Below are 72,089 nucleotides of genomic sequence, written 5' to 3'. Positions count from 1 at the left end.
GCAAAATTGTCTTACTGGCGCAATCAATGTTTCCTCCGTACATCGACAGCCAATCCATACACAGAATTACATCCAATCCTTGTGATTCCAAAATGATTAAATCCGATGGAAACACATGCCTACCTATACTCAATGGCACTTGAAAACATCCTTGACTGGCCATATACTCTGCTCCTGGTGAGCTTACTAGCATAGGTGTTCTAAGAACCTTAGTGGGCAGGTTATACTTATCCACAAATCCCCTTGATATGTATGAATGCGATGCACCAGTATCATAAAAACGAGTGCAGTAAATGACTTAACCAAAAACTTACCGATGACGGCATCAGGCTGCTCTTCAACCTCATCCACGTTTACGTGGTTCACCTGTCCCCTGTTGAAAGGGTTTGGCTTCTTCCCAGAGCTTCCATTGCTATTTCCATTTTGTAATTCAGGACATTCATTTGCATAATGTCCTGTCTTCGAACACTTAAAGCAAGTGACTTGGCTCAGGTCCTTCTTGGCTGGGGTTGATGGGTTGGTGCGATTCTGGCCATTGCTTCCTCCATTCCCATTACCATTCCTGGTGCCATTGTGATTGTGCGAGCTACCTCCCCCATGGGTATGCTGAAAATGTCCTCCCGGTCTAGGGGTAAAACGTGGCTTTTGCTGAGCTCCAGAATTGTACTTCCCTTGTCCATACTTCCTCTTGCGATTCTCAATTTGCTGCTGCTTGCCTTCAATCATAAGAGCATGGTCTACCAACTCCTGGTAATTGTTGAAGGTTGCTACCATCAACTGCATGCTCAACTCATCATTCAATCCTTCCAGAAACTTCTCCTGCTTAGCTGCATCTATAGCAACGTCATCTGGGGCATAACATGCTAACTTATTAAAGTCCTCCACATACTGGCCAACTATCCTTCCTCCTTGTCGCAAGTTGCGAAACTCACGCTTCTTCATGGCCATAGCTCCTGCTGAAACATGGGCCGTACGAAAAGCCTGCTGAAACTGGTCCCATGTGACAGTGTCGACAGGGAAAGTGTCTGTGAAATTCTCCCACCATGATGCTGCGGGTCCTTCAAGCTGATGTGCGGCAAACTTCACCTTCTCCGCATCTATGCATCCTGTTGTGGTCAACTCTCTAGCTGTCTTGCGGAGCCAATCGTCTGCCACTATCGGCTCGGTGCTACTGGAAAACACCGGCGGATTCAGCCTAAGAAAACGGGCTAAGTGATCAACAGGGTGTGGTGGGTGTGGTGGGTTGTTGTTGTTGTTCCCCTGATTCTGATTCTGGACTAGCAAATGCATCAAAGTGTTTTGTTGCTGGATCAACTGGGTGAGCTCCGGTGGAAAGGTAAATCCGGGGTCACGTCTCGGAGGCATCTGAGGGTTTAGAAAAGATGAGATGTAAGAATAGAGGGGGTCTAAAGAGAAAACACTACCCATATGCACATGAGGCAAAAGCAAACAATTCACTTCATTCGATCAAACAAGGGCATACAATCGATCTAACTATCGCAAAAGTGCTTGGACTACTATATTTACATGGTGGACTACTACTACTGATGAGGTGGTCTACTAGAAATATTCGTCGGTTGCAGACTCCATGATATTTGCTCCAGCTTCATCAACATAGTCATCATCGCTTTCGTCTGGGTCCGAGTCTGTGTCGTCGATGATGATGTAGTCTTCCGGGCTAATCTCCTTGGGTTCTTTGTCTTCATCTACTGGTGTAGGGTCTCTCATAAATACTGCTAGCTTCATAGTTAGGTCGGCATTCTTTTCCACCAATACTTCAATTTCCTCTTCATAATCTTCACGTGTAGCCTTAAGTTCTTCCTCCAGCTCCTTGATTCTTGTCTTAGCCTTCTTCAGATCTATCATGTCGGTGCACATCTAGTTCTCTTGTCGTCGAATGTGCTGGTTTAACTCCTGGATAAAAGCTGCAATTGATCTATCCTTTCTGGTGCTGATCATCTTCCAGTTCTCATCTCGGCACCCACAAATCTGGTAGATAGTATCCTTGAGATCATTGCGGTAGACTTCTCTAATGCGTCCCATGGCGATGTGAGCTGCCATGCTCTTTCCTAGACTCCAAGTTGGTGCATCAAAAGAAAACTCTATGGGCTCAATGATTGGCATGAACGTCCTTCCTGGAACTTGAACTTGAATCATCCATCGCTCTTCTTCAGGTAAAGTGGCGTTGTAGGTTCCGGTGAAGCTTGGTACTCCTATGTTCAGGTATCTAGTGACTTCCTTCAAGTGACGTCCAAAGGGTGTATCTTCATCCGGTTGCGTGAACTTGTTCCTTGCATCCGCCATCCTAAAAGAGTAGAAAAGATGAGGAGTCATAAGAGAAGAGAGTGAGCAGTGATCTAGGTCTTTAGCTTAGTGGTCGTGTCCTACAGTCAGCGTGTGCTCTGATACCATTTCTGTAGCGACCAGACCTCAAACAGTCTGATCTCTGTGCTACGGTGTCATCCCTGGATCAGTAATGCTGACACCACACAGTACTTGGAGGATTTATAACAGAGTAGCAATCACACACTTATTACAATAAATATGGCTTAAGGCCATCTAATAACGAGAACAGCGGAAGGCTTGGAAGATAAGTGAGTCCATCAACTCCAACGGCATCACCGAGTATAGAACCACGACCTAAAAACTCCTTAATCGTCGTCTAAAAAGTCTGCAACATTAACGTTGCAGCCTGAAACGGGTCAGCACATGGAATATGCTGGCAAGGTAGCACATAGAGAGTAATGAAATGAAACAACTATACTATATGCATACTTGGCTGGTGGAAAGCTCTATGGTTATAGTTTTGCATAAAGCCAATTTTTCCCTACTTCAAAGGAATAAATTTTATTTAACTATCATGGTAGTTGTTAAACATTGAGAATGGTTGACAGCATTCTCAATCCCAATTAAAAATATCATTAACAAAGCCCAACAAAATTAATTTAGGGTAACATGTTGAGATTCACATGATAATCCAAGTACTAGATACTCAAGATTGTCCATAACCGGGGACACGGCTAACCATGATTAGTTTATTACACTCTGCAGAGGTTTGCGCACTTTTCCCCACAAGACTCGATCGCCTCCGTTTGGTTTCTCGCACTACATGGTGTTTGAGAAGACGGATGACCGAGACATAGTCTTTCAGAAGTGCTAGCACCTTATGATGGATAGACCGTTACACCTACTTTCCCCTACATCTTCTAGTCTACCCTGTAAGAGTTCACACGACTTAATCAACTATGCTAGAGCCCATAATAGCTTGTGGCTGCACACGGAAGTTTCTAGTATGAATAGTCTCATGATCCCTTTGAGCCTGGGTGGCGGTCCAAAAGAAAACAGGCAAGTCCTGGAATACCCAGATGCCTCAATCCACCCAGATGTGTGTTTAAGTTGCCACCTTAGATAAACCATCAATTAACAAACTCACATCTGTCATGGATATCACTCACCCAATCCACGTCTACTAGCATAGCATGGCATAATAATCAAACGTAGAAGTAACTACCAAAGGTTTGTAAGTAAACAGGTAATAGGTACTACCTCAACTACTTCCCATTGCACAATTTAATTAGATCCTAATCATGCAATGTGTGAGGATTGATCTAATGCAATAAAACTGGATAGTAGGAAAGGTATGATCAAAGTGTTACTTGCCTTGCTGATGATCCGGGAAACCTAGCGATTCGAAGTAACAGGCGGCGCACTCCGGGTATTCTATCGCAGACAAACAAACAAGCATACAATAAGTACTCATCTAATGCACAGGTAAAAGTCAAATAAGAGATCTAACCAGAAGGTTCAACTTAAGAACTCCGGTTTGCAAAAAGAATCAAATCGAACGAAGCAACGAAAGTCAAACGGCGAAAGAAAACAACTTCGTTCTAATAATCTGGATCTAAGGCAAATTTTACAGTAGCAAAAACTTGTTTAAGTTGGTTAAACGGATAGAGGGTTTCAAGACGAAACTCCAGGCGCTTGAATCGCCTGATTCCGATAAACGAGCGAAAAGTTATACTAAAAAGAAAATCGGATCAGGAATCGCGATCAGAAAAATCGCGGATTAAATCCGAGAAAAAGAAAAATGACAAAAGTTCACTAGAATGAACGAACGCTCGCTAAATAAATAAATCGGAAAAACCGATCTATTAAAAAAACCGAACCTAAAAAACCGACGAAAAAACCAAACGGTTTTTCAAAAACAATAAAAAAATAAATGGCGCGGATACCGAGGCGCACCTCGGGCGGCGTGAGGCGGCGACGGCGGGCGCTGGCGGCGGCGCTGGCTAGGGTTCGGAGGGCGTGGGATGAGGCTGGCTGGGCTCCCCCCTGCTTATAAATCCTAGCGGGCCGGGAGTCTGGGTCGGACACGACCCCTAGGTCGGTTCGTTTTTTTTAAAATAATTACGCCCAGAAGAAAAATAAAAAGAAATACTAAACAGACTCCAAAAATCACGAAATAAATTTTCCCGGGCTTCTAAAATCAAGCTGCACAAGGTGAACATTTATTTGGGGCCTGAATGCAATTTTGAAAAACGCATATTTTTCCTAAATTCAAATAAAATAACGAAAAACTCCGAAATAAAATCTTATTTGATTTTATTATTAAATCCTCAATATTTTTTTATTTTGGGAAAGTCATTTTATTCCCTCTCTCATATTTTTGTAATAGAAATAATTGATGATAAAATATCAAAATCAAATGATCCTATTCTCAAAATTTGAAAAAACTCAAATATGAAAATAACGAAATCTCCAACTCTCTCCGTGGGTCCTTGAGTTGCGTAAAATTTCTAGGATCTACCAAAATGCAAAAATTAAAATATGATATGCATAGATGATATAATGTATAACATTCCAAATTGAAAATTTGGGATGTTACAAACCTACCCCCTTAAGATGAATCTCACCCTCGAGATTCAGGTTGGCTAGAAAATAGGTGACGGTGTCCCGGACTAGGGGGTACTCACCACGTCGTCTCTCGATCTATTAGATTGGGCCGAGGACCCCCGTGGCCGTATACTCATGGGCCAGTTCGGACGGTTACCGCATACAAGGAAGATTCCACAAGACTTGGCGATCAAGACATGGACTTCTCCCCACCGGCGTATTCGGCTGGGACTCTTGTTATCCTAGGCCTCCGGTGCATTATATAAACCGAGGCCAGGCTAGTCGATAGATATACAATATATACAACAATCATACCATAGGCTAGCTTCTTGGGTTTAGCCTCCTTGATCTCGTGGTAGATCTACTCTTGTACTATCCATATCATCAATATTAATCAAGCAGGACGTAGGGTTTTACCTCCATCAAGAGGGCCCGAACCTGGGTAAAACATCGTGTCCCCTGCCTCCTGTTACCATCCGGCCAAAACGCACAGTTCGGGACCCACTACCCGAGATCCGCCGATTTTGACACCGACATTGGTGCTTTCATTGAGAGTTCCGCTGTGTGATCGACAAAAGGATCGATGGCTCGCCTGCAGATCAACTGCGACTTCGGCATCTTCGTCACCAGCTCGACTGGTCACCTTGGTTCGACCAAGAATTGCGCCCCGTGTTTGGATCACCATGTCCGGACGAGGGCCTTCATCAAACATCAACTCCGATCTCTATCAAGATCACGGAGGAATCATCTATGGAGCTCGGGGGCTCAACGTCAACATTGCCCTCAAGCGACCGTGCTGTTTTTCTGGACAGCGAACTCGTATCTGCCACCACCACTTCCTTGAGTATCACTTTGACGATCGCTTTGGTGGAATTGTTCGGAATTGAGTCTACAACAACCCTGGAAAATTTCGTCGAGTTCCGATGGAGGAATCTCTGGCAATCCATGATATACCGGAGCCCTGTCAAATCTAGACGGGAAGTTGTATGAGTTTAGGGCGTGCTGTCCAGCTTCTAGCTCGGACGTCCTTTGGAAGATCCAACCGTTGATCGGCTGCGGAATTCCTATATCTAACACCTCTCAAAATTTCGGCTCGATCCGACCGTCCAAACTCCGGGAACCTTCCGATTAGTGCATCACTTTTCGGATCTATTTTCTGCGCGAAAACGAATCCGACCCGAGTTCATCTTTTTTATGAACAGTATTTCAGACATCCCTTTTGAAGGAAGTTTTGTATGGGGTATTGTGTTTTGTTCCCGAACACATCCCACTAACTGTAAGATCTTTTGAACATGATCTTCAACATCATGCTGGTGTCAAACCAGTCCGGCAATATTACTCCACAGCTGCCGACCTGCGCTAAACACGGCGTCACTTTGTTGAGCCGAGCTCAACTTCTTCGGATCATCATCTCGACAAGCCGAACAAGAGCCCGGCATTGCGAAGGATAAATCATCACCAACATCGCCGCCCCATGGATTACACGGAGCGGGCATACCGGCATCGCCGCACGGTCGCTTCATCAAGTCGGCATCGACCACGTCACGACCTGCATCGATAGGGCCGCACTGTTGCTTCTTCAAGCTGGTGTCCATCACGCCGACCTACTTCGACTCATCGGCTGACATCGAGGCTTTGACATCTCGGCTGGACCGGGGGCTTCGCCATCTCTTCATCAACCTACTCCGGACACTTCGGCGTCACTAGCCGACCAGCTCCGTCACGCTAGCTGGGCCGAGGGCTTTGCCTCGCCGAGTCAATCTTTACCAGCATTGCCATGCCGTCGTTTTATCACCCATCAGGCAATGGGTGTGCGGAGCGGGTCCCAATTTTAGGAATCACCTTCCCTCGGATTGCTACAACAAATAAACCAGGTGCTATTAATCCCAGTATTTTTTGCTTGTTTGGGTTCATTTTTCCAAGGAATTATTACTCTGATTTGTCCGTCATATGTACACGGGTCTATCAAATGGTGGCTGCATTAACGACAGTCGCATGGTGGTTCGGTCAGTTTCCGTACATAGTCCGGCGAACGCCGCACTCGGAGCTCGGACCGACCTGCGAATTCAGGCTTTGCCACGCCTTTACCACATCACGCCAACGCCCTGTATCGACTTGACTTCGGCGCCAGGCCATATTTCTTTTATTACTCACTTTGCATAAATTATTTATTATGCAATGATTTTTTTAATTATCATTATTACTATTATCTCCGGTTTGCACTATTTTTTGTGCACAGGAAAATGATCCGGGGACTTCGGCGTCACTCTGTCGGTCTGCATTGATCGTGCTATGTCACCACTTCGATGTGTCAAGCTCTTCGCTCCGCCACCTTGGGGCCGGCTTGAGGGATGGAACCTTGCCCCGCATCAAGCTCGGACCGCGTCATCAATACCGAACACATTAACCAGCTAAGTCGCTTTCATGCTCAAAGCTTTAATTTCTAGCTTGCGTTCGGTTCGACCAAGCATTATACTTTTTTGGAAAAAAGTTGCTTCTAAAAAATTTCCTTGTCCAAACTTTGTTTGTGACGCATAAATTCAAATACCCCGTTTACTTGGGGGCTTCCTTTATGAAGCTTTTCCTGTTGCATATGATTATACTTGTACGGCTTCGTTCCTTGTTCGTGTATTACGCCACAATATGCACCACATTGACTTAAGCGATTTGCAAGCTGGGTTGCCTCGCTCCTGTGTTTACCCCTACATTCCCGATTGTTCGGCTAGGGAGTAAAGGGAGCACCTCTGCGATTGTCACGATCGGGTCACCCGAGCCGGACCGCAGACTGGGTGAAGCCGAAAGCTAGCGCTCTTATAGTTATTCAATGATGGTCGGCACACAACGGAACTCATGAGTACAAAAAGTCTATTGCACAAGTCTCATAATAACAATGAGCACCGAAGAAAGGTATCGGTGGGGGTACTATTTTCTTCAAAGATGCTTCTTACTCTTCGCAGTAATATAGCATAAGTTCCCTGAGCGCGCTTTGTCTGTTACAGCCTTATGGCCTGATTGCCTGGTTATTGGAAACACCGTCGATATTCTCGACCGATGAAGTACATAACACTTTTCGGTCCTTAACCGAAGAGGGAGAAGCCGACGGTCGGTTAAGACGCGTTTAAAGTTCGGTTGAACATAGATATGATATAAGTACTTCGGTACATGCAATCATTCTTCTACCCAAGTCACTTGGGGGCTCTTAAGTTTATTTGAGTCGTTTTATAATAAGTGTTCTTCTTCTCAGTCATTGCAAAGTTCTATTATTATTATTTATCACTCCTTTTTTCGACGCGAGTGTGCGGTCACTAGCCGGGGAGCCTAATTTCTCTCTCAAAGCCGCTAGAGTTTAGTTTGCTAAACTGGCCTAATGAGAAGTACTCCGCCCTCGGGATAGGAGGTTGAAGCCGTAGGCTGACCCGCTCGAAGTCTTGAGATAGGATGTGTCATGTTAAAGGACGACAGAAGCACTTCTTTTTTCTAAGACCAATTTTCGGATTGGCACCGAACACTTGATCTTGTTCGGACGTCATGTTTTTACTGATGTTTCTTGGTTTTCCAAGCTTTTTGGCACTTTTAAACTATTTGTGCTTTTCCAGCATTAGTCTCGCAGTGCAACGCCGGACACCCTTAGGGATTCGGCAAAAACATTCTCAGATATTGCTATATATGCATCGGTTTTGAATTGTGTCTTCGGTCAATAGTTGGGTTGCCCGGCTCCTGCACTTGCTTCATACGTTCCGTTTTGTTTGGCTAGGCGTGCAATGGGAGAACCACTATGATTGTGCTTCCAGCTCACATGGTTAAGCACCTTAGTGGAGAAAGCCGAAAACTGACTATCACAATAAGCGTAAACTGGTCAGCGATTCGATGACTATGACGGGCCATTCATAACATTGGCCGAAGTGTTTACGGCTTGACCTCGACTGTCGTCGAACACTACCGGGGGCTATTAACTGGCCTCCCAAACTAAATCCTCGATATTTTGCTCTTACATTCGAGCTGAGGTTTCATGATCATGCTTAGCATGACAACCCAAAGAAAGGAACCGATAGCGGGACTATTTTCTTTGGAATACATTTCTTCTGTTAAACAGTAATATAACATATCTCTCTATGTACCTTTGTTTATAAAACCGTGTGGCCAGATTGCCTTGTTTGTTGTAAATCTTTGCCCTCATAAAGGCTTTATAAAGTAGGACAAACACTCCTCGGCTACTGGCCAAGGAGGTAGAAGTCGATGGTCGGTCAACAAAGTTTTGTACAATGCGGATCCGAGCATTAATGACGTAAAGTACTTGGATACATAGAGTCATTACACATAATTTGTGATTTTACTATGGATATTGATCCTTAATTCGGCCACCCGTGCCCGCATTAAGGCTCGGGGGCTACTGGGCTTCGGGCTTATTATTTACAAATATTAAAGGGGCACATCGATCCCCTGATCTGGTGTTGCCACCCGACCAGTGTCTCGGGGGCTACTGCATTGCTTGTCCAATGCAAAAAAAAATTATGTGCAATATAGTTTCCGAGGAGATTTTGATCCTCAGGTTGGTCGGCCGCACCCAACCTGAGTCTTGAGGACTGAGCATGCCGCTTTTGTGTCCCGAAGTATTCTGCCGAGCTAGGACTTGATCCTCAGACCGATTTTGCAAATAAACTTGAGTCTCAGCGGCTACTGGGATCAGCGGTCTTATGTCATCCTTCATGAGCATCTCGGGTTTTAGACCGATACACACCTTGAGGGCTACTGGCTATATATCTCGGCAGAGAATAAATTGCACCAATAAAAAATATTGACAAAAAATCGGTCCATAGTCGGGGTGGTGCACCACCTCGGAAGCAGTCCGGCATAAAGCTCGGGCGCTAGTGGCTGGCTCCATAGAGGGCATTTCCGGCATTAAGCTCGGCTAAACTCCTTCAACTTTTTTGAACCAAGGTGATATGACACCTCGGATATAGTCCGGCATTGGAGCCTGGACATAGTCCGGCGTTGGAGCTCGGATATATTTCGGCGTTGGAGCTCGGATATACAATCCGGCGTTGGAGCTCGGATACATAGTCCGGCGTTGGAGCTCGGATACATTCTGGCGCTAGAGCTGGGAAGCGGTCCAGCGTTGGTGCTCGGCTGCAAAAGATACCACGAATGCAGTTCGGCATTGGAGCTCGGACGCAAGAGGACCCTGCCTCCCGGGAACAACTTCAAACCTGAGGTGTGGCATAAAAATAAACAAGGCATTGATAAAGGCCGGAAACTTAAAGGGGCTCCTCGGATACCCAACGTGTAAACTCGTCGAATACATTTCGGCGATCCTCAAGATCGAAGATAAAGAAGATTTGTTGAACCAGTTTTCAAGACCGGCAACCGAAGATGAAGAATAGTTCGGAAGAATCGAGGAGCGTCCCTAACTTGAAGACTGGTTCAGGGGGCTACTGACGGTGTCCTGGACTAGGGGGTACTCACCACGTCGTCTCCCGATCTATTAGATTGGGCCGAGGACCCCCGTGGCCGTATACTCATGGCCCAGTTCGGACGGCTACCGCATACAAGGAAGATTCCACAAGACTTGGCGATCAAGACAAGGACTTCTCCCCACCGGCGTATTCGGCTAGGACTCTTGTTATCCTAGGCCTCTGGTGCATTATATAAACCGAGGCCAGGCTAGTCGATAGATATACAATATATACAACAATCATACCATAGGCTAGCTTCTAGGGTTTAGCCTCCTTGATCTCGTGGTAGATCTACTCTTGTACTACCCATATCATCAATATTAATCAAGCAGGACGTAGGGTTTTACCTCCATCAAGAGGGCCCGAACCTGGGTAAAACATCGTGTCCCCTGCCTCCTGTTACCATCCGTCCTAGACGCACAGTTCAGGACCCACTACCCGAGATCCGCCAGTTTTGACACCGACAATAGGTGAGGGTGGTCCTTGAGCAAATCTTCCTCTCGTTCCCAGGTGGCTTCGTCCTCCGTGTGGTGGCTCCACTGAACTTTGCAAAACTTGATAACCTTGCTGCGAGTGACTCGCCTGGCAAACTCAAGAATCTTAATTGGTTTCTCCTTGTAGGTCAAATTGTTATCCAACTAAATAGTTTCCAATGGCACTGTATCTCTCAAAGGTATGTCAGCCATCTCCGCGTGGCACTTCTTCAACTGGGGAACGTGGAACACATCATGAACTCCTGACAATCCTTCGGGCAATTCCAACTTGTAGGCCACTTCTCCCATACGCTCCAAAACTCGATATGGTCCTACAAATCATGGCGCTAACTTTCCTTTAACTCCAAAACGCTTTGTTCCCCGAAGTGGAGATACTCGAAGATAAGCTCTATCTCCAACTTCGTAAATTGTCTCCTTGCGTTTAGAATCTGCATAACTCTTCTATCTAGACTGAGCTACCTTGAGCCTATCGCGAATCAACTTCACCTTCTGTTCAGACTCTTTAATCAAGTCAGGTCCAAACAAGTGGCGGTCTCCAACTTCGTCCCACGACAACGGTGTCCTGCACCTCCTTCCGTACAATGCTTCGAAAGGGGCCATCTGATGGGGAACGTAGTAATTTCAAAAAAAATCCTACGCACACGCAAGATCATGGTGATGCATAGCAACGAGAGGGGAGAGTGTGATCTACGTACCCTTGTAGATCGACAACGGAAGCATTTGGTTGATGTAGTCATACGTCTCCACGGCCCGACCGATCAAGCACTGAAACTACGGCACCTCCGAGTTCTAGCACACGTTCAGCTCGATGACGATCCCCGGGCTCCGATCCAGCAAAGCGTCGGGGAAGAGTTCCGTCAGCACGACGGTGTGGTGACGATCTTGATGTACTACCGTCGCAGGGCTTCGCCTAAGCACCGCTACAATATGACCGAGGTGGAATATGGTGGAGGGGGGCACCGCACACGGCTAAGGAACGATCATGAAGATCAACTTCTGTGTATAGGGGTGGCCCCCTTCCCCCGTATATAAAGGAGCAAGGGGAGGAGGCCGGCCAGCCCTATAGGCGCGCCAGGAGGAGTCCTCCTCCTAGTAGGAGTAGGACTCCTACTAGGAGGGGGAAAGAAGTGGGGAGGGAGAGGGAAAGGGGGGCGCCGCCCCCCTCTCCTAGTCCAATTCGGACCAAGGGGGAGGAGGCGCGCGGCCCACCTCTGGCAGCGCCTCTCTCTCTCCACTAAGGCCCATATGGCCCATTACTTCTCCCGGGGGGTTCCGGTAACCCTCCGGCTCTCCGGTTTTCTCCGAAATCACCCGGAACACTTCCGGTGTCCGAATATAGCCGTCCAATATATCAATCTTTATGTCTCGACCATTTCGAGACTCCTCGTCATGTCCGTGATCACATCCGGGACTCCGAACTAACTTCGGTACATCAAAACTCATAAACTCATAATATAACTGTCATCGAAACCTTAAGCATGCGGACCCTACGGGTTCGAGAACAATGTAGACATGACCGAGACACGTCTCCGGTCAATAACCAATAGCGGAACCTGGATGCTCATATTGGCTCCTACATATTCTACGAAGATCTTTATCGGTCAGACCGCATAACAACATACGTTGTTCCCTTTGTCATCGGTATGTTACTTGCCCGAGATTCGATCGTCGGTATCTCAATACTTAGTTCAATCTCGTTACCGGCAAGTCTCTTTACTCGTTTCGTAATACATCATCTCGCAACTAACTCATTAGTTGCAATGCTTGCAAGGCTTATGTGATGTGCATTACCGAGAGGGCCCAGAGATACCTCTCCGACAATCGGAGTGACAAATACTAATCTCGAAATACGCCAACCCAACATGTACCTTTGGAGACACCTGTAGAGCACCTTTATAATCACCCATTTACGTTGTGACGTTTGGTAGCACACAAAGTGTTCCTCCGGCAAACGGGAGTTGCATAATCGCATAGTCATAGGAACATGTATAAGTCATGAAGAAAGCAATAGCAACATACTAAACGATCGACTGCTAAGCTAACAGAATGGGTCAAGTCAATCAGATCATTCACCTAATGATGTGATCCCGTTAATCAAATAACAACTCTTTGTCTATGGTTAGGAAACATAACCATCTTTGATTAACGAGCTAGTCAAGTAGAGGCATACTGGTGACACTCTGTTTGTCTATGTATTCACACATGTATTATGTTTCCGGTTAATACAATTCTAGCATGAATAATAAACATTTATCATGAAATAAGGAAATAAGTAATAACTTTATTATTGCCTCTAGGGCATATTTCCTTCACCATCTTCAAACTGGTTTTGTAACTGTTTTGTAAGAGAACTCTGCATATGGCAAATTGTCGTCCCAACAAGATCCGTAATCTAGCACACAAGCTCTCAGCATATCCTCCAAAATCTGATTGACTCTCTCGGTCTGTCCATCTGTCTGTGGATGAAAAGCTGTACTGAATTCTAGCCTGGTCGTGCAAATGGAGTTGGCATACCACAAAATGACATGTCGTGCAAACGAGCATAGCCTTCAGAAATGAAGGAATGAGATGCTCCAGTATCGAATAGAACCGATGCTGGGTGACAATTGACAAGGAGTGTACCAAGAACGACATCCGGATCATCATGAGCGTCTTTAGCTGAGACGTGATGCACACGTCCACGTTTGGTGGGAGCTGACTTGGCACTGATCGTCTTGCTTAACACAGCCAACAGTCCTCTCGGGCTGGGGTGGAGCATAACTAGTCTGAGAGCAGTCACGTGCATAGTGTCCTGGCTTCCCGCATGTGAAGCAAGTCCCTGAGGTTGGACGTGGACCCGCACTGACAAGCGGTCTACCAGTAGGCCTGGGTGAAACATATGACTGAGCTGGGGAAGGCACCACATGAGATGACCTCGGTGTATAACCGGAAGGAAGAGCGGAGTTTGGAACCCAAATCCGGCGCTTCTGGGAACTAGAACCAGAGGAAGATCCCAAATCACGGGTGTGCTTACGAGACTCCTCGTAAGTGAGCTGAGCTATCTCTGCATTAATGGCCTTGTTCACAAGAGCTTGGAATGTATCACAATGATGCAGGTGGAGATCACGACGCAACTTGGGGTTGAGACCCTTCCGGAACCTAGCCTGCTTCTTGGCGTCCGTGGACACTTCTTCTGAGGCATAGCGGGCGAGGTTCTCAAACTCTCTACTGTAAGCATCAACCGCCATCTTACTCTGGGTGAAACTACAGAACTCTTCTCTCTTGCGATCGATGAGGGCTTCAGGAATGTGATGCTCGCGAAAAGCCTCAGTGAAATCTCTCTAGGTAGGATTCTGGCCAGCTGGAAGCATAGCCTCATAGTTCTGCCACCAAAGACTAGCAGGACCTTCCAGGTGGTATGTGGCATAGGTGACCTTGTCATCTTCAGCTACGCTCGCGGAACGCAGCTTATGAGTGATGCTACGGAGCCAGTCATCTGCATCGAGTGGCTCGATGGAATGATGAAAGGTAGGTGGGTGCAAGCGAATGAAGTCATGAATGGTCGCAGACTTATTGGGCCGATGTGCGGTGTTCTCCTCGATACGTGCCAACAAACGGTTAGACTCACGCTTGTTCCTCTCCATTTCTAACATGAACTCTGTCAACGAAGGCGGGTCGGGGGGATCCTCATCCCTACCATCTCCATGGTTCTGGCTACGAACAATAGAACTTGATGACATCCTGAGAAACGGAACCAGGAACGGAGTCAGCATCAACTATAGACTGTAGAATGTAGGACAAGGAATTAGTATCTCTCGAACTCCTAGGAAAATTCCGGCAGCATAACGGCAGTAAAATGCTCAGAATGAGACATCCTACTAAAAATGGGGTGGTAACATACTCATCAGCATTACTCAAGGTTCTGAGATCATACTAAACAGACTACACCGGAAATACTCAAAACTGGGGTATGACTCTGATCAACCAATCCTATGGGACGACGGAGTAGTAACACGTGATCCTGATAGACGGAAGAGAAAGCCTAGTTCCTTAACCCCGTAGAAAAGATAGGATGACTCAGATCAGAAGGCCATGAGGTATAAGGAGTAAAAAGAGCCTTACGTTCCTTCCCACAATCAATTCCCTTACATAACTAAAGAATTTCTAGACTCAACTTCGACCAGTTTGGCTTGGTAATCCTACAGGCAGTCAGGCTCTGATACCAAGCGCTGTCAGGACCCCGACTCAATGCCACATCGATCTAGCATGTAACACCTCATATCACTTTGCGGCCTCACGCACGGTATCCCCACGGGTGTCGCCTTACCTTTGCCCGGGACCGTTTGCGCCTTTTGGCACACGTATATGACAGTGTCGCTAGCATCCATATGATAAGGAGCCCGGGCTGACATGGCTAGTCGTAAACCCAAAGTGGCACTAACTTACAGGGACAGGCATCCATGACCCAGCATCGAACGTGTCGGTCATCAGCGAGTGAATCCAGGCTGTAGCACTGGGCTAACAGGACTCCGGTGAACCGGGCTGTAGCGGGCTAACAGGACTCCGGTATTCATCGCGTGACATTTCCCCGAAGGGACAGACACAGGATCGAAGAAGGACACATGCCGGCCAGCCTAAGTGTTCCGGAGCAGTAGCAAGCTACCAGGGCTCAGTGGAAGCACTAGGAGACATTTCCCGGTAAGAAAGACTACTAAGGATAAACAACTAGATAGTCAGATCCCACACATAGCAATACACATTACACGTACGCATAACATGCAAGTATGTGTTGTACAACATGGCATCACAGCATAACTCAACAACTCATATAGATAAAGGCTCAGAAGAGCCATCATAGCATTTATTACAAACAGGGGTCACATGACCCAACATTCAGAGCAATCAAGCAACAAACGGAAGCATTACATGTCTGAGTACAGACATCTATAAATGAAAAAGGCTGAAAGCCTGACTATCTACAACGTCCGATCAAGATCGTAGCTGAGGTACAAGCTACTCGTCGAAGTCCACGAGAACACTATTAAGACCGAAGTCTCCGCTGCAAAAACATAAATAAAGCAACATGAGTACAAAGGTACTCAGCAAGACTTACATCAGATCCTATCATACATGCATTTGTATCAAGAGGGTAATGTGGGGTTTAGTTGCAGCAAGCCAGCTTTGACTCTGTGGCTATCCTGTTCTACGACTACCAGAAACTCTTGAGGTGATATGGCGCACACGAGTCCACTAATCACCACACAATACACTACTATGGATTCATCCCCGTCTCCCTACGAGAAGGCCATCCATAGCACTCACACTTGTCTTGAGCATTTTAGAGTATCCACTTCAAGTTGTCTATGTACCATGTAAGCATCCAAGAAGTCCATAACCGCGGACCCGGCTATTCGAATAGATCATGTTAACCCTGCAGGGGTGTACTTCTTCACACACGCTCTCGCCACTTACCGCCATGTACACGTCATGTATCTCGGCAACCTTCAAGCGGAAGCCTGGCGAGGGTGTCGGCCACGACCTGACTAACCACACAAGACTCTAGTCCAGGTTTATCGCCTATTCGGGTTCCATCCGCAAGGAGATCCGGCCGGGGTGTCGCTCACGGCCCCAAACGATGTGAGCAGGGTTCCCGAGCCCACCATCCGGGTGCCACTCGGTACACCGGGCCACGTGTGCCTAGTCTGTCCCAAGCCCACCCTGCCGGGTGCCACTTGGTAGAAAAATAGCACTACCTACAAACACCAGAAACTAGTTGCGACTCCTGGACAGAGACCAAGTTGGTTAATAAGTCGAGAGAGTCAATTAAGGATCCCAATGTGTGGTAGTATCGAGTCATTGGACAACATACATAGAACTCAGTGCTTAAGGACGGTTCCAGTGAGACAACCCACCATGTACTCCTACACGGCCTCTCACCGCTACCTTTACCAAATCGTGTTCACACACTTCACTCTCAGCATCAGAACATATCGTAACACTCCAATTCATTCCCAATGAACCAAACCTGACACAACTCTAAGCAATAGCAGGCATAGCATGGTAGGAACACAACATGGCTCAATCAACTCCTACACATGCTAGTGGGTTTCAACTATTTATTGTGGCAATGACAGGTCATGCAGAGGAATGGGTTCAACTATCGCAGCACAAAGTAGCAGATGAATCGTTGTTGTCCTAATGCAATAACTGAGAGCAGGAGCGAGAGAGTAGGATTGTATCGGAATGAACAAGGGGGTTTGCTTGCCTGGTAAATCAACAAGGGAGGCACTGCTTCACAGACAGGTACTCTGGAACGTCTCCGGAGCAAGACCTATCGAGAAGGAACAGTGTCGGCAATCAATAAACAAACATATGCAACAATATGATGCATGAACATGGCATGAAGATGTGATGCTGTTTGAGCTAATGCAACTAGTACTCATTTGGTTTGAAGTCCATTTGAACCATAAGCTCAAATGCATCTCCAAAGTAAGCTCTTATAAATGCCATAATGTGTTTTCTCATATACAGCATGTATAAGTTGGTTTGTCATGCATGAAACTAGTACAGATGGATAGGTTGCATTTTTCTGATAATTTTTCATATATAAATTATTTCAATCTGAGCTACGGTTGAATTTCTATGAATTTTTGAAGTTTAAATCAATTTCTGGAATTTCCTGAATTATTTTAATTCCAGAAAATATATATTGCGCCAGCATGACGTCAGCACGACGTCAGCAGTCAACTGTGGCTGACTGGGGTCAAACCTGGCGTGTGGGGTCCACACATCAGTGACAGGGGGTTAAACAGGGTTAGTTTAATCCTAACTAAAGGATTAGTGGCGCTGGGGCCCACTGTCAGTGTCAGGGGGTTAGTTAACGGTGATTAGCACTAAGCTAATCACCTGGCCGACGGGGCCCACTCGTCAGGCCGGCGAGGTCGTCGGCGGCGACCTCTGGACGCGGCGGCGTCCGCGATACCGGCCACGGGGACGGCGTCGGAGAGCACCGGGGCGTAGCCCGGGCTCTCGCGCATCTGGAGGGGCAGGTGGGAGGAGCTGGGGAGGCCGGAGCTCGCCGGAGCAAAGCTCGCGGCGGCGGCCGGAGCTCGGCTTCGATCGGGAACGGGCTGCGGGGCACGGGGAGGCCACCTGAGGGGCTCGGTGGCACCCTCGTGGCACCGGGAGCACGATGGGGTGCTCGGTTGCAAGCTGCGGTGGCCAGGGCGACCGCGGCGACATGAACGGCGGCAGGAAGCTTCGGCCGTGGTGGGGAGGAGGGCTACGGCGAGCGGGCAGCTAAATGGAGGGAGGGGAACGGTGGCGGAGCTCACCGCGGACCTCCAGGGCTGCTCGTTGTGGCCGGGGACGCGTTGGAGACGGCGAATCGGAGTCGGCGGTCGGCGGCGTCCGAGGAGGAAGACGATGGCGACGGCGGCTCCACAGGGCGTCCGGCGTCTTGTGGCTTGACGGAGAGCTTCAGGGCGAGGGGGCGGAGCTCCTGCGCGTGTCGGAGAGGCGAGGGGGAGGCGGTGGCTACGGCTACGGTGGACGGTGGCGATGAGCTCTGCTCGGCTGCGCGCGAGAGAGAGAGGGCAGAGGAGGGGGGAAGGAACGAGAGAGAGTGAGAGGGTACGGGGGGGCGTGGCGTCTCCCGGGCGTCCAGACGAGGAGGGGAGAGGGCAGGCAGGCAGAGAGGGAGGTGGCGTGGCGCGGCGGAGCGCGCGCGTGTCGGGCACGCGCCCGTCCTCCTGTCGGGGAGGAAGACGACAGAGGGGGGGGCAGGTGGGCTGGGCCGGCGCTGGCTGCTGGGCCGGCCAGGCCGCACAGGGAGGAGGCCCAGGTAATTTTCCCTCTTTTATTTTTGTTTTCTAATTTTTTTCTGACATATGTTTTGATTTAGTAATAATACTAAATCAATTTATTTCCTTATGCTAATTTTTGCAGGAGCTAACTATATTATTCCAGAGCTCCTTTATAAATGGCATAATTTTTGGACCATATTATATATATATAAAAATATATATCCAAGGCAAATAATTATCGGATTAATCCAAATGGCCAAAATTAAATATCCATGAGCTCCTAAAATATTTGTTAGAATTTTACCTCTGACCAATATTTTCAGAGAGCAACATGAACATTTCCTTGGACCTTTTTGGAACAATTTTTATTTGGGTCATTTCAGAGATGATTCTGAGGGTTTCACAAATCCTCATTTCAAAATTAAATGGAATTTAAACATGATGCACAAATGACTAGCTAGTCTAGGTCATACCAGACTAGGGATGTGACAACTCGCCCCCACTTGAAAGAATCTCGTCCCGAGATTCAGGGGTCGACGGAAAGAAAGCGGGGTACTCCAGTCGAAGACAATCTTCTCGCTCCCAAGTAGCTTCTCTCTCGGAATGATGAGACCACTGAACCTTGAGAAACTTGATGTTCTGACGTCGGGTAACACGCTCTGCTTGATCAAGAATGCGAACCGGGTACTCTCGGTATGTCAGGTTATCTTGGAGATCAAGCGTTTCGTGGTCCACTCCACGGATGGGATCCGAGAAGCAACACCTGAGTTGAGAGACGTGGAAGACATCATGAACTCGAGAAAGATGTGGGGGTAGTTCCAACTGGTAGGCAACCTCTCCTCGTTTAGCGAGAATGCGAAAAGGACCAATGTAACGAGGAGCCAACTTGCCCTTGATACCGAAACGATGGGTACCCTTCAAAGGAGTAACCCGAAGGTAAGCCTTGTCGCCAATTTCATAAGCCACTTCCTTATGACGACGGTCATACTGGCTCTTTTGACGAGACTGGGCTGTTTTCAAATTCTCACGAATGATGCGAACTTGCTCTTCTGCCTCCTGGATCATGTCCGGTCCAAAGAATTGTCTTTCACCGGTTTCTGACCAGTTCAAAGGTGTTCGACATCTTCGTCCATAGAGAACCTCAAAAGGAGCTTTCTTGAGGCTGGATTGATAGCTATTGTTATAAGCAAACTCGGCAAAAGGAAGACATTTCTCCCAATCCATACCGAATGAGATAACGCAAGCTCTAAGCATGTCTTCGAGAATTTGGTTGACCCGTTCCACCTGACCACTCGACTGAGGGTGGAAAGCGGTACTGAAGGAAAGATGGGTTCCCATGGCAGTTTGGAAACTCTCCCAGAAATGAGAAGTGAAAAGACTGCCACGGTCTGAATTGATCTCTAGTGGAACACCATGAAGTGACACTATTCGAGAAATGTATAAGTCAGCAAGCTGACTAGCAGTGATACTCTCTCGAACAGGAAGGAAGTGAGCCACTTTGGAAAGACGATCAATGACTACGAAGATAGCATTATTCCCTCTCTTGGTCCTGGGAAAGCCGGTGATGAAGTCCATACCAACTTTATCCCATTTCCATTCAGGAATAGCTAAAGGCTGAAGGGTGCCAGCAGGTCTTTGATGCTCTGCCTTAACGCGACGACAAACGTCACATTTAGCAATGAACTCAGCGATTTCTCTCTTCATCCTAGTCCACCAGAACCTCTGGCGTAGGTCCTGATACATCTTAGTGCTACCGGGATGAATCGTGAGAGGAGATTCATGCGCCTCCTTAAGAATCAATTGTCGAAGAGGTTGCTTCTTGGGGACCACCAGGCGGTTCCCAAAGAAAACAACACCACGATCATCCATAGAGAAACTACCAGCAACTCCCTTCTTAACGTTATCCTTGATACGAGAAATACCCGTATCATATTGCTGGCTAGTTATGATCTGATCCTCAAGAGTAGGTTTCGCCACCAAGGTAGAAAGGAATCCGTGAGGAGCAATGTGAAGGTTAAGCTTACAGAATTCCTCATGGAGAAGTGGTTGGCCTTGCTGCAACATGAGATTGTTGCAATAGGATTTACGGCTTAACGCATCAGCCATGACATTGGCTTTGCCTGGGGTGTAGGTAATCCCTAGATCATAATCTGTGATTAACTCCAACCAACGTCTTTGCCTAAGGTTCAGATCCGGTTGGGTGAAGATATACTTGAGACTCTGGTGATCGGTGTAGATCTCGCAACGTTTACCAAGAAGGTAATGTCGCCAGGTCTTGAGTGCATAGACTACGGCTGCAAGCTCTAGATCATGTGTAGGATAATTATCCTCATGTGGATGCAACTGTCGAGATGCATAGGCAATCACATGACGATCCTGCATAAGAATGCAACCTAGTCCCTGTCGTGAGGCGTCGCAGTAGATAATAAAGTCTTTAGTGAAATCCGGTGGCACAAGTATGGGAGCAGAAGTCAGGCGTCTTTTCAGTTCCTGAAAACTGTACTCACACTGTGGGGACCACTCGAACTTTTTATCTTTCTTGAGAAGTTCCGTGAGGGGTTTGGCTACTTTGGAGAAGTTTTCAACAAAGCGGCGACAATAGCTGGCTAGACCAAGGAAACTCCTAACTTGTTTAACGGTTTCAGGTGGAGTCCAATCGAGAACAGCCTGAACTCTCTCGGGATTGACAGCAATGCCCTTACCAGAGATTACGTGGCCTAGGTAGGTCACTTCTGGCAACCAAAATTCACACTTGGAGAACTTGGCATAAAGGCGGTGCTCTCTGAGTTTTTCTAACACAAGTCTAAGATGTTCGGCATGCTCTTCCTCGTTCTTCGAGTAAATAAGAATATCATCGAGGTAAACCACGACGAACTTATCTAAGTACTCCATGAAGATCGAGTTCATCAAGCGGGAGAATGTAGCTGGAGCGTTGGTTAGGCCAAAGGACATGACGGTGTACTCGTACTGGCCATAACGAGTGACAAAAGCTGTCTTGGGAATGTCCCCGTTTCTGATCTTGATTTGGTGGTAGCCTAACCTTAAATCCATCTTGGAGAAGACTGAGGATCCAGCGAGCTGATCATACAGATCGTTGATCCTGGGGAGCGGATATTTGTTCTTTATCGTGACCAAATTAACGGGACGATAATCTACAACCATCCGGTCCGTACCATCCTTCTTCTTGACAAAGAGGACGGGGCAAGCCCAAGGAGAAGAACTAGGACGGATGAAACCCTTTTGCAAGGACTCATCAAGTTGTTTCTTAAGCTCGGCTAGTTCTAAGGGTGCCATCTTGTAAGGTCTCCTGGAGATTGGAGTTGTTCCTGGGATAAGATCTATGACGAACTCTACATCTCTGTCAGGTGGAACACCTGGCAGTTCCTCTGGAAAGACATCCGGAAAGTCACGGACTACCGGGATATCTTCAAGGTCTGGAAGAGGGCTGGCATTAAGAGAATAGAGCTGACGCTTTGCAACTCTAGTGGAGACAGTGACTATCTTGCCAGATGGGTGTGTAAGCTGAACAGATCTTGTGTAACAATCAATCTTGGCATGATGAGCTGTCATCCAGTCCATACCCAAGATGATATTAATATCTAAGGACTTGAGGGCTACAAGTGATGCAAGGAATACAAGTCTATCAACAAGGATTTCATTACCATGGCTGATTCTGGTGGTCTGCCATCTAGACCCTGGGGTTTGGATTTCAAGCGGAGTTGGCATATCACAAAATGACATGTCGTGCAAACGAGCATAGCCTTCAGAAATGAAGGAGTGAGATGCTCCAGTATCGAATAGAACTGATGCTGGGTGACAATTGACAAGGAGTGTACCAAGAACGACATCCGGATCATCATGAGCGTCTTTAGCTGAGACGTGATGCACACGTCCACGTTCAGTGGGAGCTGACTTGGCACTGATCATCTTGCGTGATGGCTTAACACAGCCAACAGTCTTCTCGGGCTGGGGTGGAGCATAACTAGTCTGAGAGCAGTCACGTGCATAGTGTCCTGGCTTCCCGCATGTGAAGCAAGTCCCTGAGGTTGGACGTGGACCCGCACTGACAAGCGGTCTACCAGTAGGCCTGGGTGAAACATATGACTGAGCTGGGGAAGGCACCACATGGGATGGCCTCGGTGCATATCCGGAAGGAAGAGCAGAATTTGGAACCCAAATCTGGCGCTTCTGGGAACTAGAACCGGAGGAAGATCTCAAATCACGGGTGTGCTTACGAGACTCCTCGTAAGTGAGCTGAGCTGTCTCTGCATTAATGGCCTTGTTCACAAGAGCTTGGAATGTATCACAATGATGCAGGTGGAGATCACGACGCAACTTGGGGTTGAGACCCTTCCGGAACCTAGCCTGCTTCATGGCGTCCGTGGACACTTCTTCTGTGGCATAGCGGGCGAGGTTCTCAAACTCTCTACTGTAAGCATCAACAGCCATCTTACTCTGGGTGAAACTACAGAACTCTTCTCTCTTGCGATCGATGAGGGCTTCAGGGAATGTGATGCTCGCGAAAAGCCTCAGTGAAATCTCTCCAGGTAGGATTCTGGCCAGCTGGAAGCATAGCCTCATAGTTCTGCCACCAAAGACTAGCAGGACCTTCCAGGTGGTATGTGGCATAGGTGACCTTGTCATCTTCAGCTACGCTCGCGGAACGCAGCTTATGAGTGATGCTACGGAGCCAGTCATCTGCATCGAGTGGCTCGATGGAATGATGAAAGGTAGGTGGGTGCAAGCGAATGAAGTCATGAATGGTCGCAGACTTATTGGACCGATGTGCGGTGTTCTCCTCGATACGTGCCAACAAACGGTTAGACTCACGCTTGTTCCTCTCCATTTCTAACATGAACTCTGTCAACGAAGGCGGGTCGGGAGGATCCTCATCCCTACCATATCCATGGTTCTGGCTACGAACAATAGAACTTGATGACATCCTGAGAAACGAAACCAGGGACGGAGTCAGCATCAACTATAGACTGTAGAATGTAGGACAAGGAATTAGTATCTCTCGAACTCCTAGGAAAATTCCGGCAGCATAACGGCAGTAAAATGCTCAGAATGAGACATCCTACTAAAAATGGGGTGGTAACATACTCATCAGCATTACTCAAGGTTCTGAGATCATACTAAACAGACTACACCGGAAATACTCAAAACTGGGGTATGACTCTGATCAACCAATCCTATGGGACTACGGAGTAGTAACACGTGATCCTGATAGACGGAAGAGAAAGCCTAGTTCCTTAACCCCGTAGGAAAGATAGGATGACTCAGATCAGAAGGCCATGAGGTATAAGGAGTAAAAAGAGCCTTACGTTCCTTCCCACAATCAATTCCCTTACATAACTAAAGAATTTCTAGACTCAACTTCGACCAGTTTGGCTTGGTAATCCTACAGGCAGTCAGGCTCTGATACCAAGCGCTGTCAGGACCCCGACTCAATGCCACATCGATCTAGCATGTAACACCTCATATCACTTTGCGGCCTCACGCACGGTATCCCCACGGGTGTCGCCTTACCTTTGCCCGGGACCGTTTGCGCCTTTTGGCACACGTATATGACAGTGTCGCTAGCATCCATATGATAAGGAGCCCGGGCTGACATGGCTAGTCGTAAACCCAAAGTGGCACTAACTTACAGGGACAGGCATCCATGACCCAGCATCGAACGTGTCGGTCATCAGCGAGTGAATCCAGGCTGTAGCACTGGGCTAACAGGACTCCGGTGAACCGGGCTGTAGCGGGCTAACAGGACTCCGGTATTCATCGCGTGACATTTCCCCGAAGGGACAGACACAGGATCGAAGAAGGACACATGCCGGCCAGCCTAAGTGTTCCGGAGCAGTAGCAAGCTACCAGGGCTCAGTGGAAGCACTAGGAGACATTTCCCGGTAAGAGAGACTACTAAGGATAAACAACTAGATAGTCAGATCCCACACATAGCAATACACATTACACGTACGCATAACATGCAAGTATGTGCTGTACAACATGGCATCACAGCATAACTCAACAACTCATATAGATAAAGGCTCAGAAGAGCCATCATAGCATTATTACAAACAGGGGTCACATGACCCAACATTCAGAGCAATCAAGCAACAAACGGAAGCATTACATGTCTGAGTACAGACATCTATAAATGAAAAAGGCTGAAAGCCTGACTATCTACAACGTCCGATCAAGATCGTAGCTGAGGTACAAGCTACTCGTCGAAGTCCACGAGAACACTATTAAGACCGAAGTCTCCGCTGCAAAAACATAAATAAAGCAACATGAGTACAAAGGTACTCAGCAAGACTTACATCAGATCCTATCATACATGCATTTGTATCAAGAGGGTAATGTGGGGTTTAGTTGCAGCAAGCCAGCTTTGACTCTGTGGCTATCCTGTTCTACGACTACCAGAAACTCTTGAGGTGATATGGCGCACACGAGTCCACTAATCACCACACAATACACTACTATGGATTCATCCCCGTCTCCCTACGAGAAGGCCATCCATAGCACTCACACTTGTCTTGAGCATTTTAGAGTATCCACTTCAAGTTGTCTATGTACCATGTAAGCATCCAAGAAGTCCATAACCGCGGACCCGGCTATTCGAATAGATCATGTTAACCCTGCAGGGGTGTACTTCTTCACACACGCTCTCGCCACTTACCGCCATGTACACGTCATGTATCTCGGCAACCTTCAAGCGGAAGCCTGGCGAGGGTGTCGGCCACGACCTGACTAACCACACAAGACTCTAGTCCAGGTTTATCGCCTATTCGGGTTCCATCCGCAAGGAGATCCGGCCGGGGTGTCGCTCACGGCCCCAAACGATGTGAGCAGGGTTCCCGAGCCCACCATCCGGGTGCCACTCGGTACACCAGGCCACGTGTGCCTAGTCTGTCCCAAGCCCACCCTGCCGGGTGCCACTTGGTAGAAAAATAGCACTACCTACAAACACCAGAAACTAGTTGCGACTCCTGGACAGAGATCAAGTTGGTTAATAAGTCGAGAGGGTCATTAAGCGGATCCCAATGTGTGGTAGTATCGAGTCATTGGACAACATACATAGAACTCAGTGCTTAAGGACGGTTCCAGTGAGACAACCCACCATGTACTCCTACATGGCCTCTCACCGCTACCTTTACCAAATCGTGTTCACACACTTCACTCTCAGCATCAGAACATATCGTAACACTCCAATTCATTCCCAATGAACCAGACCTGACACAACTCTAAGCAATAGCAGGCATAGCATGGTAGGAACACAACATGGCTCAATCAACTCCTACACATGCTAGTGGGTTTCAACTATTTACTGTGGCAATGACAGGTCATGCAGAGGAATGGGTTCAACTACCGCAGCACAAAGTAGCAGATGAATTGTTGTTGTCCTAATGCAATAACTGAGAGCAGGAGCGAGAGAGTAGGATTGTATCGGAATGAACAAGGGGGTTTGCTTGCCTGGTAAATCAACAAGGGAGGCACTGCTTCACAGACAGGTACTCTGGAACGTCTCCGGAGCAGGACCTATCGAGAAGGAACAGTGTCGGCAATCAATACACAAACATATGCAACAATATGATGCATGAACATGGCATGAAGATGTGATGTTGTTTGAGCTAATGCAACTAGTAAAACATTTGGTTTGAAGTCCATTTGAACCATAAGCTCAAATGCATCTCCAAAGTAGGCTCTTATATATGCCATAATGTGTTTTCTCATATACAGCATGTATAAGTTGGTTTGTCATGCATGAAACTAGTACAGATGGATAGATTACATTTTTCTGATAATTTTTCATATATAAATTATTTCAATCTGAGCTACGGTTGAATTTGATATGAATTTTTGAAGTTTAAATCAATTTCTGGAATTTCCTGAATTATTTTAATTCCAGAAAATATATATTGCGCCAGCATGACGTCAGCACGACGTCAGCAGTCAACTGCGGCTGACTGGGGTCAAACCTGACGTGTGGGGTCCACACGTCAGTGACAGGGGGTTAAACAGGGTTAGTTTAATCCTAATTAAAAGGTTAGTGGCGCTGGGGCCCACTGTCAGTGTCAGGGGGGTTAGTTAACGGTGATTAGCACTAAGCTAATCACCTGGCCGACGGGGCCCACTCGTCAGGCCGGCGAGGTCGTCGGCGGCGACCTCTGGACGCGGCGGCGTCCGCGATACCGGCCACGGGGACGGCGTCGGAGAGCACCGGGGCGTAGCCCGGGCTCTCGCGCATCTGGAGGGGCAGGTGGGAGGAGCTGGGGAGGCCGGAGCTCGCCGGAGCAAAGCTCGCGGCGGCGGCCGGAGCTCGGCTTCGATCGGGAACGGGCTGCGGGGCACGAGGAGGCCACCTGAGGGGCTCGGTGGCACCCTCGTGGCACCGGGAGCACGATGGGGTGCTCGGTTGCAAGCTGCGGTGGCCAGGGCGACGGCGGCGACATGAACGGCGGCAGGAAGCTTCGGCCGTGGTGGGGAGGAGGGCTACGGCGAGCGGGCAGCTAAATGGAGGGAGGGGAACGGTGGCGGAGCTCACCGCGGACCTCCAGGGCTGCTCGTTGTGGCCGGGGACGAGTTGGAGACGGCGAATCGGAGTCGGCGTTCGGCGGCGTCCGAGGAGGAAGACGATGGCGACGGCGGCTCCACAGGGCGTCCGGCGTCTTGTGGCTTGACGGGGAGCTTCAGGGCGAGGGGGCAGAGCTCCTGCGCGTGTCGGAGAGGCGAGGGGGAGGCGGTGGCTACGGCTACGGTGGATGGCGGCGATGAGCTCTGCTCGGCTGCGCGCGAGAGAGAGAGCAGAGGAGGGGGGAAGGAACGAGAGAGAGTGAGAGGGTACGGGGGGGCGTGGCGTCTCCCGGGCGTCCAGACAGGAGGGGAGAGGGCAGGCAGGCAGAGAGGGAGGTGGCGTGGCGCGGCGGAGCGCGCGCGCGTCGGGCACGCGCCCGTCCTCCTGTCGGGGAGGAAGACGACAGAGGGGGGGGCAGGTGGGCTGGGCCGGCGCTGGCTGCTGGGCCGGCCAGGCCGCACAGGGAGGAGGCCCAGGTAAGTTTCCCTCTTTATTTTTGTTTTCTAATTTTTCTGACATATGTTTTGATTTAGTAATAATACTAAATCAATTTATTTCCTTATGCCAATTTTTGCAGGAGCTAACTATATTATTCCAGAGCTCCTTTATAAATAGCATAATTTTTGGACCATATTATATATATATATAACAATATATATCCAAGGCAAATAATTATCGGATTAATCCAAATGGCCAAAATTAAATATCCATGAGCTCCTAAAAGATTTGTTAGAATTTTACCTCTGACCAATATTTTCAGAGAGCAACATGAACATTTCCTTGGACCTTTTTGGAACAATTTTTATTTGGGTCATTTCAGAGATGATTTTGAGGGTTTCACAAATCCTCATTTCAAAATTAAATGGAATTTAAACATGATGCACAAATGACTAGCTAGTCTAGGTCATACCAGACTAGGGATGTGACATCAGAACTCCATGCAAACATACGATCCTGGTCATGTATATCTTTGCCAACTTAGCACTGGTGTAAGTGGTCTTTACCGGGATGAAATGAGCTACCTTCGTCAATCGATCAACTACAACCCAAATTGAGTCATAGCCTGAACGAGTCCTGGGTAATCCCGTGATAAAATCCATGCCTAACTTATCCCACTTCCATTCGGGTATCGGCAATGGTTGTAACAATCCTGCTGGCTTCTGATGCTCTGCCTTTACTCTCTGACATACATCACAAACTGCTACGTACTCTGCAATATCCTTCTTCATTCCGGTCCACCAGAAAATATCTTTCAAATCCAAATACATCTTGGTATTTTCCGGATGAATCGAATATGGTGAATCGTGTGCCTCTTGCAGAATCAATTTCCTAATCTCCGGGTCATTGGGCACATAAACACGGTCTTCAAACCATAGGGTGTCGTGCTCATCCTCACGAAATCCTTTAGCCTTTCCTTTGCTAAGTTTCTCCTTAATAGAGGCAATCTCCTTGTCAGTCTTCTGAGCTTCTCTGATTCTATCCATAAAACTTGACTGAATCTCCAATGCTGCTACATAGCCTCTCGAAACTATTTCCAAACATAGTTCACGAAGATTTTCTGCTAACTCCCTTGGTATTTCTCCCGTCATTAATGTATTGACGTGGCTCTTACGGCTTAATGCGTCAGCTACTACATTAGCCTTTCTGGGATGGTAATGCAATTTCATCTCATAATCCTTGATGAGCTCCAACCACCTCCTTTGTCTGAGGTTTAACTCCTTCTGCGTGAAAATGTACTTCAAACTCTTATGATCCGTGTACACCTCACAATGGTTTTCAATGAGGAAATGTCTCCATATTTTCAATACATGCACTATGGCTACTAACTCCAAATCATGCGTAGCATAATTCAACTCATGAGGCTTCAGTTGTCTTGAGGCATATGAAACAACTTTCCCTTCCTGCATAAGCACTGCTCCAAGTCCTCGACGTGAAGCGTGGCAATACACCTCATAATCTTTGGTCTGGTCTGGCAAAATCAACACTGGTGAGGTAACCAAACGTTTCTTCAACTCCTGGAAACTAGCCTCACATTCCTTCGTCCATATGAACTTGGTTCCCTTCTTTAATAACTCCGTCATAGGCTTCGCAATCTTTGAGAAATTCTCAATGAATCTCCGGTAGTATCCTGCGAGTCCAAGAAAACTCCAGATCTCTCCAACCGTGGTTGGTGCTTCCCACTTGGTCACGGTATCAACTTTAGTGGGATCTACTTCTATACCTTCCCCGGATATAACGTGCCCGAGGAATCCTACTTCCTTCAACCAAAACTCATATTTGCTGAACTTGGCATACAACTGATGTTCTCTGAGCTTCTCAAGTACCAATCGCAAATGTTCCTTATGCTCCTCTTCATTCTTCGAGTAAACCAGGATATCATCGATGAACACCACGACGAACTTATCCAAGAACTCCATAAACACTTCGTTCATCATGTTCATAAAATAGGCAGGTGCGTTAGTCACACCAAATGACATAACGGTATACTCGTACAGCCCATACCTGGTGGTAAAAGTTGTCTTAGGAATATCCTGTTCTCGAATCTTCAACTGGTGGTATCCTGATCGCAGATTGATCTTGGAAAATACCTTAGCTCCTTGCAATCGATCAAACAGATCATTAATCACTGGTAGTGGGTACTTGTTTTTGATCATTACTTCATTCAATCCTCGATAATCAACAACCATCCTTAACGATCCATCCTTCTTCTCCACTAGAAGTACTGGCGATCCCCAAGGCGAAGAACTTGGGCGAATATATCCTTTATCCAGTAACTCCTTAATCTGCTTCTTAATTTCCACCAAATCCTTTGCAGGCATCCTGTGTGGTCTCTTTGATATTGGCCCTGTGCCTGGCAATAGCTCAATCAAAAACTCAATATGTCTATCTGGTGGCATGCCTGGCAACTCTTCTGGAAATACTTCAGGGAAATCCCTTACCACTGGTACTTCCTTCTGCACTACTCCTGTTAAACAATTTACTTGAGTCCCTTTTGGCACATGTCGGGATACATACTTGATCCTTTTCCCTTCTGGGGTGGTAAGCAAAATTATCTTACTGGCGCAATCGATGTTTCCTCCGTACATCGATAGCCAATCCATACCCAGAATTACATCCAATCCTTGTGATTCTAAAATGATTAAATCCGATGGAAACACATGCCTACCTATACTCAATGGCACTTGAAAACACCCTTGAATGGCCATATACTCCGCTCCTAGTGAGCTTACTAGCATAGGTGTTCTAAGAACCTTAGTGGGCAGGTTATACTTATCCACAAATCCCCTTGATATGTATGAATGCGATGCACCAGTATCAAAAAGAATGAATGCAGTAAATGACTTAACCAAAAACTTACCGATGACGGCATCTGGCTGCTCTTCAACCTCCTCCACGTTTACGTGGTTCACCTGTCCCTTGTTGAAAGGGTTTGACTTCTTCCCAGAGCTTCCATTGCTATTTCCATTTTGTAATTCAGGACATTCATTTGCATAATGTCCTGTCTTCGAACACTTAAAGCAAGTGACTTGGCTCAGGTCCTTCTTGGCTGGGGTTGATGGGTTGGTGCGATTCTGGCCATTGCTTCCTCCATTCCCATTACCATTCCTGGTGCCATTGTGATTGTGCGAGCTACCTCCCCCATGGGTATGCTGAAAATGTCCTCCCGGTCTAGGGGTAAAACGTGGCTTTTGCTGAGCTCCAGAATTGTACTTCCCTTGTCCATACTTCCTCTTGCGATTCTCAATTTGCTGCTGCTTGCCTTCAATCATAAGAGCATGGTCTACCAACTCCTGGTAGTTGTTGAAGGTTGCTACCATCAACTGCATGCTCAACTCATCATTCAATCCTTCCAGAAACTTCTCCTGCTTAGCTGCATCCATAGCAACGTCATCTGGGGCATAACGTGCTAACTTACTAAAGTCCTCCACATGCTGGCCAACTGTCCTTCCTCCTTGGCGCAAGTTGCGAAACTCACGCTTCTTCATGGCCATAGCTCCTGCTGAAACATGGGTAGTACGAAAAGCCTGCTGAAACTGGTCCCATGTGACAGTGTCGACAGGGAAAGTGGCTGTGAAATTCTCCCACCATGATGATGCGGGTCCTTTAAGCTGATGTGCGGCAAACTTCACCTTCTCCGCATCTGTGCATCCTGCTGTGGTCAACTCTCTAGCTGTCTTGCGGAGCCAATCGTCTACCACTATCGGCTCGGTGCTACTGGAAAACACCGGCGGATTCAGCCTAAGAAAATGGGCTAAGTGATCAACAGGTGGTGGTGGTGGTGGGTTGTTGTTGTTGTTCCCCTGATTCTGATTCTAGACTAGCAACTGCATCAAAGTGTTCTGTTGCTGGATCAACTGGGTGAGCTTCGGTGGAAAGGTAAATTCGGGGTCACGTCTCGGAGGCATCTGAGGGTTTAGAAAAGATGAGATGTAAGAATAGAGGGGGTCTAAAGAGAAAACACTACCCATATGCACATGAGGCAAAAGCAAACAATTCACTTCATTCAATCAAACAAGGGCATACAATCGATCTAACTATCGCAAAAGTGCTCGGACTACTATATTTACATGGTGGACTACTACTACTGATGAGGTGGTCTACTAGAAATATTCTTCGGTTGCAGACTCCATGATATCTGCTCCAGCTTCATCAAGATAGTCATCATTGCTTTCGTCTGGGTCCGAGTCTGTGTCGTCGATGATGATGTAGTCTTCCAGTGGGTTCTTCGTCTTCATCTACTGGTGTAGGGTCTCCCATAAATACTGCTAGCTTCATAGTTAGGTCGGCATTCTTATCCACCAATACTTCAATTTCCTCTTCATAATCTTCACGTGTAGCCTTGAGTTCTTCCTCCAGCTCCTTGATTCTTGTCTTAGCCTTCTTCAGATCTATCATGTCGGCGCACATCTGGTTTTCCTGTCATCGAATGTGCTGATTTAACTCCTGGATAAAAGCTGCAATTGATCTATCCTTTCTGGTGTTGATCATCTCCCAGTGCTCATCTCGGCGCCCACAAATCTGGTAGATAGTATCCTTGAGATCATTGCGGTAGACTTCTCCAATGCGTTCCATGGCGATGTGAGCTGCCATGCTCTTTCCTAGACTCCAAGTTGGTGCATCAAAAGAAAACTCTATGGGCTCAGTGACTAGCATGAACGTCCTTCCTGGAACTTGAACTTGAATCATCCAGCGCTCTTCTTCAGGTAAAGTGGCGTTGTAGGTTCCGGTGAAGCTTGGTACTCCTATGTTCAGGTATCTAGTGACTTCCTTCAAGTGACGTCCAAAGGGTGTATGTTCATCCGGTTGCGTGAACTTGTTCCTTGCATCCGCCATCCTAAAAGAGTAGAAAAGATGAGGAGTCAGAAGAGAAGAGAGTGAGCAGTGATCTAGGTCTTTAGCTTAGTGGTCGTGTCCTACAGTCAGCGTGTGCTCTGATACCATCTCTGTAGTGACCAGACCTCAAATAGTCTGATCTCTGTGCTCCGGTGTCATCTCTGGATCAGTAATGCTGACAGCACACAGTACTCGGAGGATTTATAACAGAGTAGCAATCACACACTTATTACAATAAATATGGCTTAAGGCCATCTAATAACGATAACAGCGGAAGGCTTGGAAGATAAGTGAGTCCATCAACTCCAACGGCATCACTGAGTATAGAACCACGACCTAAAAACTCCTTAATCGTCGTCTAAAAAGTCTACAACATTAACGTTGCAGCCCGAAACGGGTCAGCACATGGAATATGCTGGCAAGGTAGCACATAGAGAGTAATGAAATGAAACAACTATACTATATGCATACTTGGCTGGTGGAAAGCTCTACGGTTATAGTTTTGCGTAAAGCCAATTTTTCCCTACTGCAAAGGAATAAATTTTATTTAACTATCATGGTAGTTGTTAAACATTGAGAATGGTTGACAGCATTCTCAATCCCAATTAAAAATATCATTAACAAAGCCCAACAAAATTAATTTAGGGTAACATGTTGAGATTCACATGATAATCCAAGTACTAGATACTCAAGATTGTCCATAACCGGGGACACGGCTAACCATGATTAGTTTATTACACTCTGCATAGGTTTGCGCACTTTTCCCCACAAGACTCGATCGCCTCTGTTTGGTTTCTCGCACTACATGGTGTTTGAGAAGACAGATGACCGAGACATAGTCTTTCAGAAGTGCTAGCACCTTACGATGGATAGACCGTTACACCTACTTTCCCCTACATCTGCTAGTCTACCCTGTAAGAGTTCGCATGACTTAATCAACTATGCTAGAGCCCATAATAGCTTGTGGCTGCACACGGAAGTTTCTAGTATGAATAGTCTCATGATCACTTTGAGCCTGGGTGGCGGTCCAAAAGAAAACAGGCAAGTCCTGGAATACCCAGATGCCTCAATCCACCCAGATGTGTGTTTAAGTTGCCACCTTAGATAAACCATTAATTAACAAACTCACATCTGTCATGGATATCACTCACCCAATCCACGTCTACTAGCATAGCATGGCATAATAAGCAAACGTAGAAGTAACTCCCAAAGGTTTGTAAGTAAACAGGTAATAGGTACTACCTCAACTACTTCCCATCCCACAATTTAATTAGATCCTAATCATGCAATGTGTGAGGATTGATCTAATGCAATAAAACTAGGTAGTAGAAAAGGTATGATCAAAGTGTTACTTGCCTTGCTAATGATCCGGGAAACCTAACAATTCGAAGTAACAGACGGCGCACTCCAGGTATTCTATCGCAGACAAACAAACAAGCATACAATAAGTACTTATCTAATGCACAGGTAAAAGTCAAATAAGAGATCTAACCAGAAGGTTCAACTTAAGAACTCCGGTTTGCAAAAAGAATCAAATCGAACGAAGCAACGAAAGTCAAACGGCGAAAGAAAACAACTTCGTTCTACTAATCTGGATCTAAGGCAAATTTTACAATAGCAAAAACTTGTTTAAGTTGGTTAAACGGATAGAGGGTTTCGAGACGAAACTCCAGGCACTTGAATCGCCTGATTCCGATAAACGAGTGAAAATTTATACTAAAAAGAAAATCGGATCAAGAATCGCGATCAGAAAAATCGCGGATTAAATCCGAAAAGAAAGAAAAACGACGAACGTTCACTAGAACGAACGAACGGACGAACGCTCGCTAAATAAATAAATCGGAAAAACCGATCTATTAAAAAAACGAATCTAAAAAACCGATGGAAAAATCGGACGGTTTTTCGAAAAAAAATAACCGGCACGGATACCGAGGCGCACCTCGGGCGGCATGAGGCGGCGGGCGGCGGCGGGGCTGCGCTGGCTAGGGTTCGAGGGGCGTGGGCTGAGGTTGGCTGGGCTCCCCCTCCCCCCCGGCTTATAAAGCCTAGCGGGCCGGGAGTCCGGGTCGGACACGGCCCCTAGGTCGGTTTGTTTTTTTTAATAATTACGCGCAGAAGAAAAATAAAAAGAAATACTAAACGAACTCCAAAAATCCCGAAATAAATTTTTCCGGGCTTCTAAAATCAAGCCGCACAAGGTGAACATTTATTTGGGGCCTAAATGAAATTTTGAAAAACGCACATTTTTCCTAAATTCAAATAAAATAACGAAAAACTCCGAAATAAAATCTTATTTGATTTTATTGTTAAATCCTCAATATTTATTTATTTTGGGAAAGTCATTTTATTCCCTCTCTCATATTTTTGTAATAGAAATAATTGACGATAATATAACAAAATCAAATGATCCTATTCTCAAAATTTGAGAAAACTCAAATATGAAAATAACGAAATCCCCAACTCTCTCCGTGGGTCCTTGAGTTGCATAGAATTTCTATAATCTACCAAAATGCAAAAATTAAAATATGATATGCATAGATGATCTAATGTATAACATTCGAAATTGAAAATTTGGGATGTTACACTTATATACATGGGTTGACGCCTGGTGGCCTACAGAGTCCCGGCCGGCTCATAACCGTGTCCGGCTCGGTGACTTCCTTTACATGCCTTTCTTTACAAGTCTTTCCTTACATACGGCGGTTTACAATATCGGGCCTTAAGCCGGCCCCGGGCCTTTGGGCCTTCTATATGTTTAATAAACTATCATCTTGAATGTATATTGGGCTTCTTATGTAACCCTCCATTAGGGTTGACCCGGCCCCTCCTGAGCGGGTCATACTGGTAGTAATATCCCCAACATTAGGCCCCAGGTTGACTTTGAACTTTGTTCTTTGTCAATCTTCAATATTTAGATGAAATCCATCCTCTGTCTGAAAAACTCTGTAACCCGCCGTGATGTCATCTTTGGAAAACACAAAAAACTTTCATGGCGTCATCTTCCAACGGACCTTTTATCTTTAATGCTTCCCGAGAATCGAGGCGTCTATATAGCTGGATAACCATTATTTGGTTCTCCCTTGATTTTCGCGCCCGTCTGTTCACATCTGCCCTTATAAATAGGCTCGCCGCCGCCGCAACGCTCATCGTCGTCCTCGAGCTTAACCGCTGCATCACCCTTAACTGTCCAGATAAACGACAATGACCCTCCGCAGCGAATCCGCATCCGTAAGTCTTGCCTTCTCAAACTTTTTAGATCTGCATTAGGGCTTGCGAGTTCATCGGTGTTTTTCACCGTTCTTCATGAACCTTTTTGGTAGTTCTTCCTCCGCAGCCTCTCTTGATCCAAAGAGGAGATATAACTTGCGCGGTAGTTGTTTTGCGTCCATTTTTGATAGCAGTAGATCCCTTTTCCTGTATAGATGCTTCGTTATAGCTGACGAACTCATCTGTACTAGATTTTTAGGTCTAGAATATTTTTCTTTTCAGAACGGCCATTTGATCCAAAATAATAATGACAGCTTGGTAAAACTTGTTTATGCCAATACTTAGCTGAATCTGCTTTCTGAAAAAATTTGTAGTCATGGCGGCTTACCTCTTTGGCTTTCTTTTCCTTATATGTCATTAGCCCTTAGTTAAGCCGCTATTACTTGTTTTACATCTTCAGCCTTTAACTGTTATCCTGACCGTAAACTGAACCGGCATGTTGTTATTTCTTTTTCAGTTCCTTGCACATCATGCCGTCAAAGACACCCACCATCTGTAATTGGGTCCCCTCAACCATAACTGAGGATCGTTTAAAAGAGTTCTTCCTTATTGGGTTTGTGCCCTCAAAAAGCATCATGTCTTATCGTGCTCCTGACCCGGAAGAAGAACGACCCAATCCAAAAGACGGCGAAGTGATCGTCTTTACTGACCACATGAATTGTGGCTTCTCACCGCCCGGTTCAAAGTTTTTCAGAGAAGTTCTTCACTTTTTCAAACTCCATCCTCAGGATATTGGGCCCAATTCCATATCCAATATTTGTAACTTCCAAGTGCTCTGTGAGGTATATCTTCAGCAAGAGCCGACTGTGGAGCTATTTAGAGAATACTTCTATCTGAACCGGCAGAGCGAGTGCACCAACAGCCTTAGCTTAGAGCTTGGAGGCATCTCAATTCAGCGCCGGCAGGGTGCTGTCTTCCCTCTCATAGTTTTACCAAGTCACCCAAAGGACTGGAACCAAACTTGGTTTACTGTCAGGACATCTCACCCGCCAATGAGAAGCCACTATCGGGTTACCGCCCCGATCGTCTTGACTCCAAGTTCGCACTGCCAGATAAACTTACCGTTGCTGAACGCAAGAAGCTGCTTCCATCTATCAGAAGAATCAACGCTTTGTTGGGGAACGGTTTAACCGGAGTCGATCTAACCCGCTGCTGGATCTCATGGCGGGTTATTCCATTAAGTCGTCGTTCAAAATTGATGTATGAATATGGTGGAGGCCCGGACGACTCTCTCCGTCATACCCCGGTTCAACTAACCGAGGAAGACATTGTCTCAATGTTAAACCTTCTGGTGAATGGGAAGTATGAAGATTGCAGTATTGTTAGGTTAAATCCCTTCTGTAAACTTAACCCGGTACCAGAAGTAAGGATATTCTGATCTTTTTTCCTTTGTATTTTGTCCAGCCGCATTGTTTATCACTGATCCTTCCTCTTGTCTTTGTAGGCCGATTCTGACTTTTGGAAAGTGAAATATGATCACGAAGCTGCCAAGAAGGCGAAACTCGCCACCATGAACGCCAAGAAATCGACCCGGAGATCGAAGAAGAAAAAGAAGACCACTGCTGAAGATTTAATGAAACTTGATGACACGTCTGACTCGGAGGTAGCCCTTGATTCCCTTGGCCAATTTTTTAACAATCTTATTGACACTGATCCTTACCAGGATGACATTGGGGCCAGTCAGGCCGGGGAAGCAGAGATAACTATCATTTCCTCCGACTCAGAGCCCTTACCAAGACACAAAGTTCGACGAGTGATCCGTAAAGTAAGGTTTTCTAACCCCTTAGCTCACTTGGATCCCAACTTTCATTTGAAAAAGCAGCAACATGAAAGCCACCGTGAAGTTGGGATTGAAGATGAACCGGCTGTCGTCCTTCAACAGACCTCTCGGAAACGCCCGAACGAGGTTTACTTATTGTTGTCTTTAACTCGTTTTAATGAATCCTGCTCCTTGTATTTCTTTTAACTCTTTTCTCTTATCCTTTCAGGAGGTGTCTCGTTCTTCAGGCGACTCATCACAAACACAATTTCCGGCTTTCAAGACTGCTCCTGGGTAATCAAAAATCCTTCTTTCTTCCGGGTTTGCTCAATTGTATCTTTATGCTGACAATCCTGCAATATTTTTCCTTAGTGGCCAGGCTAAATCCAAGAAGACGAAGGCGGCTAAACCGGCGGAAGACCCGCCAGTGCTAGCATCTGAACCGGCTAGGCCGCCTTCTCCATTGGCTAACGCTCCAGAACACCCGCCTATTGACAATGAGGCAAATCCTCCTGAGCCGACTTTTGACGAAGCCATTATGGATCCTTCTACAGCTAGACCGTCAAGCTCAACCGACCCGCCGTCTCCACCTGCTCAAGATGTTCAAATTACTGGGAGCCGCTTTGTTGAGCCGGGGAACCCAACGGCGCTGGCTCGGTGCACAGCAAAGCAAGAAGCATTGAAGAGGCAGAAGGTTTGCTTTGATGTTGCCAACTATGACCGTCTCAATGCCAGTGATATCTTATCCGGCTATCTCAGTCATGTACACTCCGGTCGTGAGTCTGAGATCGAGATGGTCAAGCAGCTTCAGTTGAAGTATGAGGTACGTTGTTTCCGGTTTACTAATATTCCTTCAGCCCCCAAGTCTTCAGATTATGAGAGAAACGAAATAACCTGTAGACTTAAAATATAGGCCGAGACTTTTACCTCTGAATCTTTGCCTGATATTGATAGAACAGAACTTCACCTATAGTCCCCAAGGACCGGTTCATTTTGATCATTAATGAATCGGTACTTTAGAATTTAAAACCGTCTTCAAAGTACTTAACACTCCGGCTTAACCTTGCTAAACTTGCTGAACTGCATACATTAGCCCCCAAGTGCCAAGTGTTGTTACTTTGTAAGGGACTTGGGACTTTAAATATATTTGTAGAGTCGTAAAAATTTGATTTGGCATACATTAGCCCCCAAGTGTCAAGTGGTTTATTCGTAAAGTACTTGAGACTTCAATCTTGAATTTGGATATTCGAATTTGAAACTAAGTCTTGACTTATCTGAACGTTTCATAGAATGCCTTGTCTGAATTGAACTCTCAATTGACTGACGCAAAGACCCGACTAGCGAGTCAGGAGTCAGAAATCAAATCGTCCACCTCCAAACTACAAATAAGCCTTTCTGCAACGGAAAATTTGAAGACCAGCTTTGCTGCCAAGGAGAAGACTTGGGAAAATGAGAAAACACTTCTGACCCGACGAGCTGAGACAGCCAAAACAGCTCTGAAAGAAATTTCAACAGAGCTGAACGGTTTAAAGGGGCGGGTGTCTCAGATGGTTGTTGCTATCTTTGGTAAGCTGCCTGATTTGACCTTTCGTATATTTTTTGCCAAACCGAAGTATAATCCGCCAACTGACTCTGTTAAAAATATATGCAGGTCCGCGAAGTAAGAATCTGAGCCAAGACCCGTTGATTAAGCTGAAGGCAGTATACACTTTAGTTGAACGATTGTATATCGGCGCACAACGGGCTCTGGCTGCCATCTCTCCTGCTAATCAAGAACCTAACCGGCTCAGCGACGTCCTGAAGAAGCTGTCCATCCTTCCTGCCAGGTTCCAAGAAGTAAAACGCTCCTGCGCGCGAGCCGGAGCTTTGACTGCCCTAAGCCAAACGAGCCGACGCTGCGATGAGGTTTTCCAGGGGGTTGAAGAAGTGACCCGGAGGTGTTGACACATAACGAGGAGGAGTTGTATTTACACGAGGTGGCTCCATGGCGCGTGGCTGAACTGGTGCATCGGGTGTTGTGACCCGGTTTGCCTCTGGCGGGTGGCTCCCCCCAGCCCCAGGTGTATGGAACAGGTTCCTTGGATCCAACGTTAGAGGCAGACGCGACTGAGTTTTCTGATGCCTCCTCCTCATGACCTCGTTTGATGCGTTAAGATTCACCGAGAGCCGGAAGTTTCTACTTGAAGTTGCTGAGCACGAGCGTCCAGAGCTGCTCGTTCTGCTGCCATCCGGGTTTCCTCCGTGGCTAGATTTTATTTAGCTTGCACCATCTCCTCCCGCACGCGTGCCACTTCTGCGTCGTGCTGAGCTTTATCCGCCGGCTCTACCGCAGCGGTTAACAGAGTCGTCAGCCGATCCATGAGGTCCATTAGAATCTGAGCTGGGGGGCGCGCGGGGTCTCCTGGCCCGGCTGCTGCCGACCCGGTAGCTGCTGCTGTCGATGCGGTAGAATTCTGCCCGGGCTGCGTCCCCGCCATGAAGACTCCGGCCCAATTCGGTGGCTCAAGGGGGTCCGAATACTGCTGCCATCGGAACAGCCCCCGGGCATGCCGTCTTGCAGCTGGTACAACGAGTCCGTCTCACCTGTTGATGATGCAGTATCAGAGCAGATGGCCGTCTCCCCGCCTTCCATCAGTCCTTCGGAGTATTCACCGCCATGGATGCAGCCTATGAAGACATGTTTCACGACAGATTGAACACGGGCGGTCCTGGCGCGCTGAGCCGTTTCGATGAGGTTGGCGTGGACATCCGGCTCAGGGCCTGACTCGCCAATCCGGCCGATGAAGACGTGAATTCCGCCGAAGGGGACCCAGTACCCGTACTCGATTGAGCCGGCCTCGAGGCCCCAGCCTTCATCGTCGATGTAGAGCTTGCCGCGACGACTCTTGGTCATCCGGCCCACAGTGTATCCCTTGAACCCTTCGAAGTTGCCCTTCAAGACCTCAAATCCACCGTGCGCTAGCCCCATAGTGGGCACCAACTGCCGTGGAGTTGACACGGCAGATGTCCTAGAGCAAAGACTTAGTCGCATGGCCATCGCACTAGGAAGCTTAAAGGGGTTAATCGGGACAAGGGACACACAAGTTTTTATATTAGTTCGGCCCCTTACGATGAAGGTAAAAGCATACGTCTAGTTGGGATTGGTATTGCTGAAATTTTGATCTCCAAGGGGCTCAACTCGCCGGCTTGGTTATCGATTTGGTTGTTTCTTGCCCTAAGCCGCCACCGAGTCATCCCCTTATATACATGGGTTGACGCCTGATGGCCTACAGAGTCCCGGCCAGCTCATAACCGTGTCAAGCTCGGTGACTTCCTTTACATGACTTTCTTTATAAGTCTTTACTTACATACGGCGCTTTACAATATCGGGCCTTAAGCCGGCCCCAGGCCTTTGGGCCTTCTATATGTAACCCGCCATTAGGGTTGATCCGGCCCCTCCTGGGCGGGTCATAGTGGTAGTAATATCCCCAACACATTGTTAGTAGTGCAGGCCATGTGCCGCATAAACACACAAAATAGTTGGACCATGTACCAATAACGGCTGGGCCAGACATACAGTAGTACTATATGATGCAGAATCATCCAACTCTGAACGAGACAACAAAAACACTTGCATATCATATCCATTGTTCTGCAGTTTACAACGGTCCACTACATGGTAACAGAAAATGAAACATTAGTCACTCTTACCACAAGCTCTAACCCTGAGAAACATGACTTCTCCTGAGGAAAATGAGGGAACAAAATTTCAGAACATCAGTATTGTCGAATTTGACAAAAACTGACATCGGGCAACACCTATTGTGAACAAAAATTGTACAATACACTGAACTGGGTTATGACAAAAACAGGCGGTACAAAGGCAATGCTCAATGCTCGGACCTATATATAAATTTTACCGGGTGATTCATATCTGTTAGTGCTGCCCATACTTCTGATTGTGATACGGGACTCACAGAGCTGGAGATTAGTCGCTTATCAGAACTTGCCAGTGGATCCAACGGCACTAGAGCACATTGTGAGGCTACCAAAATGTCGCCTACTCACATGCTGCATCTGTTTGTGAAGCCAATTAGTTGCAATACCCTTCATCCGCGGTCAATTTCATGTGCATGTCCTGCATTAATATAGTGTTCCTCTACTGGCATTGGCAATATGTAATATCGCAGTGCATCAAAGCTCGGTGCCAAAAGGGTAAAAGTTGCTCACCCAATCACCATGACATTCTTTATGATGCTCGCGCCAAAAAATCATCTACGGCAAGAGATGCATCACCATGTGAAACAGCATTATCAGGCTCCGGCATGTATAGAGAAGCAGAAGAAACCTGTCAAGCATAAAGAAATAGCATAATGTTTCAAAGACCATAAGATACCACAAACACACTACATAAACCGAGTGCAAGGTTTACCTTTGTGTCTATCTGTAATTCTCCGCTATTTTCATCTACTGCAAGAACGGCACCATGTGCTTTTAACCATTCCTCACATTCTTCTAAACCATCAGCTACGTTAGCCTCACAAAGTACGTCAACTCTTGTGAATCCCAAAACTCGTGTAACATATCTCACAGGTACAGTTGGCCGATAAGATTTTGACATGCATTTTATTGCCTCAAAACGCATCCGCTCAACATAGAGGTCTGCAAAGCAAATAGCGTAAGTAGCCAAGCATCATCTTAACAGAAAAGTTAATATCAAAATTGACAAAAGAATGTCAAGTAAAAGAAATATCATCTTTACCCATAAGACATGAGTTCAAGCCAGGTGCCTTCTTGTATAATTTAAAGAACATGACATAGTTTCCAGATGAAACAGCAGAATGAACTGCAAGCGCATGCTTGACTGTTTCGTCTAGCCTGGCCTCCTTTGACAAGCTGAGGATAACAGATGCATCAAATATGGCTAGTGTAGCAACGGAATAACCATTTTGTATATGCACTTATTATTCAATATATATACCTTGCCATGGATGAAAGCAAGTCTCTTTTGTTATTAGAGTGTAACATGACACACAACAAGTTGTAAGCGGAGAACTCAAGATGACAGCCAGCGATTCCTTCACCGTATAACCTCGTCAGCTGTGATTGACACTGCCAAGTGTTGCAAAAAATAATAATTAAAGAGACTAGGCTGTTGATTTCGTTCTCTTTCAGGCAACTGGATCATCAATACAAATTACTATCAAGTAAGAATACAGCTACTGGTTTCAGAAGAAAGTAAAGACAATACCCTACATTACTATAACAAATTGCAAATAAGGCTATATGTTTTTGTAAAAGAACTCGCATCGGCTTAAATGGAAGCTAACGACGAGGGGAGGATTCCAAAGGAAATTTGCGCAAGGATTCCAAAGGAAATTTGCGCAAGGATTCCGAAGGATGTTCCACCAGGGAGGAGACTTAAAGTCCCCCCAGCCTCGTGCTGCTATTAAAAATATCATCATCAGTGACCCATTTTTTCTTCTTTATTCTATTCGGAAACTAGAACACGAAATAAGATTGCTTTACTTGTTTCAGCACTAAGATGAATCAGAACAAGTTAAGCAAACCTGATTATATTCGGACAAATCTCCAGCTTGAAGTGCTAAGCGTGCATGAGTTTCATAAACCTGAAACAGGAATGAAACAATTAATACAGAAGGAAAAAATAAATAGTTTTGGACAAAGCAGATTGATGCCCCCATGAAAAACAGTGTAATACTCCCTCCGTTCCTAAATACTTGTCTTTCTAGGCATTTCAACAAGTGACTACATACGGAGCAAAATGAGTGAATCTACACTCTAAAATATGTCTACATACATCCGTATGTAGTAGTCATTTGAAATGTCTAGAAAGACAAATATTTAGGAACGGAGGGAGTACATCTGAAGATTGATACTAAAATGCAGTATACCACAATGAGAGGTTATTATCAAGGAATACCTTGACAGTCAGCTCGTTCTGAATCCTCTGAACAGTAAGGTCTTGCCTGATAGATTTCAATTGATCACATTTATAGAGGTAATTCTTTTCAGATGTTTCAACCATGTGAAGAGCTTTCTCTAAGACATCTTCTGGCCTTACCTGCAAAAGATGTGATGAGAAAGCTAAAGCAAGAAAACAGCAACAAGGCATAATTTATCTCTAAATTTAATTTTTGTATCAACAATATGTTTTCCAAGCCTACAGTGTACAAAAAAAATAGCAAAGCATCCTTACAGTGGCTGGATCAGGTGCGGATGTAAGGCGTAGATATCGTTTCTCAATTTCCTGACATGTTCCCTTAATTGTAAGTGCATCCCAGTCGATGTCCTCCACCGCCAAGCTAGCACCATCTCCATTACTTCTATTGTTAAGCATTGAAATGGCTCCCCTTGTGTATACATTGGCTGCTCCATCCTTATATGGTATGGAACTCGTAGATTTTGATGATGCACCCTGACCACGTTCAAATCGCTTAGATCTATGCTCTCGTCGCTTCTTCTCCTCCGGTGAATTTGTTAGTGCAATTGAACTGGCATAATATTTCGTAAGATCCTGCTCCTTATCACTGTCACTAGAAGCATTCCCGTTTTTTGTTAGATTCGCATTACCACCAATCCGCTGCTTTTTAGAGGGCCTCTGATTCCATTGGCTTGTAGGAGGCTGACGCGACTGGACAAAGTTTCCAAGATTCCAAGTGTTACCCTGTGACATATAAAACCAATTATTTGCCCAAGAAGAGAATTTGAGTAAACAAAACAAACCTAGGGAGATGGTCGTATTCAAGTTAAAAATTTCCAGAATGAAAGGCATATATGTAATGTTAACCCATCTGAGGGCTTACCGTTCTTCTAGTATTTTCCCAAGTAGTGCAGGCATTACTTTTTGCTGGCTCTTTCGAAACAACCTCCACCTTGTTAGTTACTTTTTCCTCTGCAACAGGCTCCCACCTACTCTTCGTACGTCTACTCGGGCTCCTCCTAGATGTTGAAAAGGAGAAGGGACTTGAATCCTTTGCGTTGCTGCCAAAGGATTAAAAAAACAAGACTAGTTAACCGATTGGCCCTCTAAGGGGGAGGGTCAGCTTTACTACCATAATCTTAAGTCCTCCCTACGCTCGGGGCGGGCGTTTCTCAGGGAAGCATAAGTGTCTTTTATAATGAAAGCTGAAGTCTTCCCCACAATCTTTTTCCGTATGCCAGTTCCAGGAAGAAGTTAAGCCCTCCCAAGACCAATATAACAGACTATAAAGAATCCACTGAACCAACCCCGAAAAGTGGCAATGCTTTTCTTTGGGTACCCAATTATACACCTGAGCTGCTTAAGATTGGCAAATAGCCCGTACACTCTGTTATCACGTTGAATTTGCAATCCAAAGTCATGTAAGTTATATTATTTCTCCACTTGTTTCTACTTATATTTGCGACAGTCCCTAGGAAGGGGAGCCTTGGCGCAGCGGTAAAGTTGTTGCCTTGTGACCACGAGGTCACGGGTTCGAGTCCTGGAAACAGCCTCTTGCAGAAATGTAGGGAAAGGCTGCGTACTATAGACCCAAAGTGGTCGGACCCTTCCCCGGACCCTGCACAAGCGGGAGCTACTTGCACCGGGCTTCCCTTTAATTATTGCCCGTGATGCTGGTAGAGTTATTTCCGTTGTTGGTTTTCACCAAACTTTTAGGTTTAAATGTTAAGGAAAAATGTGGCATCCCATTCATGCCGAACAAAGAGTTGGTTTTCACCAAGTTTTTAGTTTAGTGTTGAGGGAAAATGTGGAATTCAAATTCAAACTCCGTCCATGCTGGACAAAGCAAAGCACCTTGCCCTTTTTACATAAAAAGAATGATGGTCATTGGCATACGATTGCTGGTTAGTGCAGTATCGCCCCATACAGGAAAAGGTTACCTTGTCATATTTGTGCCTTTAGCATTTTCTGGCAAAGCTAATAACGGCTCAATGTCCCAATTCTTAGTATGAAGGGTCCCATCAGCAGTTGCCTTGGTGATCATCTGATATTATAGGAAGAGAAAAATGTGAAAGTTAACAACCTCTTATTAAACTTACAAGGATATGGAAGGAAAATACAAGTTAATAAGGAACAACCAAAAGAAACTGAAGTTCTATTTTGTAAATTTTATTAAACATCCCATGAACCAAGGTCTCAGGAAAGCAGAAGCAAAGACAGTGATAAAAAGAAGAACAAAAATGGATTACTGAACCTCCTTCATGATGCTTTGGGTGGCAGATCTCTGGGCATCATCCTTGCAACGGGAAAGATTCCGCTCGACATAAGTACAAAGTGAAACAGGGAATGATCCCTGGACAGCACAAAAATAATATAAAATAGAATGATGGTTAGTGGAAAGTTGTCAAGAATGGTATGAACACCGATATACAATACTAACAAACATAGGTGTGCTATTTTATCGAAGTCTTAACTTGAAAGGTTTGAATCTAGGCACTTCTATTGGGGTCTGGGCTCTGGACTGTAGTGTACAAATCCTACTTCAATAATTGTACTGGTCTGCGCTAGCATTTCAGTTTTACCATGTTCACATTTCCACGGGGGGTTGGTTCATGTGCCTGGAGGAGTAAGGACTCCATTGGCTTAGCTGTATAATTATACCACCATCGGACATCGATGCTCAACAAAAAGAACGGGGTAACTAGAATATATAGTCTCACCTGAACGGCAGCTCCATGACCATCTTGAGCTGCATTCATGTCAGTCTTGGGCATGGAAACACCAACATAAGCAGGTTTTAGCGATGAATCAGCTTCTAATTTCTTCCCGGTTTGGGGCATTGACATTGGGAAACCTGGAGCTATTCGAGGATTTGTCGGGATGTGTACTTTATTTACACTGGCAACTGTTTTCGCAAAACCCTGCAAAGTTGGTTGAGAGTTTTCATTAACATGATTGACTGAATAAACATTTGAGCTTGGACCTTGCGCATGCAAAGCTTTCTGTTGATCTCGTTGGTTACTTAATGGTAACTGGCTATGACTTGTAGAGTTTTGTTGGTAAGCTGGTGCCTGGTTGATATAATGGTTCTGAAACCCTGAGACGGCAGCTGTCTTGTTAGCATAGGGGTTTTCATAACCTGGGTTGCCTGGTGCCTGGTTCAAGTGCTGGCTTTGAAACCCTGGTGTGACTGGTGCCGGATTGACATGCTGGCTTTGAAATCCTGGAGTGTCTGGTGACAGGTTGACATACTGGCTTTGAAATCCTTGCACGCCTGGTGCCGGGTTGACGTGTTGGCTTTGAAACCCTGGGGCGCCTGGTGCCTGGTTGACGTGCTGGCTTTGAAACCCTGGGGCACCTGGTGCCTGGTTGACATGCTGGCTCTGAAACCCTGGGGCACCTGGTGCCTGGTTGACGTGCTGGCTTTGAAACCCTGTGATTCCCACCGCCTGTCCACAAAAATTGCTAGTCAAAACATGGTAAAGGCATGCTATTGCATAAGAAATACATGAAAAACTGTCCTTCCAAAAGAAGAGTTCTCATCATGATCATCGATGCACATAAAATTTAACACATGCAACAAAACCGTCAAATGAAAGACGTATCACAGGTTCCGGTAATCTTTTATGGCGTATAGAAGTAATGTCGCATCATTTGTCACCCAATGCAAGGTTTCAAGTAACTAGAAAGCAGTAAGTAGCTTCACTGTCACCCAATGCAAGGTTTCAAGTAACTAGAAAGCAGTAAGTAGCTTCACTGTTACATACTCTCTCTGTTGCAAATTAATTGAAGCTCTAGCTTTGTCCTAAGTAAAACTTCTCTATGTTTGACCAAGTCTATAGAAAAATATGCTCATATCTACAAAATGAAATATATGTAGTATAGAAATATATCAACCATACTTCCATAGGCAGTTGCACAAAGCTATGTTTAGAAAAAACATTACCCATGACAAGCTACATGGCCATTCCAGAGTTGCACACAAAAGTAATGCAAAATGTGGTCAAATCCATAAATTCTTCAAAATAAGAAAGCAGAACTGATAATAATACCTGGGGAGGTGCAGTAGGTGCAACAGCATCATTTTTCCGTTGGGTAGTACCCGGTGGAGGCGGCTGGGTGCTCGGATATGTATAACCAGAACCGGCACTAGGAGATTTTGTATCAGAAGCACTGTTGCCAGCAACTGCTAAAGCACCGGAGTTTGGTGCAGACTGGTCATAATAATTAGACCACTGGTTGTACTGTTGAGGATAGTGGAAAGAAGTGGTGGGCAGAGAACAAGAACTCTGGGCAGCATTAGTATCTGATGGAGCATAAGTCTGATATGTTTGGGCGTGAACATCTCCAGAACTTCCTCCAGACCAGGCCTGGTTTTGATAATAATAGTTGTTGGTGGCATATGCTTGCGCAGTCTGATCAGCACCAGCATTATAATATGTGTTACTTGTAGGACCAACGTAAGATCCTGAATTCGGAAATGAAGTAAGAGGCTGATATGCAGCACCTGAACTTTGATCTACTCCTTGGTGAAGAGAAGAATCGTTTGCAGGTTGTGGATAGTTATGGTAATAGTTTGGATATTGTGCAGCATTGTAGGCAGGTTGAACAGAATTTGAGTAAGGTGCATAAGTATTGGTTGCATTAGTTGTGCCCACAGCCGGTTGAGTCACATGAGGTGCACCATTTGTCACATTTTGAGTAGCCCCTGAAACTGAGACATCCCTTTGTGGATCGTAATAAACTGCATTTTGGTTTGTATTATCCACTGAATAGTTCCAGGAAGCCCCACTTGAAGAAGACCACGCATGATGACCCGATGCTGAAGGTTGGTACTGAGATGAACTTGTCTGCTCTACACTCCAGCCCTGTCATTAAGTGAGACCAAACATATTGTCAGCTCATAATTATGGATCATGAGCAAAACATGTATCACCAACCTACAATCACTGTTCTAAAAGGTGAAGGCTACACACTAGGCACCACTGTTCCACCTAGCTGACACCTACCAGACATCAAATCATATTAGGTTATAGGCAGCAGCGATTTTGAAAAAACAGAAGAAACTAGTAAGGAATCTGTACGTTGCTAAGAACTAGTAAGGAGTATATACTATTCCCTCTGTTCACAAATATAAGATGTTTTGGATATTTCAATATGGACTACATACGGACTGAAATGGGTGAACAAACACACTAAAACATGTCTATATACATCCGATTCAGGAAAAAGTTAGAATATCTCATATTTGTGAACGGCGGGAGTACAAGTTTACAAGACTAATTATTTAATTGAATCGGGATGTTGCTTGGTTTGCCCATGAACTTCAAGGAAGAATAGGGTGTTTTTGCAAAAGAGATTTCAGTGGGCACCACTGGGCGGTGAGCAATATAAAGCTCAAGCTCAGCCATCAATAGCAGATCGGACAGTTGGCATATGATCCCAAGGTGAGCGGACCATTACTGCCAGGTTTCTTTACTGGGGTGAAGATATTATTTAATCCAGTGGTAGAAGTCTGGAAGGAACCATAAAGTCATTAGCCATTTGCCAGGGTAGCAAGTGATCCTCATCAATAATGCATGACCATGTGAAAGAAAATGGTATTATATCCTTATTCATATTTCAACAGACAAGTGCATGTTATACAACAAAGCCCAATGTATTTATAGGATGCACCTTTTTGCATATGTAAGGCAGAATTCCCTGCTAATGTGGCAATTTTTATGAAAAATATGCACAGAGAGAGAGATCTAAATGGCTGATGTAACAAAGCAAATGAGTAATTCCTCGCAAAAAAGTGAGTAATGGCATCAATGAGGCACTCCACATCAATTACTTAGTACACAGAAATAACAAAACAATAGCATTAACTGGCTGCAAATTGCAGTTCGAGCAACACTGCTTAACAACTACTGCAGCACAAGTGTTCAGAGACTTTGCTATTTACAAGCTGCACTTTTTTTCCTCGAGTCCATTTTGTAGCAATCATGTTTGCATGGAGACTGATGTGACACTAACCATATGATTGGATGTTGATGCAATGGATAATAATAATTAAAATGTGACTTAAGATTAAGAAAAATTCAGTTGCTTTACAAATGGACAACCCAAATGTTAAAATCTTCACAGCCAAAGCCATGACCTCATGCCACACAAAATACATGCCTTGAGGCCGTTGAGGGTATCCTATAATCCAAGCCCATGTGGTCACCTATGTCGCCTTGATACTTCATCAAGTTGGCATGCGGGTATAAGATGCAGTACTCAATACTGATGGAGGAAATGACTAGAGTACGCGGCAAATAGGGAAGGGGGAACCTGTGCGAGCGAGTGGGGCAGGGTTTTTTTCTTTTTGCTGCATTCTATATACCACTGCATACTTACTGTGTATGTGTTGTAGACAGCTATAGAGAAGGGAGTTTGTAAGAAGAGTTTGTGTCAAACTAGGAGTTTTATCTTAGTGTATCCATCCTAGCATTAGGTACTCCCTCTGTCCCTACATGGCGCACACATATCTCGAGGTTCAACTTTGACCATCAATTAGACCCTGAAAACGTGTGTTATGTGTCACAAAAATTGTAGTACCATCCAATTCATACTAAAGAGTGGTTTCAAACAGTATATTTTTTATGACATATTCTCAAATGTCTATATAAGGGATGTATCCCTATTGTAAGGAGGCAAGCAAAAACATCAGTCTGTTGTCTCTAGTAATTCTCTCTTCACAACCTATGTCTACCCAAACCCTAGCATCCCTGCGGAGCTTTTTGTTACGGTATCTCTGGAACATGAGCCAAGGATCTTACTCTCAAGGGTGCATCGATAGGCTCCATTCTCTCCCTTGAATAAGTCAGGCTCCGTTAGCCTGGGCTGAGATGGGGATAACGAGTCAACAATTGAAGCTCCCAACTTTCTGCCAGACACTGGACAGGGGTACGCTCTGTAAATGTGTAGAGACAAGTGTAGTTTGGTATATAGTAGGCACTTCTAGGCCCCTTCCCGGCTACTGGATCACTCCAGTGCTTCGGGGCCGTCTGGTTATCTTCAGAACAGTAATTATCCCCTTGTAAATCTAGGTTTACATGGACATCCCCATCATTGATTGGAGAATGGGACCCTATTGTCATCCCTACTCACTCCCTCTCAATACCACTTCTTGGAGTCTAGACGCCACCTCGTTCTCAGTCTATTGTGGTATCCATTGATTTTATATTTCCAAATGTACATACCAGCATACCATTAATTCTCACATCCTGGTTGTGGAAATTTTTGAATCACTGGATCCAAATCACCATCCATATCAGGGCAACTAGATGGACACAGCTCAGGGTTTCATCAATAGATCACTGATCTTAGCAATCAATACCAGTTAGCAAGTTACAAATACTCCTTGACATAGGTAATAACAACACAGGCTCTCAGATACCTATAGCATATTGATAAGACAACGGATGAGAGGTTTCATCCTTAGCTCTTTGAGCCTATCTTCCAGCATTGTGGATACATGTAAGCGTTGCGGGTCTGCGGCCACAACACGCTACAGCCGCAACAAATCTAGGAACTGCGACAAGGTAAGAAAAAGGCAAACCTGCTTCGAAGATTCAAAACAGGTTTTCAGATTGTCAGGCTTGAGGACCATTCTTATTGAGGGGGGGATTACATAACGGTGCAGTTTGAGTTCTATTTGGAATTCTAACCTTTTCAGTTTTGAGTCTACCATCTGTAACTGTAAGGTAGACCATCTAGATAATGAAACATACACAAGTCACATCAATCAAACCTTCTATTTGCTCCAGAACGCTAGCCTCCTCCAGTACTCCCAGCACCTATGGTTTCAGCCCTAGCCCTAGCGTGTGCCCCACGGCACCCAAGTGCCAAGTTCCTGACCCTAGCGTGTGCCCCACGGCACCCAAGTGCCAAGTTCCTGACCCTAGCCTAATCCTGCTCCACTGCCTGCTCCGAGAGGTGAAGTACTAACATCCAGGTAATACCCATTTACAAGCTACCACTAGTGCCGGATACACCAGTTACAACAAAAAATGGTCACCATACATTTCCAGGAAGCAGTACATTCAAAACATTACATCCGCCATGACAGCTCCAGTTAGAGATATTCGCTTGCCATGCAAGAACACAAGCAATTATAGGCAATTCATCAAACATGAGCATCCAAGTTGAGAGCCAATACTAAGCCCCCCAAGGATTGACACCCTGAGTACTTCACGACTTAACTTACACATACTACCACATTGACTAACTACCAGGAGGGCTAAATCACAAGAAAGGTATATCATCTATAGGTGAATGAGCAAAGGAACAGAAACAAAATACACTACATCAGCTAATTCATCAGTTGTCACGCTGGTCATAATTCCTACACTTCTGAGGCAGTAAATTAGCAAACATTAGATATCAAATAGAAGCTCCAGCAGCTAGAACAAACTATCCACGTGCCTCGGTTGGACCTAACTATCCCACAGCAAAGCAAAGAAGCGGACGCTATATAATAGTGCGAATCGACTAGCATCCTAGCCGACTGAGTAACCAATCTGCATCTCAGTTCTCAAGCCATAACGGAAACAGAACGAATCGCGTGCAAGCCCGGGAAAGGTTAAAACAGGGCGGAAGCAAAGGCCTGGCAAGCTCGGGATTGCTGAGAGACGAGGAGCGGCGCAAGCATACCTCGTTGGGCTTGGGGTCGGATCCGGCAGCCGCCTCGCCTCCCTGAGCCGCCATCCCCCGGCGCCCCGGAGCCCGGGAGCTCGGCTGAAACCCTAGCTACTCGCAGCAGAGAGCAGAGCCGCCCGATTTCGCCGGTGGTACGGACGGATAGAGCCGGATCGAAAGGACGCGCGCGCCAAGCGAAAATGAGGCACGCGAGGAACGGGAGGCGTGTGGGGGGGCGGCGAGGGGCGATTGGCCGAGGAGACACCGGGGAGAGTCTTCTGGCCCGGCGGTGGCTTGGTGGAGAGGAGTGTGGGAGGCGGCGGAGTGGATTGGTGTCTGTGAGCGGGCGAGTGCTGCGGGAGGGGGGGAGAGGAGAGGGGGTCGGCGATGAATCGGGAGGGGGAAGCGCCGACGACGGCGAGGGACAGCGAAGAAACTTGTGGGTGGGTGGGCTTCGGCCCTCGGCTTTATTAGGGGCCGTGGGTCGTGGGTTTGGTGTGGTGTGGTAGGTGGGCAATGAATATGGGCCTGGACCCGGACCGGTTCCGTCAGACGGCCCGCGAAACAGAATATATGGATAGCCAAATATACGAACCATTTCTTTTAAAATACTTCCACTATTGTCTCAAAAAAAAACTTCCACTAAACTGCTCAAAAAAATACTTCCACTAAAAAAATATTTAAAAATACTGAACATTTAAATTCTTGTGCATTTTTTAAAAATTAAGACCATTTTTCATGGATATTCCAAAAACACTGGTACACACCTTTTTGATTCGTTTTTTTAAGGAGCCATAACTCTTTTTTCAACTAGTAGGAAATTAGGAATCCCACGGGAACATCAACGCATCGCTAGGAACCTCAAACTGAAAGGCTTCCAAATCGCTCCACTACTTCTGCCGTCCGTTTGATTTGGAAGGCCGTCTCCTGAGTCCCAACAAATTAAACGCATAGAGCAGCACGATGGCAATGTCGATTGCCAATCAGTACTGGAGCAAGCACAAGTAGGCTGTTCAAAAAGGGCAGAAAATTCAACGAAACTGACTTTGGGAGGGGCTGACAAGCAAGAGGCGCAAAGTTGTGGCCATATTACACCGACAAATTAAGGTCTGCACAGAGACGCAGGCAGGACAGAACCAGGTTACCAGCGAAGAGGACCAAAAAATTAGATGAAAAGGATAACCGTTCTGCAGTGCATCCCAAACGGACTATCGGAAAAAAGAAGGGAAATTACAACGCACGATGAGAACCTATAGGCTCAGCGACATCATCTTGACACATGAAGGTTTGCAGAAAATATTCACACAATTAGTTGCGGGATCTGCAGAAGACAGCCACGAATCAACAGACAAACAGCTGCAGAAAAGAAATACAAGACGGACAGAAAACAATTGCATCACAGGATTTGCAACAAGCTAAATGCGGTAGCACAAAGAGTTGTAAAACAGAATAGCATCGTCATTAGCATAATTCATAACTAGAGAACAATTCGTTAACTGAATCATATAACTCGGCGAACACAGTATTTGCCCATCAGGTTCAGAACACGGAAGCAAACTACTAAGCATAGGATACTACTAGTACTAAGCATGGAAGGCACAGAACCCAAATCAACTACAGCTTTCTCTCCTCCTTCGATTTCTTGACCGCGAGCCAGGGCTTGTGCGCCAGGGCCAGCCAGCGCCGCGGCTCTTCAGCCGCCGAAGCCGTACAGGGTGCGGCCCTGGCGCTTGAGCGCGTAGACGACGTCCATGGCGGTGACGGTCTTGCGGCGGGCGTGCTCGGTGTAGGTGACGGCGTCGCGGATGACGTTCTCGAGGAAGATCTTGAGCACGCCGCGGGTCTCCTCGTAGATGAGCCCCGAGATGCGCTTCACGCCGCCCCTCCGGGCCAGCCTCCGGATCGCCGGCTTGGTGATGCCCTGGATGTTGTCGCGCAGGACCTTGCGGTGGCGCTTCGCGCCGCCCTTGCCGAGCCCCTTGCCGCCCTTGCCGCGCCCCGACATGGCTGCCTGCTCCGAGTAGCTTGGGAAGAGAGGGGATTTGGGGATTTTGGTGGGTGGAGGCGGTGAGTGAGATGAGAAGGGGGAAGGGGTGGTATATAAAGGGTGAGCGGGGGTTCTGGAGGCGGCTGGAGCCGTTCGATGGAGAGGAGATGAACGGCTGCGGCTGCTTTTCCCGAAGATGCCGCGGATCGTGCCGTGGACAGGGCGCGGATCGGTGACGTGGCAGGGGGGGGCGATTTTTTATATTTTTGGGCGCCCAGTTTGCATAGTGGGATGAAAATGAAGCGGGATTTGCATAGTGTGGTTGTTTGGGTCGAGAGTATTAGCGCTGGGTTTTAGGAAAACAAGTTTAAAAGCAGATTTTTTTTGCTAAACGGGTACTAATAGTTTTTCTCTACACAATCAGTTTAAGGGAAACTTTGTTTGGGTCAAGAAAGCGTGAAACCGGTCTATATATTTCCTTGTTTGGAGACCTATTGACCAATCTTAGAGCATCTCCAATAGACGGTCCATATATAAAAATAACTAACTTTTAAAGCTTCGAGAGCAAAATGTGTTGCTTCAATAGACGGTCTATATGTTAAAAAATGGACCATCGCCTCCCGGAGATGTAAAATTGAAAACTTCGTGATGCAAATTTACATCACGAGAGACAAGTGATGTAAAACCACGGCTGCCCGCGAAACGACCAACCGCCAATTCATTTGCCTTCCCGCCCGCGACCCGCTCGTCCGCCCCCTCCCTTCCTTCCCCGCACCCCCCCCCCCCCGCCTTCCGCCGCAGCCGGTGGGCTGACCCACGTCGCTGCCTCTATTGCCGCCACGGTGAACTCGCCCTCCGCCGCCGCGTCCATGGCACCGCCCCCCGCCCGCCGCCCCGGATTCACGTCGATCGTTCCTACGAACGCACGAGGCGGAGGCGGCCGGCGAATCGCGGCCGGAACCCGGCCGAAAGAGCGGATCGGCCGGCCAAAATCTCGAAGGCAGCTGTGGCGGCTCGGGCCGCCGACTCGCAGCCACGGCGGCGGCGTCTGATACGTCTTTAACGTATCTATAATTTTTTATTGATCCATCATATATTATCTTCTGTTTTGGACATTATTGGGCTTTATTATCCACTTTTATATTTTTTTGGGACTAACCTACTAACCGGAGGCCCAGCCCAGAATTGCTGTTTTTTTGCCTATTTTAAGGTTTCGAAGAAAAGGAATATCAAACGGAGTCCAAACGGAATGAAACCTTCGGGAATGTGATTTTTGGAACGAACAAGATCCGGGAGACTTGGACCCCACGTCAAGCAACCAACAGGGAGGCCACGAGGTAGGGGGCGCGCCTACCCCCCCCTAGGCGCGCCCTCCACCCTCGTGGGCCCCCTGTTGCTCCACCGACGTACTTCTTCCTCCTATATATACCGTACCCCCAAACGATCAGAAACGGAGCCACAACCCTAATTCCACCGTCGTAACTTCCCGTATCCACGAGATCCCATCTTGGGGCCTGTTTCGGAGCTCCGCCGGAGGGGGCATCGATCACAGAGGGCTTCTACATCAACACCCTAGCCTCTCCGATGAAGTGTAAGTAGTTTACCTCAGACCTTCGGGTCCATAATTATTAGCTAGATGGCTTCTTCTCTCTTTTTGGATCTCAATACAAAGTTCTCCCCCTCTCTTGTGGAGATCTATTCGATGTAATCTTCTTTTTGCGGTGTGTTTGTTGAGACCGATGAATTGTGGGTTTATGATCAAGTTTATCTATGAACAATATTTGAATCTTCTCTGAATTCTTTTATGTATGATTGGTTATCTTTGCAAGTCTCTTCGAATTATCAGTTTGGTTTGGCCTACTAGATTGATCTTTCTTGCAATGAGAGAAGTGCTTAGCTTTGGGTTCAATCTTGCGGTGTCTTTTCCTAGTGACAGTAGGGGCAGCAAGGCACGTATTGTATTGTTGCCATCGAGGATAACAAGATGGGGTTTTCATCATATTGCATGAGTTTATCCCTCTACATCATGTCATCTTGCTTAAAGCGTTACTCTGTTCTCTTGAACTTAATACTCTAGATGCATGCTGGATAGTGGTCGATGTGTGGAGTAATAGTAGTAGATGTAGGCAGGAGTCGGTCTACTTGTCTCGGATGTGATGCCTATATACATGATCATACCTAGATATTCTCATAACTATGCTCAATTCTGTCAATTGCTCAACAGTAATTCGTTCACCCACCATAAAATACTTATGCTCTTGAGAGAAGCCACTAGTGAAACCTATGGCCCCCGGGTCTATCTTCATCATATTAATCTTCCAACACTTAGTTACTTTCATTGCCTTTTATTTTACTTTGCATCTTTATCATAAAAATACCAAAAAAATTATCTTATCATATCTATCAGATCTCACTCTCGTAAGTGACCGTGTAGGGATTGACAACCCCTTATCGCGTTGGTTGCGAGGATTTATTTGTTTTGTGCAGGTGCAAGGGACTCGCGCGTAGCCTCCTATTGGATTGATACCTTGGTTCTCAAAAACTGAGGGAAATACCTACGCTACTTTGCTGCATCACCCTTTTCTCTTCAAGGGAAAACCAACGCAGTGCTCAAGAGGTAGCAAGAAGGATTTCTGGTGCCGTTGCCGGGGAGGTCTACGCAAAAGTCAACATACCAAGTACCCATCACAAACCCTTATCTCCCGCATTACATTATTTGCCATTTGCCTCTCGTTTTCCTCTCCCCCACTTCACCCTTGCCGTTTTATTCGCCCTCTCTCTCTCTCTCTATCCTCCCTCTCTTTCTCTATTTGCCTATTTTTGCCCGTTGCTCGTTTGCTTGTGTGTTGGATTGCTTGCTTGTCACGATGGCTCAAGATAACACTAAATTGTGTGACTTTACCAATACCAACAACAATGATTTTATTAGCACTCTGATTGCTCCTCTTACCGATGTTGAATCTTGTGAAATTAATGTTGCCTTGCTGAATCTTGTTATGAAAGATCCCTTTTCCGGCTTCCTAGTGAAGATGCCGCTACCCATCTAAATAGCTTCGTTGATTTGTGTGTTATGCAAAAGAAGAAAGATGTTTATAATGATATTGTTAAATTAAAGCTATTTCTTTTTTCGATTAGAGATCGTGCTAAAGCTTGGTTTTCGTATTTTCCTAAAAATAGTATTGATTCTTGGAATAAGTGCAAGGATGCTTTTATCTCTAAGTATTTTCCTCCCGCTAAGATCATCTCTCTTAGAAACGTTATTATGAATTTTAAACAACTTGATCATGAACATGCTGCACAAGCTTGGGAGAGGATGAAATTAATGATACGTAATTGCCCAACACATGGTTTGAATTTGTGGATGATTATACAAAAAAATTATGTCGGATTGAATTTTGCTTCTAGAAATCTTTTAGATTCGGTCGCGGGAGGCACTTTTATGGAAATCACTTTAGGACAAGCTACTAAACTCCTAGATAATATTATGGTTAATTATTCTCAATGGCACACTGAAAAATCTACTAATAAGAAAGTGCATGTGATAGAAGAAATTAATGTTTTGAGTGGAAAGATGGATGAACTTATGAAATTATTTGCTAATAAAAGTGTTTCTTTTGATCCTAATATGCCTTTGTCTACTTTGATTGAGAATAGTAATGAATCTATGGATGTGAATTTTGTTGGTAGGAATAATTTTGGTAACAATGCGTATAGAGGAAACTTTAATCCTAGGCCTTATCCTAGCAATTCCTCTAATAATTATGGCAATTCCTACAACAATTCTTATGGAAATTATAATAAGATCCCCTCTGATTTTGAATCTAATATTAAAGAATTTATTTCTTTGCAAAAGAATTTCAATGCTTTGATTGAAGAAAAATTGCTTAAGATTGATGAGTTGGCTAGGAACGTTGATAGAATTTCTCTTGATGTTGATTCTTTGAAACTTAGATCTATTCCACCTAAGCATGATATCAATGAGTCTCTCAAAGCTATGAGAATTTCCATTGATGAGTGCAAAGAAAGAACCGCTAGGATGCGTGCTAAGAAAGATTCTTTTATAAGAGCGTGTTCTTCTAGTTTCCATGATAATAAAGATGAAGATCTAAAAGTTATTGATGTGTCCCCTATTAAATCTTTGTTTTGCAATATGAATCTTGATAATGATGGGACTGAATATGATCCACCTTTACCTAGAAGGCGTTCCAAAAATTCGGAGTTTTTAGATCTTGATGCTAAAATTGATAAAAGTGGGATTGAAGAGATCAAAACTCTAGATGTTAATGAACCCACTATTTTGGATTTCAAGGAATTTAATTATGATAGCTACTCTTTGATAGATTTTATTTCCTTGTTGCAATCCGTGCTAAATTATCCTCATGCTTATAGCCAAAATAAAGTTTTTACCAAACATATCGTTGATGCTTTGATGCAATCTTACGAAGAAAAACTTGAGTTGGAAGTTTCTATCCCTAGAAAACTTTATGATGAGTGGGAACCAACTATTAAAATTAAAATTAAAGATCATGAATGCTATGCTTTGTGTGATTTGGGTGCTAGTGTTTCCACAATTCCAAAGACTTTGTGTGATTTGTTGGGTGTCCGTGATTTTGATGATTGCTCTTTAAACTTGCACCTTGCGGATTCCACTATTAAGAAACCTATGGGAAGAATTAATGATGTTCTTATTGTTGCAAATAGGAATTGTGTGCCCGTATATTTTATTGTTCTTGACATAGATTGCAATCCTTCATGTCCTATTATTCTTGGTAGACCTTTCCTTAGAACGGTTGGTGCAATTATTGATATGAAGAAAGGAAATATTAGAATCCAATTTCTGTTAAGGAAAGACATGGAACACTTTCCTAGAAAGAAAATTAAATTACCTTATGAATCTATTATGATATCCACTTATGGATTGCTTACCAAAGATGGCAATACCTAGATCTATCCTTCATTTTTATGCCTAGCTAGGGGCGTTAAACGATAGCGCTTGTTGGGAGGCAACCCAATTTTATTTTTATCCCTTGCCTTTTGCTCCTGTTTAGTAATAAATAATTTATCTAGCCTATGTTTGGGTTGTGTTTTTTTGTGTTTAATTAGTGTTTGTGCCAAGTAGAACCGTAGGGAAGACTTGGGGAAAGTCTTGTTAATCTTGCTATAAAAAAACAGAAACTTTAGCGCTCACGAGAACTGCTGCCATTTTTTTTGGAAAGTGATATTTAGTTAATTATTTTTTCAGATGATTAATAGATAAATTACTCATGTCCGGAAATTTATTTTAGAATTTTTGGGGTTCCAGATCTTGCGCTAGCTACAGATTACTATAGACTGTTCTGTTTTTTACAGATTCTGTTTTTCGTGTGTTGTTTGCTTATTTTGATGAATCCATGGCTAGTAAAATAGTTTATAAACCATAGAGAAGTTGTAATACAGTAGGTTTAACACCAATATAAATAAAGAATTAGTTCATTACAGTACCTTGAAGTGGTCTTTTGTTTTCTTTCACTAACGGAGCTCACGAGATTTTCTACTTTAAGTTTTGTGTTGTGAAGTTTTCAAGTTTTGGGTAAAGATGTGATGGATTATGGAACAAGGAGTGGCAAGAGCCTAAGATTGGGGATGCCCATGGCACCCCCAGGATAATATAAGGACACCAAAAAGCCAAATCTTGGGGATGCCCCGGAAGCCATCCCCTCTTTCGTCTACTTCAATCAGTAACTTTACTTGGAGCTATATTTTTATTCACCACATGATATGTGTTTTGCTTGGAGCGTCTTGTATGATCTGAGTCTTTATTTGTTAGTTTACCATAATCATCTTTGCTGTACACACCTTTTGAGAGAGACACACATGATTCGAAAATTATTAGAATACTCTATGTGCTTCATTATATCTTTTGAGTTATATAGTTTTGCTCTAGTACTTCACTTATATCTTTTAGAGCACGGTGGTGGATTTGTTATATAGAAACTATTGATCTCTCATGCTTCACTTAGATTATTTTGAGAGTCTTAAACAGCATGGTAATTTGCTTAAATAATCCTAATATGCTAAGTATTCAAGATTAATAAAAAAAATTCTTATGAGTGTGTTGAATACTATGAGAAGTTTGATGCTTGATAATTGTTTTGAGATATGGAGATGGTGATATTAGAGTCATGCTAGTTGAGTAGTTGTGAATTTGAGAAATACTTGTGTTAAAGTTTGTGATTCCCGTGGCATGCACGTATGGTGAACCGTTATGTGATGAAGTCGAAGCGTGATTTATTTATTGATTGTCTTCCTTATGAGTGGCGGTCGGGGACGAGCGATGGTCTTTTCCTACCAATCTATCCCTTTAGGAGCATGTGCATAATACTTTGCTTTGATAACTTGTAGATTTTTGCAATAAGTAATGAGTTCTTTATGACTAATGTTGAGTCCATGGATTATACGCACTCTCACCCTTCCACCATTGCTAGCCTCTCTAATATCGCACACCTTTCGCCGGTATCATACACCCACCATATACCTTCCTAAAAACAGCCACCATACCTACCTATCATGGCATTTCCATAGCCATTCCGAGATATATTGCCATGCAACTTTCCACTGTTCCGTTTACTATGACACACTCCATCATTGTCATGTTGCTTTGCATGATCATATAGTTGACATTGTATTTGTGGCAAAGCCACCATTCATAATTCTTTCATACATGTCACTCATAAGTCATTGCATATCCCGGTACACTGCCGGAGGCATTCATATAGAGTCATATCTTGTTCTAAGTATCGAGTTGTAATTCTTGAGTTGTAAAAAAATAAAAGTGTGATGATCATCATTATTAGAGCATTGTCCCAGTGAGGAAAGGATGATGGAGACTATGATTCCCCCACAAGTCGGGATAAGACTCCAGACTATATATATATATATATATATATATATATATATATATATATATAGTGTTACTATTCACCACCTAGGGTGCAGAATAAGTTATTCTTCACTTGAGGTAATCTTATGATCATTTCATAATTAAATTACGTTTGGAAATCAAATAGTTACATTCATATAGATTCACTACGTAAAATTTGACATAAAAAAAATATATAGGTCATGAGACAAGAAAATTTGCAGTTTATGTGTATTTTAGACTATGTTTTTACGTTTGTACTTTTACATAACATAAAATATTTTTTACGGTGATTATATATTTTCTTACGGTCCCTTTTTGCGTCAGAAATAAGACAAAACTTACGAAAACGTAAAATTACGATGCATTGATGGTAAAATAGAGGGGGGTGAAGAATAACTATTCTTCACTCAGGGTGACGAATAGCGTGACCCTATATATATATATATAAGAGGCCATAAAAAGAAAAAAGAAAAGAAAAAAGACCCAAATAAAAAAATGAGAGAAAAAAAGAGAAGGGACAATGCTACTATCCTTTTACCACACTTGTGCTTCAAAGTAGCACCATGATCTTCATAATACAGAGTCTCTTATGTTATCGCTTTCATATATTAGTGGGAATTATTCATTATAGAACTTGGCTTGTATATTCCAATGATGGGCTTCCTCAAAATGCCCTAGGTCTTCGTGAGCAAGCAAGTTGGATGCACACCCACTTAGTTTCTTTTTGAGCTTTCATATACTTATAGCTCTAGTGCATCCGTTGCATGGCAATCCCTACTCACTCACATTGATATCTATAGATGGGCATCTCCATAGCCCGTTGATACGCCTAGTTGATGTGAGACTATCTTCTCCCTTTTGTCTTCTCCACAACCACCATTCTATTCCACCTAAAGTGCTATGTCCATGGATCACGCTCATGTATTGCGTGGAGATTGAAGAAGTTCGAGAATGTCAAAAGTATGAAACAATTGCTTGGCTTGTCATCGGGGTTGTGCATGATTTAAATACTTCTGTGGTGATGATAGAGCATAGCCAGACTATATGATTTTGTAGGGATAACTTTCTTTGGCCATGTTATTTTGAGAAGACATAATTGCTTAGTTAGTATGCTTGAAGTATTATTATTTTTATGTCAATATTAAACTTTTGTCTTGAATCTTTTGGATCTGAATATTCATACCACAATTAAGAAGAATTATATTGAAAATATGCCTAGTAGAATTCCACATCCAAAATTCTGTTTTTATCATTTACCTACTCGAGGACGAGCAACAATTAAGCTTGGGGATGCTTGATACGTCTCCAACGTATCTATAATTTTTGATTGCTCCATGCTATATTATCTTCTGTTTTGGACATTATTGGGCTTTATTATCCACTTTTATATTATTTTTGGGACTAACCTACTAACTGGAGGCCCAGCCCAGAATTGCTGTTTTTTTTGCCTATTTTAGGGTTTCGAAGAAAAGGAATATCAAACGGAGTCCAAACGGAATGAAACTTTCGGGAATGTGATTTTTGCAACGAACAAGATCCAGGAGACTTGGACCCCATGTCAAGCAACCAACAGGGGGGCCACAAGGTAGGGGGCGCGCCTACCCCCCCTAGGCGCACCCTCCACCCTCGTGGGCCCCATGTTGCTCCACCGACGTACTTCTTCCTCCTATATATACCTACGTACCCCCAAACAATCAGAAACAGAGCCAAAACCCTAATTCCACCGCCGTAACTTCCTGTATCCATGAGATCCCATCTTGGGGCCTGTTCTAGAGCTCCGCCGGAGGGGGCATCGATCATGGAGGGCTTCTACATCAACACCATAGCCTCTCCGATGAAGTGTGAGTAGTTTACCTCAGACCTTCGGGTCCATAGTTATTAGCTAGATGGCTTCTTCTCTCTTTTTGGATCTCAATACAAAGTTCTCCCCCTCTCTTGTGGAGATCTATTCGATGTAATCTTCTTTTTGCGGTGTGTTTGTTGAGACCGATGAATTGTGGGTTTATGATCAAATTTATCTATGAACAATTTGAATCTTCTCTGAATTCTTTTACGTATGATTGGTTATCTTTGCAAGTCTCTTCGAATTATCAGTTTGGTTTAGCCTACTAGATTGATCTTTCTAGCAATGGGAGAAGTGCTTAGCTTTGGGTTCAATCTTGCGGTGTCCTTTCCCAGTGACAGTAGGGGCAGCAAGGCACGTATTGTATTGTTGCCATCGAGGATAACAAGATGGGGTTTTCATCATATTGCATGAGTTTATCCCTCTACATCATGTCATCTTGCTTAAAGCGTTACTCTGTTCTCTTGAACTTAATACTCTAGATGCATGCTGGATAGTGGTCGATGTGTGGAGTAATAGTAGTAGATGTAGGCAGGAGTCGGTCTACTTGTCTCGGATGTGATGCCTATATACATGATCATACCTAGATATTCTCATAACTATGCTCAATTCTGTCAATTGCTCAACAGTAATTCGTTCACCCACCGTAAAATACTTATGCTCTTGAGAGAAGCCACTAGTGAAACCTATGGCCCCCGGGTCTATCTTCATCATATTAATCTTCCAACACTTAGTTACTTTCATTGCCTTTTATTTTACTTTGCATCTTTATCATAAAAATACCAAAAAAATATCATCTTATCATATCTATCAGATCTCACTCTCGTAAGTGACCGTGTAGGGATTGACAACCCCTTATCGCGTTGGTTGCGAGGATTTATTTGTTTTGTGTGGGTACGAGGGACTCACGCGTAGCCTCCTACTGGATTGATACCTTGGTTCTCAAAAACTGAGGGAAATACTTATGCTACTTTGCTGCATCACCCTTTCCTCTTCAAGGGAAAACCATCGCAGTGCTCAAGAGGTAGCAACGTCCTCCAGCAGCCAAGGAGTCGTTCCTCCACCTCCGTCGTCGCCATCGCCGGCCGTACAGTAGTTGAACAGCAGCCGTCCGGCTAGTTTACATCTCTTGTTTTGGACCATCTGTTGGAGTTGCTCTTTTATTTACATCTCCATTTTGGACCATCTGTTGGATTTGAGCCTTTTTCAGAGATGTAAAAAGTGTTGTTTGTTGCTCCAAATTTGGACCATCACTGGTTCGTGAAGGAAATATGCCCTAGAGGCAATAATAAATGTTATTATTTTATTTCCTTATATCATGATAAATGTTTATTATTCATGCTAGAATTGTATTATCTGGAAACATAATACTTGTGTGAATATATAGACAAACAAAACATCACTAGTATGCCTCTACTTGACTAGCTCGTTAATCTAAGATGGTTATGTTTCCTAACCATAGACATGTGTTGTCATTTGATTAATGGGATCACATCATTAGGAGAATGATGTGATTGACATGACCCATTCCATTAGCTTAGCACCCGATCGTTTAGTATGCTGCTATTGCTTTCTTCATGACTTATACATGTTCCTATGACTATGAGATTATGCAACTCCCGTTTACCGGAGGAACACTTTGTGTGCTACCAAACGTCACAACGTAACTGGGTGATTATAAAGGAGCTCTACAGGTGTCTCCAAAGGTGAATGTTGGGTTGGCGTATTTCGAGATTAGGATTTGTCACTCCGATTGTCGGAGAGGTATCTCTGGGCCCTCTCGGTAATGCACATCGCATAAGCCTTGCAAGCATTACAACTAATGAGTTAGTTGCGAGATGATGCATTACGAAACGAGTAAAGAGACTTGCCGGTAACGAGATTGAAGTAGGTATTGAGATACCGACGATCGAATCTCGGGCAAGTAACATACCGATGACAAAGGGAACAAAGTATGTTGTTATGCGGTCTGACCGATAAAGATCTTCGTAGAATATGTAGGAGCCAATATGAGCATCCAGGTTCTGCTATTGGTTATTGACCGGAGACGTGTCTCGGTCATGTCTACATTGTTCTCGAACCCGTAGGGTCCGCACGCTTAAGGTTTCGATGACAGTTATATTATGAGTTTATGCTTTTTGATGTACCGAAGTTTGTTCGGAGTCCCGGATGTGATCACGGACATGACGAGGAGTCTAGAAATGGTCGAGACATAAATATTGATATATTGGAAGCCTATATTTGGATATCGGAAGTGTTCCGGGTGAAATCGGGATTTTACCGGAGTACCGGGAGGTTACCGGAACCCCCGGGAGGTATATGGGCCTTAGTGGGCTTTAGTGGAAGAGAGGAGAGGTAGCCAGGGCTGGGCCGCGCGCCCCTCCCCCTAGTCTGAATAGGACAAGGAGAGGGGGGCGGCGCCCCCCTTCCTTCTCTCTCTCTCCTCTTTCCCCCTTCCCGAATCCTATTCCAACTAGGAAAGGGGGGGGGGAATCCTACTCCCGGTGGGAGTAGGACTCCTCCTGGCGCGCCCTCCTCCTGGCCGGCCGCACCCCCCCCCTTGATCCTTTATATATGGGGGCAGGGGGCACCCCTAGACACAAGTTGATCCACGTGATCATAGCCGTGTGCAGTGCCCCCTTCCACCATAGTCCTCGATAATATTGTAGCGATGCTTAGGCGAAGCCCTGCGACGGTAGTACATCAAGATCGTCACCATGCCGTCGTGCTGACGGAACTCTTCCCCGACACTTTGCTGGATGGGAGTCCGGGGATCGTCATCGAGCTGAACGTGTGCTAAAACTCGGAGGTGTCGTAGTTTCGGTGCTTGATCGGTCGGGCCATGAAGACGTACGACTACATCAACCGCGTTGTGCTAACGCTTCCGCTGTCGGTCTACAAGGGTACGTAGATCACACTCTCCCCTCTCGTTGCTATGCATCACCATGATCTTGCGTGTGCGTAGGAAAATTTTGAAATCACTACGTTCCCCAACAGTTCGGACCACCAAAATATACATCATCTTTTGGAGATGCTCTTATCTTTCCCGTGATCTCTTCATCTTCCCAAAGCAGGTGGCCACTTCCCCCAAAATTTGGCTGGACGGTAGCCTCCGGATCTCTGATTTGTCGCCGTCGTTTGCATCTTGCCACCACCAGCACTTATTGGCGGCTCGCCGTTTCTCTATCCAATTACTCCTCCTCCATCCCCATATTGCAGATGCGACTACTCGCCTCCACTCCGGCATCGACGATGGGGCGCGCGCGAACGTCGGCGGCCGCTTTCCCTCGGCCCCTTGGTCGCTGCGTCTATCACCCATCGTTGGGTCCTGTACTGGCTATTTATGCCTCTTCTAGTCGGTCTACCGGAGGCCAAGAAGAAGGACTTGTACGTCCACCTCGGCTATGTCGTTGTCAAGCACAAGCTCCTGGATGCCCTGGCCATCCTCGATGCCTTCGCCCATGTTAGAATTAATCTGAAGCCACCATTGATCTACCGAGGGCCAAGCAATCACACAAGGCACGACACCGAGATTTGTTGACGAGATTCACCGATATGGCTACATCCCCGGGGCAATGACTACGGGCGCTCCTCCCCATGGCACTGTCACAATACCGCAGCCCCGGCCTCCCGGGCGCCGGCGGAGTGTGCCGGCTCCCACGCATGCCCGTGCTATTATGTTGGCATAGGTTACATCGTGTGTCTACCCCCAATATATATGAGAGGCCTAGGATACAAGTGTCCTATTAGGACACAATCCTACTCTATCTACACACAGTCCAAAACCAAGTCCAACTATAACCTACCTTGTACAATAATATTCGACACAACTCTAACAAACTCCACCTTAGCGAATATTCTCCACCACCTTGGATTCATCCATGCGTCGAACCTCCGTGTACATTGGACTTGAGTTACGCCATGAGGACCGCTGCTACTCCCAGACTCCATGTGACTCCACCTGCAACTGTAGTCCCTTCTCGTCTTCTTCACAGTCAACACTCGAGCAAAAATAAGTTCCTCATTACTCTACTTTGTGCTCCCAAATTCCGGAGAATCCGTTCAATGACATCACACACCGACCACTATCTGCGTGAAAGTGAACAACTCACATATTGGACGTCACATATTAGAGTTACCTGAACTCAACATCACCGCTCTTTCATGACGGTCTGTCTGAAACTTGACGGAATTTCATCGTTGCCCTGTGTCACCTTGATAACCCACAAGTATAGGGGATCGCAACAGCTTTCTAGGGTAGAGTATTCAACCCAAATTTATAGATTCGACACAAGGGAAGCCAAAGAATATTTGAAGGTATTAGCAGTTGAGTTGTCAATTCAACCACACCTGGAGATTAATTATCTGCAGCAAAGTGATCAGTAGCCTAGTAGTATGATAGTTTTGATAGTAGTAGAAATAGCAATGGTAACGGTAATAGTGATAAGAATAGTTTGGTAGCAAGTGTAACAGTGATGATAGCATTAGTAACTAAGCAGAAACAATATAGGATAAATTTGTAGGCATTGGATCTATGACTTGTTGGATGATATTCATCATGAGACAGTTATAACCTAGGGCGATACGGCACTAGCTCCAGTTCATCGATATAATGTAGGCATGTATTCCATAAATAGTCATACATGCTTTATTAAAAGAACTTGCATGACATCTTTGAAGGAAATATGCCCTAGAGGCAATAATAAAGTTGTTATTTTATATTTTCTTATATCATGATAAATGTTTATTATTCATGCTAAAATTGTATTAATCAGAAAATTAGTACATGTTACATAGACAAACAGAATGACCCTAGTGTGCCTCTACCAGACTAGCTCATTAATCAAAGATGGTTAAGTTTCCTGACCATAGACATGTGTTGTCATTTGATCAACGGGATCACATCATTAGAGAATGATGTGATGGACAAGACCCATCCGTTATCTTAGCATAATGGTCGTTTAGTTTTATTGCTATTGCTTTCTTCATGACTTATACATATCCCTCTGACTATGAGATTATGCAACTCCCAAATACCGGAGGAACACTTTGTGTGCTATCAAACATCACAACGTAACTGGGTGATTATAAAGATGCTCTACAGGTGTCTCCCATGGTGTTTGTTGAGTTGGCATAAGATCCAGATTAGGATTTGTCACTCTGTGTATCGGAGAGGTATCTCTGGGCCCTCTCGGTAATGCACATCACTATAAGCCTTGCAAGCAATGTGACTAATGAGTTAGTTACAGGATGATGCATTAGGAACGAGTAAAGAGACTTGCCGGTAACGAGATTGAACTAGGTATGAAGATACCGACAATCAAATCTCGAGCAAGTAACATACCGATGACAAAGGGAATAACGTATGTTGTTATGCGATTTGACCGATAAAGATCTTCGTAGAATATGTAGGAGCCAATATGAGCATCTAGGTTTCGCTATTGGTTATTGACCAGAGATGTGTCTCGGTCATGTCTACATAGTTATCGAACCCGTAGGGTCCACACGCTTAACGTTCGATGACGATTTGTATTATGAGTTATGTGATTTGATGACCGAAGTTTGTTTGGAGTCCTAGATGAGATCACGGATATGATGAGGAGTCTCAAAATGGTTGAGAGGTAAAGATTGATATATTGGAAGGTAGTATTCAGACACCAGAAGGGTTCCAGAGTGTATCGGGTACATACCGGAGTACCAGAGGGGTTACCGAAACCCCCCAGGGAAAGATATGGGCCATATGGGCCATAGGAGGGAGGCTAACCATCCCACAAGGGGCTGGTGCACCCCCCACAAGGGAGGAGGCCGAATTGGACTAGGGAAGGGGGCGCCACCCCCCTTTCCTTCTTCTACTCCCTCTCCTTTCCCCCTTTCCCCCCTCCGGAAGAAGGAAAAAGGTGTTGGAAATATGCCCTAGAGGCAATAATAAAATGGTTATTATTATATTTCCTTGTTCATGATAATTGTCTGTTATTCATGCTATAATTGTGTTATCCGAAAATCATAATACATGTGTGAATACATAGACCATAACATGTCCCTAGTGAGCCTCTAGTTAACTAGCTCGTTGATCAACAGATAGTCATGGTTTCCTGACTATGGACATTGGATGTCATTGATAACGGGATCACATCATTAGGAGAATGATGTGATGGACAAGACCCAATCCTAAGCATAGCACAAGATCGTGTAGTTCGTTTGCTAGAGCTTTTCCAATGTCAAGTATCATTTCCTTAGACCATGAGATCGTGTAACTCCCAAATGCCGTAGGAGTGCTTTGGTTGTACCAAACGTCACAACGTAACTGGGTGACTATAAAGGTATACTACAGGTATCCCCAAAAGTATCTGTTGGGTTGACACGGATCGAGACTGGGATTTGTCACTCCGTATGACGGAGAGGTATCTCTGGGCCCACTCTGTAATGCATCATCACAATGAGCTCTATGTGACCAAGTGTTTGGGCACGGGATCATGCATTACGGTATGAGTAAAGTGACTTGCCGGTAACGAGATTGAACGAGGTATTGGGATACCGACGATCGAATCTCGGGCAAGTAATGTACCGGTTGACAAAGGGAATTGAATACGGGATTGATTGAATCCTTGACATCGTGGTTCATCCGACGAGATCATCGTGGAACATGTGGGAGCCAACATGGGTATCCAGATCCCGTTGTTGGTTATTGACCGGAGAGTCGTCTCGGTTATGTCTGCATGTCTCCCGAACCCGTAGGGTCTACACACTTAAGGTTCGGTGACGCTAGGGTTGTAGAGATATTAGTATGCGGTAACCCAAAAGTTGTTCGGAGTCCCGGATGAGATCCCGGATGTCACGAGGAGTTCCGGAATGGTCCGGAGGTGAAGATAGGGTCTACACACCAAATATAGGAAGTCCAGTTTCGGCCATCGGGAAAGTTTCGGGGGTAATCGGTATTGTACCGGGACCACCGGAAGGGTCCCGAGGGTCCACCGGGTGGGGCCACCTATCCCGGAGGGCCCCATGGGCTGAAGTGGGAGGGGAACCAGCCCCTGGTGGGCTGGTGCGCCCCCATGGGCCTCCCCCTACGCCTAGGGTTGGAAACCCTAGGGGTGGGGGGCGCCCCACCTGACTTGGGGGGCAAGTCCCCCCCCCCTTGGCCGCCGCCCCCCTTGGAGATTGGATCTCCTAGGGCCGGCGCCCCCCTAGGGGTCCTATATATAGTGGGGGGGAGGGAGGGCAGTCGCACCCAAGCCCTTGGCGCCTCCCTCTCCCCTCGTAACACCTCTCTCTCTCGTTGGAGCTTGGCGAAGCCCTGCCGAGATCACCGCTGCTTCCACCACGCCGTCGTGCTGCTGGATCTCCATCAACCTCTCCTTCCCCTTGCTGGATCAAGAAGGAGGAGACGTCTTCCCAACTGTACGTGTGTTGAACGCGGAGGTGCCGTCCGTTTGTCACTTGGTCATCGGTGATTTGGATCACGACGAGTACGACTCCATCAACCCCGTTCTCTTGAACGTTTCTGCTCGCGATCTACAAGGGTATGTAGATGCACTCCCATTTCCCTTGTTGCTAGATGACTCCATAGATTGATCTTGGTGATGCGTAGAAAATTTTAAAATTCTGCTACGTTCCCCAACAGTGGCATCATGAGCTAGGTCTATGCGTAGTTTCTATGCACGAGTAGAACACAAGTTGTTGTGGGCGTTGATTTTGTCAATTTACTTGCCGTTACTAGTCTTATCTTGATTCGGCGACATCGTGGGATGAAGCAGCCCAGACCAACCTTACACATACGCTTACGTGAGACTGGTTCCACCGACTGACATGCACTAGTTGCATAAGGTGGCTAGCGGGTGTCTGTCTCTCCCACTTTAGTCAGACTGGATTCGATGAAAAGGGTCCTTATGAAGGGTAAATAGAAATTGGCATATCACGTTGTGGTTTTGGCGTAGGTAAGAAACGTTCTTGCTAGAAACCTATAGCAGCCATGTAAAAACTTGCAACAACAATTAGAGGACGTCTAATTTGTTTTTGCAGCATGTGCCATGTGATGTGATATGGCCAAAAGGATGTGATGAATGATATATGTGATGTATGAGATTGATCATGTTCTTGTAATAGGAATCACGACTTGCATGTCTATGAGTATGACAACCGGCAGGAGCCATAGGAGTTGTCTTAATTTATTTATGACCTGCGTGTCAACATAAACGTCATGTAATTACTTTACTTTATTGCTAAACCGTTAGCCATAGTAGTAGAAGTAATAGATGACGAGACAACTTCATGAAGACACGACGATGGAGATCATGGTGTCATGCCGGTGACGATGATGATCATGGCGCCCCGAAGATGGAGATCAAAAGGAGCAAATGATATTGGCCATATCATGTCACTATTTGATTGCATGTGATCTTTATCATGTTTTTGCTTCTTATTTGCTTAGAACGATGGTAGTAAATAAGATGATCCCTCACAATAATTTCAAGAAAGTGTTCCCCCTAACTATGCGCCGTTGCGAAAGTTCGTTGTCTCGAAGCACCACGTGATGATCGGGTGTGATAGATTCTAACGTTCACATACAACGGGTGTAAGCCAGATTTACACATGCAAAACACTTAGGTTGACTTGACGAGCCTATCATGTACATATATGGCCTCGGAACACAAGAGACCGAAAGGTCGAACATGAGTCGTATGGAAGATACGATCAACATGGAGATGTTCACCGATGATGACTAGTCCATCTCACGTGATGATCGGACACGGTCTAGTTGAGTCGGATCATGTATCACTTAGATGACTAGAGGGATGTCTAATCTAAGTGGGAGTTCATTAAATAATTTGATTAGATAAACTTGATTATCATGAACTTAGTCTAAAAATCTTTGCAAAATGTCTTGTAGATCAAATGGCCAACACTCATGTCAACCTCAACTTCAACGCGTTCCTAGAGAAAACCAAGATGAAAGATGATGGCAACAACTATACGGACTGGGTCTGGAACCTGAGGATCATCCTCATAGCTGCCAAGAAAGCATATGTCCTAGAAGCACCGCTAGGTCAAGCACCCATCCTAGAGAACCAAGACGTTATGAACGCTTGGCAGTCACGTGCTGATGATTACTCCCTCGTTCAGTGCGGCATGCTTTACAACTTAGAACCGGGGCTCCAAAAACGTTTTGAGCAACACGGAGCATATGAGATGTTCGAAGAGCTGAAAATGGTTTTCCA

At 45.4% G+C, this 72,089-nt stretch overlaps 1 protein-coding gene across 4 annotated transcripts; it reads right to left on the bottom strand.

Annotated features, from left to right (window-relative positions):
- Nucleotides 1-41,142: 41,142 nt before the first annotated feature.
- Nucleotides 41,143-52,546, bottom strand: LOC123062515 (SAC3 family protein A). 4 transcript variants are annotated; one of them, XM_044486061.1, is made up of 14 exons: nucleotides 52,159-52,546; nucleotides 47,529-48,344; nucleotides 46,197-46,925; nucleotides 45,731-45,829; nucleotides 45,417-45,520; nucleotides 44,360-44,537; nucleotides 43,753-44,220; nucleotides 43,477-43,617; nucleotides 43,103-43,162; nucleotides 42,514-42,644; nucleotides 42,295-42,428; nucleotides 41,965-42,194; nucleotides 41,763-41,880; nucleotides 41,143-41,670 (listed from the first exon to the last, which is right to left on the bottom strand). In XM_044486061.1, the coding sequence occupies exons 1-13, from the start codon at nucleotides 52,210-52,212 to the stop codon at nucleotides 41,782-41,784; spliced, it is 3,243 nt and encodes a 1,080-aa protein (XP_044341996.1). In that variant the 5' UTR covers nucleotides 52,213-52,546; the 3' UTR covers nucleotides 41,143-41,670; nucleotides 41,763-41,781. The 4 variants fall into 4 exon arrangements, with proteins under 4 accessions (XP_044341996.1, XP_044341997.1, XP_044341998.1 ...); XM_044486062.1 differs by having other exon boundaries at nucleotides 41,143-41,609; XM_044486063.1 differs by having other exon boundaries at nucleotides 41,143-41,880; nucleotides 44,360-44,495.
- Nucleotides 52,547-72,089: the final 19,543 nt, after the last annotated feature.

The sequence above is a fragment of the Triticum aestivum genome, chromosome 3A, assembly GCF_018294505.1.
Source record: "Triticum aestivum cultivar Chinese Spring chromosome 3A, IWGSC CS RefSeq v2.1, whole genome shotgun sequence".
Classification (NCBI taxonomy): Eukaryota; Viridiplantae; Streptophyta; class Magnoliopsida; order Poales; family Poaceae; genus Triticum; species Triticum aestivum.
The sequence above is the reverse complement of the archived record's forward strand: the minus strand, read 5'-3'. Positions and strand labels throughout refer to the sequence as shown.

Bases quoted from the DNA above. Each gene is read 5' to 3' on its own strand.
- LOC123062515 (XM_044486061.1), bottom strand. From the start codon at position 52,212: ATGGCGGCTCAGGGAGGCGAGGCGGCTGCCGGATCCGACCCCAAGCCC. The intron at 43,163-43,476 runs GTATTCCTTGAT...TTCCTGTTTCAG, and splicing joins AGAACGAGCTGACTGTCAAG to GTTTATGAAACTCATGCACG. The intron at 42,429-42,513 runs GTATATATATTG...TGTTATCCTCAG, and splicing joins TTGCTTTCATCCATGGCAAG to CTTGTCAAAGGAGGCCAGGC.